At 51.5% G+C, this 60,948-nt stretch overlaps 1 protein-coding gene, 1 long non-coding RNA gene and 1 pseudogene across 2 annotated transcripts; 2 read left to right on the top strand and 1 right to left on the bottom strand.

Annotated features, from left to right (window-relative positions):
* The first annotated feature begins 465 nt into the window (after nucleotides 1–465).
* Nucleotides 466–2,363, top strand: LOC127348263 (strigolactone esterase D14-like; annotated as a pseudogene).
* Nucleotides 2,364–3,779: 1,416 nt separating this feature from the next.
* Nucleotides 3,780–4,428, bottom strand: LOC127349334 (uncharacterized). Its single transcript, XR_007880203.2, has 3 exons — nucleotides 4,357–4,428; nucleotides 4,143–4,250; nucleotides 3,780–4,051 (listed from the first exon to the last, which is right to left on the bottom strand). It is a non-coding gene; the product is annotated as an uncharacterized lncRNA (long non-coding RNA).
* Nucleotides 4,429–18,244: 13,816 nt separating this feature from the next.
* On the top strand, nucleotides 18,245–19,279 carry LOC127349335 (uncharacterized). The gene is made up of 2 exons (XM_051375068.1): nucleotides 18,245–18,463; nucleotides 18,538–19,279. The coding sequence occupies exons 1-2, from the start codon at nucleotides 18,257–18,259 to the stop codon at nucleotides 19,189–19,191; spliced, it is 861 nt and encodes a 286-aa protein (XP_051231028.1). The 5' UTR covers nucleotides 18,245–18,256; the 3' UTR covers nucleotides 19,192–19,279.
* The last annotated feature ends 41,669 nt before the right edge of the window (nucleotides 19,280–60,948 follow it).

Below are 60,948 nucleotides of genomic sequence, written 5' to 3'. Positions count from 1 at the left end.
ATTTTAGTATGACGTGAAACCTCCGTGTGATGATAGTAGACCACCTACGCACCACCTATCACATGATATGTGCACGCGTTAGCTTTTTTGGAAACCATGTGGCTTCCGGTGGTGTCCCGCCGAATCCGCTGGAAACTGACCGGATTTGAACTAGGGCTCAACTATTCGTCGCTCCAGAAATTCCGGAAAAAATATTTTTAGTTCTACCACGCATCATTATATGTGCTAATTTTTGCCCGTTTAGTTTGTTCACGAATGGGTGCACCCGCACACCCGGTACGGCGATACCGCATGTCCTGGGGCCCTGTTTTGGCCAGATGGCAATTTGAAAGAAGTCAAAAAATCCCACGGAGCCGCGCGGCGTCATTTTATATGCCATAGTAACTGTTCTGTTTGTCAAAACTAGGATCTGGCAATTTTTTTATAAAAACTCTTCGCGAAAAGGGCTATCACGTCCGGAGTTCTATGGATTTCAGGGGAAATGAGTTGGGAAACAGGCTCGGAAAGGCATAGTTTGCCGAAACGAGGTCATATTTGGCACATGTGTGGGCCCTAGGATGGTAAGCAATACCCCATACGCGGATTTCTAATCCGACCCACGGACGACCATGTTTTTATTTTTGGCGTGTGTGAAAGCCATGAAATCTCGAACATTATAGCTCATTTCTAAGAAGATTTGTTTAGGTATTTGAAGTATTTCATTTTTGATATTTTTGTATGATAGATCTTGTTTTTCTGCAAAATTTGATATATTATACTTATTTTTCTCCATTAAAATGATTTAGTTATGCTTTTTTGAAGACTGCCGTGGAGAAATAGAAAAAAGCTCTGCCGACGGTATAACCGTCGGCACAGGTCTGTAGTGAAAAAAAAAGGAAAAAAATGTTGTACCGACGGCCAGGCTGGTCCTGTGCCGACGGCCAGAACTGTGCCGACGGTGACCGTCGGCACCTCCAGCCTGTACCGACGGCCAATTTAACGCCGACGGCCATCCTTGTCGCCGCGTTCCGGAGGCTCCTGTGCCGACGGCCCCGACATTTGGCCGTCGGCACATCGCTTGGCCGTCGGCGTACAACAATTCTCCCGTAGTGAGAGCTCTCCATTTTTTATTTGCATTGCAACATGCATCCTACAACTCGCATATATAACATTCTCATTCTCGAAAAGTGGCTGCAGTGGTATCCGCTGCTGCTGGAACCCATCCTAATTGTCGACCCACCCGACGCACAGGCTCAGCCCCAGCAGCTAGCGGCTTGAAGAAGATGGTAGGAGCGCCGCCACCTAGCGGTGAAGCTGTTGCAGATCCTGAATGTGCGGGTGGTGGGCAGCGGCGAGCGTGTGGTGGTGCTGTCGCACGGCTTGGGCACGGACCAGTCGGTGTGGAGCCGGGTGCTGCCGTACCTCACCCGCGACCACCGCGTGGTGCTCTACGACCTGGCCTGCGCCGGCAGCGTCAACCCGGACCACTTCGACTTCGGCCGCTACAACGGGCTGGACGCCTACGTGGACGACCTGCTCTCCATCCTGGACGCGCTCACCATCCCGCGATGCGCACTGGTGGGCCACTCCGTTTCCGCCATGATCGGCATCCTCGCCTCCATCCGCCGCCCCGAGCTCTTCGCCAAGCTCGTCCTCATCGGCTGCTCGCCCTGTTTCCAGAACGACGGCGACTACCACGGCGGGTTCGAGGCGGAGGAGGTCCAGGAGGTGTTCGACGCGATGTCGGCCAACTACATGGCGTGGGCAACGGGGTACGCGCCGCTGGCGGTGGGCGCGGATGTGCCGGAGGCGGTGCAGGAGTTCAGCCGCACGCTCTTCAACGTACGCCCCGACATCTCCCTGCACGTCTGCCGGAGCGTGTTCAAGACCGACCTCCGCGCGCGGCGTGCTCGGCATGGTGAAGGCGCCGTGCGTCGTCGTGCAGACGGCCCACGACATCTCCATCCCGGCCATCGTCGCTGCCTACCTCAAGGCCCACCTCGGCGGCCACACCACCGTCGAGCTCCTGCCCACCGAGGGGGACCTGCCTCACCTCAGCGCCCCCAGCCTCCTCGCCCCGGTGCTCCGCCGCGCGCTCGCTCGCCATTAATCCTAATGGTATAGTGCCCCGAGAGTTGGAGAACGTGCACGACCTAATTTATCTGTAATGGAAATCTGTTCTGCATAATGCATGTCGTCTCTGTAATGGAAATCTGTTCTCCACCGACGATGCATGGAGGGGATCCGGCAGTTGGCTGTCCACGTCATGCATACATTGATACTATCGTATCATCATGCACACATTGATACTATCGCTTAGATCAAGTTGACCTCGCTACTGTTTGATTAGTAAGATAATTTACCCTGCTCTAGCTGTTTTGTTATTTGGAATGCTTTAGCTTAGTTACTATTGCTAGATCAATCCCTTTAGAAAGAGGATTACTTGTAAAGCGCGACTAGACTTGAGCGGCATCCTACTTATACAGATACCGAATGTAATGCTTAGAACTTTAAGGTAATAAAACATTTATTATTAAAAATATAAATATAGACGCTGACCGGCGTCCACCAATCTTTGGGTGATGTGCTTGTGCTTGAGCTGGTTGTGGTTTCGGTTCCCTCCTTAACCCTTTTTCTTTCTCTGTTTGAGATTTAGAAATCTGTTTCGAGAAAAAAATTAAATGAGCTCTTTTTTATAACGGATGCTTAGCTCATCTTACCAGCAACGGATGTACTGGCCGGACAGGAGAGAGAGAGTGTGTGTGTGGGGGTCGGGCAGGTAGGTAGCGTGCATGGCCGGTGATCATGGAGATGCTTAGCTTTCAATATGGTAGATGCTCTCTTATACTAACTAACTATTAATTGATATATTAATGCCTAATCAAAGTCTTCTTTGCCTACAGCGTGCCACAATTAATAGAGCTAAGTCAAAACACAGCCTGAGCTGCATTACAATTTCAATAAAAAACCAGAGCGAAAACCATCCCGAATCGTTCAACTAAAAGGAGCAAAAGAACTTGGAATAAGGTTTTGCTGGCACCTTTGCTAAGTAGTGGTATATATCTTATTACTTGTACTCGTCCTTGCAATTTTCTTGTACAAAAAGTATGTTTTGTGAGCAAATGAAAACTTTACGATTAACCACTAGGAATATGGCGTCAAATAAGTATATGCACGTGTATTTGTTTTAGATCAACATGGATCACTTTGCAGCTCCATTTCATAGAAAAGAAGCCATACAGAGTTTTCCAGTTTGCTAAAAAAAGGAAAAAAAAACAATAGGGAAACATAAAACGAAATACATTGATCTGCATGTTTATCGCTGGGGAAACAGCTGCCATCCCAACTGTTCCCGAAATACCAGCAGCCCAAAAAGATAAACAATATCAAAGTTTTAGAATAAGGTGCCAGACACATGAAAACCAAGACATCCTCAGCTTCTGTTGGGTTCCTCCCTCACAGACGACTCCTGCACTAGTGGAAAACGGGGCAATAGGCCCGGTCCATTTGGGCCTTTAGACCCGGTTCCCGAACCGGGACCAACAAGGCGGGACTAAAGGGGGTACCCTTTAGTCCCGGTTCAAACATAAACCGGGCCTAAAGGCCTCGACACGTGGTGCGGCCAGGGAGCTCGCGGTGGAAGGGCTTTGGTCCCGGTTCGTGGTACGAACCGGGCCTATGTTTCTCTGCCGCGGCAGAGAATTGCTATTTCTCTGCCGCGGCACAGATTTCGGCTGTACCAGCGTTTCTCTGCCGCGGCAGAGAAACAGTCTGTTTCCCTTGCCGCGGCAGAGTTTCAGCAATGCATATATATATCATTCAAGAAACCACAAAAAATCGTCATGAATATATATAGACATCGTCAACAGTACACGACATAGTCAACACAGTACACGTAATGCATGCATATTTACAATACAACTTTTCCTGAACGAATATCGTCCGACGTCACGATCTTCCGATAGTGCTCTCCACCTGGGGTAAGGACCTCGGTAATAAAGAATCCCGCGATTTCCTCTTGAATTGCTTTTATTTGATCCGCTGTTATGAGAGTGTCCCGCAGGCGTGTCATCTATATTTAAAAAAGGAGATCAATATATGAATGGAACTCAATACAATAGATGGTACTAATTAAGATTAATTGTGAAAATTTGTTATCGTACACGAGTGTGGTGTATTTGGGCATCCCCACCCTTGGGACAGGACATGTCACGCATGAAGGTGCAGACGTAGTATCCACATAAGTTATTCCCTTTTTCCTGCCTCATACACTTTACGAAAAAATAGTTCGATCAAACTAATAATCAAGCATCGTATTGAAAGTAAATATCATATATAAAGTTTCACGGACATAGCTATATATATAGTACTACTTACAGGGTAATCTCTAAATGTAAGCTCCGGTTTCCATTCACCCGGAACAGTATTGATGAACCGTTTCCAAGCCCTGCCCGATAAAAAATAATGAGTAAATGAGTAATTGATTAGTTGATGATATCTTCGAATTAGAGCAGATGAAGATGCCAATACGAAATTGATTGAAACTACCTCTGGAGGATGGCAGCCATGTCCGCCCATTCCGCATATTCTTTACGTTTCGAGTCCATAACGTTTACGACTCCAAGGTGAAGATCAATGATTAGGAGAATAAAGTGGAAACTGCACAAGCATAGCTTAATGATTACGAGAATAAAGTGGAAGGTGCACAAGCATAATGTATGTTATATATAACACTCACTTAAAGTTGTAGGGAAAGAATATATCCTCTTTGTCTGATTGCTTCTCTAAAAACATTACGATGTTGTCCTCTGTGTCCTTGGGGTACCGTCGAACCGTAACTTCATGAACTGTGTTTGGGTCTATGAACCCCAGCGGTAGGAGCTTGCCTCTTTTGTATTCCAGCTTCTTCATTCTGCATAATTAAATGTATAGCGTACACAAAGAATATAATGAGGATAATTGTTAGTGCAAATGAATGAGCTACAAACTTAATTACACAAATAAATCACTTACAAACGTAGCAATCGATGACAGCTTTGTCGAGGGCGTCTTGATTGAATAATCGAAACAGTTCTTCTAACTCAAGGTTTATCTCGTCTTCCCCGGAAGTAATGCTCATCTCTAAGATACACCGTGATGTAGCTTTCACATCTTCGACAGGCTTTCGTGTACCAGTCATGCAACCTTCGCATCCGAGTCCCTAGGCGCGAGCTCGCCAGGTTTGACGAGATCAGATCCGTATCTATACTTGTTTACCATTTGAGCCGTTGGATAGTAATCTTCGTACTCAACTGATGCTCCCCGAGCTCTAGCCGCCCGTTCGATCATCGATGCCGTCTCTGGATCATGATATGGCTCCACGATGAAGTGGGGTGCGGCCTGAATGTCCCGCTGTCCAAGCTGGGCGACTTTTTGCTTCTTTCATCGCTCTAGAGGATCTGTCCAAGAGAGCGGTCATAATCAGCTCTCGGCTCAGGTCTCTTCATTCTCGTCTCGGCAAAGTGCTTCACTGTCTGCGGTGGAATAAACATCTTCTTCGGCGCAGTTGCAAGAAACGCCTTTTGCTCTTCAGTCTGCTCATGTGGCAACAACTCTGGAGTCTGTTCCCTCATTGGAGTTGATGATCTCTTCGAGCTGTAGGAGGTGCCGCGGACCGCTTCCTCTTTTGCTTAGGTGGAAGCGGCGGAGTCTCCTGACGAGGAGGAGGAGGCGGCGGAGTATTTTCACGCGGAGGAGACTGGTCATGGATAGGGGAATCATCATCGCGCAGAGGAGAATCATCACGCGGAGGAGACTGAGGTGGCGGAGGAGGCGGAGGTGGCCTCGCTTGTTGGCTTCTCACCTGGAAACACAATGTTCTCCTTCCGCCATTGCACGGTGGTTCTACGGGCTTCTCCCAGTTCTTTGATTTCCCCATCTTCACCTGCAGGGTGCTCAAGCAGCAACCCCTCATACTCTCTCAACACTTCATCCACCATCACAACAGCAAAGTCGTCTTGGACCGGACGGCAATGGTAAGACCTTGTAGGTAAGAGGATGCCGACCGCCGCCTTGAAGGATAGGTTGAAAACTTTAACATGCAGCTCACAAGGACGGCTCTCAGTGAGATCATCCACGGGGGGGTAGCGAGGAGGCTCGACCACCTGGTCATCAGCATCATCATTATCCACCTGCCGAGAGGAAGCCACGCTGCTTTTCCGGTGTGGTTGAGATTGCAGCGGGCGAGGGCATTGAGCAGTGCAGGATCTACAACCTGCCCCCGAGCCATCTGAGATGTAAGTACTTGGGTTACCATGGTTAATTGGGCTTGCATGGTGCTCATACCCTCCTCTAAGTTAGCCAGCGGTCTGTTTCCCTTGCCTTCCTCCTCTCATGGCTTTTATCGTGAAATCTCTTCCTTTCCGCAGAAAGCCATACTTCCACGGAACGGAGCCTGCTGTGCCTCGTGTTCGTCCGCCGTGTTCTTTGTTCCCAAGGGCGCGTGTCAGCTCATCGTTCTCTCTTTCGGGCTGGAACAACCCCGCCTCCACGTCCCTATGTGCCTTTTCCAGGGCATCAATGGGAACCTTCGATGAGCTTTCTTATAGATGCACTTCCCTGTTTCTGGATCCAACGTTCCCCCAATCCCGTAGAACCACTCCTTGCACCGTTCGATCCAACCGTGTGTCCCTAATCTGATCCCTTTATCGGTCGGTTCCGCCTCACTGCCTCCCACTTAGGACGGTTAGCCCCGTATCCACCTGGACCCAGAATTTGGTGATATAGCTTCAACGCAGCATTTGCCTTATTTATTTCCGACCTTCTCAAAAATTCTTCGACTCCGTGTCGTACTTCACGAATTCGTCCTGCTGACTTTTTACCTTCTCACTGTCCGAGTCTTCTTTAACTTGATAAGGCGGCGCAATCTTTTCTTGTGGCTCTTGAATAGTTCGGCCATCTTCTTCTTGCCAAACTCGCGGAGGGCCTGCTCCATCTTGGCCTTCTCAGCGTCACCCCCCTCTTCGGGTACTATGTTGAAATGTGCCATGAGCTTGTTCATAATGCTGTTTTTGGCTACATCATCGATATAAAGACCTTGAGCTTCTTCCTCTGCAGACAGCACTAGTCCCTTCGGCTTGTGCCATTCTCGAACGGTGATCGGGACGTGGTCCCTAACAAGCACTCCGCATTGAGCTATAAATGCCTTTGCACCTTTCTCTGGAGCAATCGGTTTACCATCATTCTCGATGTGGGTGATGTCGTGCCTAACACCGTCATCCAACTTTTTGGCCGGGCCTCGCTTCCTCGACTTTACAGAAGAAGTGCTCGATCCGGAGGGCTAAAAAGAAATAGTTCATAGTCAGTACAATTTCATTAGTTAATGCATCTAGTCGATCAACAGCGGCTTAATTAATTTATATACCTCGGTGATAACTACAGTTCGGGAGCCATTATGATGATCTTGTTCCTCACCGGCGCCACTAGGATCTTCTTCCTCAATATCCTCCGCTCCCTCACCGGAGGCATTCAAATAAGTTGCGGTGACATCGTCACCGCCATCATCTGGAATAACGTCGTCGTCGCGATCATCCAGAGTACCGTTTGCTATGAGTTCCTCCATGAAATTTTCTTGAATTTCATCTCTCTCCATGCTTTCTACAACGACCTGCAAGCTATACATAGGAACCATCATATGATCAAATTAAGGATAATGCAGAAAACTGAAAATGGAGTTACATATGTGTAGTTCTTAACTAAGGATCGATAATATAGTGCTGAAAGCAGATACTGCAGTTACATGCATACATAGATCGGGTTCATGTTTATTTAACCCTAATACATATCAATCACTACTACAACCACTCAACCGCGCAGACCGGGTCCTAGAGGGCGCCGACCGGGTCCTGAGCCGCGCTGGGTGTGCCCCCAAAGCCACGGAACAACAACGGGAGCATAGCTAACATGAGATCCCCGCATAACGCTCCATCCGGTCCTATACATGTTGTCTAACGCGTACATGTAACGGCGAACGTGCTGGTCCTCCGCTTCAATGCGCTGAGCTACCTCCTCCGGCGGGGCCGGCTCCCTCTGAAACGACCGTGGCCCATAAGACCTCCACCAAAGAATATCCGGGTCGACAACGGGACCCGGATTCCGCACCAAGGTCCGCGACCCGGAAGCTAAGACCTCCCAGTGCCACCCCGGCGGAGCCCAGTCCCGGACCTCCCCCATCTGCTCCATCTCCTCGGTGAGAGTCAGACCACGGCCCGCCGGCTGTCGCTGTCGCGGCATCGTAGCTACGGAAACAAATCATATATATATGTACCAACGTTAACATAAATTAAAAAATAAATTCACTACTTAGTCGGCGCCGGCACTACCGTTTGGGGGGCGCCGGCACTACATACTTTATTTTGGGCCGGGGGCGCGGTGGCACTACATACTCACTAACTAACACTAACACTAACTATATAACTAATTTTTCACTAACACTAACTCTAACACTAACTTTTTCACTAACACTAACACTAACTTTTTCACTAACACTAACACTAACAAACTAACTAATTTTCTAACACTATTAACACTAACACTAACAAACTAACACTAACACTAACACTAACAAACTAACTAATTTTCTATCTAACACTAACTAATTAATCTAACATATATAAAAACAAAAATCTAAAAATCTAACACTAATTAAACACTAAAAATCTAAAAATCTAACATATATAAAAACAAAAATCTAAAAATCTAACACTAAACAAAAATCTAATTAATCTAACACTAATTTTCTATCTAACACTAAACTAATTAATCTAACATATATAAAAACAAAATCTAAAAATCTAACACTAAACACTAAAAATCTAAAAATCTAACATATATAAAAACAAAAATCTAAAAATCTAACACTAAACAAAAATCTAATTAATCTAACACTAATTTTCTATCTAACACTAAACTAATTAATCTAACATATATAAAAACAAAAATCTAAAAATCTTAAAACTTAAAAAAAAATGGTGGCCGGCCGGCTCACCTTGGCGCCGCGGCGGAGAGGAGGCGCGCGGCGGGCGGCACGGCGGACGGCGGGCGGGCGCGCGGTCGGCGACGGCAGCGGCGGACAGCGGCGGGCGGACGGCGGCGAGCGGACAGCGCGCGGCGGGCGGACGGCGCGCGGACAAATGCCGCGGCGCGCGCGCGGGCGTGGCGGTGGGCGGCGGCGCGGTGTGCGGACGGCGGACGGCGACGGCGCGCCGGCACGGCGGCGGCAAGCGGCGGTGGCGGCGGCGCGGTGGGCGGCAGTGAAGCGGCGGCAGCCTGGCGGCGTCGTTTCCGTCGTCTCCGCGCGATTGATCTCCGCGCGGAGACGAAGTGTCGCTTTATACTTTCCCTTTGGACCCGGTGCGTTTTACAAACCGGGTCCAAAACACTGGACCCGGTTTGTAATACAAACCGGACTAAAGGCCATTTTTGCTGCGTTTTCGCTGCGCGCGCAAAAGGCCTTTAGTCCCGGTTTGTAATACAAACCGGTCCAAAGGCCAAATTTTTAAAAATTTCAATCCCGCCTTATTTCAAATGAAAAAAAGCCAGCGCACCGCCACCGCCGGCCACCACCGTCACCGCCGTGTAGTGGCCACTGCCGCCACTGTCGCCACCGCCTGCCCACCACCGCCACCGCCGTGTACTGGCCACCGTCGGCACCGCCGTGTACTGCCCACCACCGCCACCGCCTGGCCACCACCGTCACCGCCGTGTAGTGGCCACTGTCGCCACCGCCTGCCCACCACCGCCACCGCCGTGTACGGCCACCGTCGGCACCGCCGTGTACTGCCCACCACCGCCACCGCCACCGCCTGGCCACCACCGTCACCTCCATGTACGGGCCACCGCCGTGTACTGCCCACCACCGCCACCGCCACACGTGTCCCTTCCCCGTGCCACGTGTCGCCGCCGCTTCCACGTGCCTCGCCCCGCCGCCACCGCCGTGCGACGTGTAGATCCCGCTTCCACGTGCCACGCCCGCCGCTTCCCCGCGCCACTGTCGCCGCCGCTTCCACGTGCCACGCCCGCCGCTTCCCGCGCCACCGTCGCCGCCGCTTCCACGTGCCACGCCCGCCGCTTCCGCGCCACCTGTCGCCAAACTTGCCGCGTCGCCGTGCTATAAAGCGCCGCGTGCGCGCTGAACCACACGTCGCCGTCGCCTCCGTTCATTCGTCGCCGGGATGCCGCCGCGCCGTCGCGTTCGTCCGGTTTCCGTGGCGTCCGAGCGCGGCCGAACGGTAGGTTCTACGCCGAGATGCGTGCCGGTGGCTTCCGGCTCACCCTCGGCACGTACAACACCCCGGAGCTGGCGGCGCGCGCTTACGACGCGCCGACAACGACCCTCGGTGGGACGACATTTGGACCGAGACAACCTCCGACGACGAGTAGATCGACTAGACTAGGTGTTTATCTATTTTATTGTATTTTCAATAAAGTCGTTGTGGCGTACGCTGATGATGAGAAAAGTTTCCGCCAGATTACATGTGGAATTAAAGTACAGAACTCAACTGAAAATTAATTAAGATACATGGCCAGATAGTACTCGTGCCTAGCCCTATAGTACTCGTGCCTAGCTCAACTGAAAATTAATTAAGATACATGGCCAGATTCGATCGTTCGAGTCATTCAGTCATACTCGTGCCTAGCCCTATAGTACTCGCCACTGTAGTCGTCGTAGTCGCCGTCATCATCGTCGCTGGCATCGGGGTCACGGTAGTCAAACCTCGGCGGGAGAGCACGCGTGGGCTGGGACTGAGGGTAGCGCAGGCGGGGGCCACGGTGGGCCATGACGCCCGGAGAGTTCGGTCGCGCCACCACAGCCGACGGCCGGCCTCGTTGAAGTTCGAAGGAGGCGGGCCGCCCTCCTCGTGCACAGCGAGCGCCCTCTCACGCCGATTGATGAAGAAGCTCTCCCAAGTCGGGCTGTAGTCGGGATGCCATCGGGGATTCCTCCGCTGCTCTGGCGTGAGCTCGAAGTAGTAGTGGTTCGTGATGGCCATCTCGCGCGCCACACCTAGAGGGACAGGAGGGACCGGTACCCTCCGACGCTCAGCAACCAGCCGGTAGGGACGCGGTAGCCCGGCGGGCAGGGGTAGTTCGACGCGCAAGCGCCTCCGCCTCCCGGAGGGTTAGAGATACGATGGAAGCCATGTGACCTGGTGATGAGGTTTGCAGATATGAGTCTAGATGTGATATGTAAATGGAGGCCAAGCCAACATATATATAGTGAAAAAATGGCGGGAGGACGGAGGCGGGAAGCAAGGAAAGCGCGGGAAGAAAAATAGGCGGGAACGCAGTGGCGCCAAAAAAGGTCGGTGGGATAAGGACGTGGGGGTAACCTTTAGTCCCGGCTGGTGGGTACAACCGGGACTAAAGATCCTTTTTTGTGTCATCTAACAAAACTGTCGGTGGGATAAGGACGTGTGGGTAACCTTTAGTCCCGGCTGGTGGGTACAACCGGGACTAAAGATGTCGGCAGGATAAGAACGCATGGGTGGACGCACTGCTCGATGAGATAAAGCATGTAGCGCACGACGCCCTGTCGAAGGAACAAGACAAAGTAGAAGAGGTGCCGTGCCTATAAAAGGAGCATCGATACGCCTTGCCAAGCCCCGAACGACTACATCTCATCTAACGGTGTTGGGGAAAGGGTTGGGAAATCTCCCGTGGCGCATCTCCACTTTTAATATCTTACATACAGTTACATGATTACACAAAAATAAATGGGAAATTGATTGCCATGTTGACATACTCATTTGTGCCATGAACATTCTTCAATTAACTTGATGATGGAGCATCTTCATCATTTAATTAATCTTCTTCGGCCGTAACCATGGAGCATCTTCATCATTTAACTTGATGCTTGGATCAATGTTCACTCAGAAGCGTGGAATTTCATCACACTGATTATAATCTTCTGACATGTCTGTCTTGTCCGCCACTCCCACGATGTTTCTTTTTCCGTAAAGAACTATGTGGCGCTTTGGCTCATCGTTTGATGTATTTGTTTCCTTATGTTTCCTTTTTCTTGGTTTGGTAGACATATCCTTCACATAGAAAACCTGGGCCACATCCTTGGCTAGGACGAATGGTTCGTCTCTATACCCAAGATTGTTGAGATCCACTGTTGTCATTCCATACAACTTGTCTACCTGAACCCCGCCTCCTGTTTTGTTGACCCATTTGCACCTAAACAAAGGGACCTTAAAAGAAGGTCCATACTCAAGTTCCCATATATCCTCTATGTAACCATAATATGTGTCATTTGGGCCTTCATTCATTATTGCATCAAAGCGGACACCACTGTTTTGGTTGGTGCTCTTTTTATCTTGGGCGATCGTGTAAAATGTATTCCCATTTATCTCGTACCCTTGGAAAGTCACTACAGTCGAAGATGGTGTCTGGGCCAGCAAGTACAACTGATCTTCAATATGTTCGTTATTCAGGAGATGTTTTTGCAACCAACCGCCGAAAGTCGACATGTGTTCACGTCTAATCCAATCGTTCGACTGCCCCGGGTTCTGGGAGCGTAGAAAGTTCTTGTGGTCACCGATATACGGAGCCACCAATGTGGAACTTTGTAGGACTGTGTAGTGTGCTTGAGTCAAAGAAATCCCGTCCCTACATATCATTGATTTCCTTCCTAGCGTGCCTTTTCCACTTAGTCTCCCTTCATGCCGCGATTCAGGAACACCAATCGGCTTAAGGTCAGGAATAAAGTCAACACAGAATTCAATGACCTCCTCTGTTCCATAGCCCTTGGAGATGCTTCCTTCGGCCTAGCACGGTTATGAACATATTTCTTCAAGACTCCCATGAACCTCTCGAAGGGGAACATATTGTGTAGAAACACAGGACCGAGAATGGAAATCTCATCGACCAGGTGAACGAGGAGATGTGTCATAATATTGAAGAAGGATGGTGGGAACACCAGCTCAAAACTAACGAGACATTGGACCACATCATTTTGCAACCTCGGTAGAATTTCTGGATTTATTACCTTCTGAGAAATTGCATTGAAGAATGCACATAGCTTCACAATGGGCAGTCGAACAATTTCCTGTAGAAGCACCCTCAATGCAATCGGAAGCAAATGTGTCATTATCACGTGACAGTCATGAGACTTCAAGTTCTGGAATGTTTTCTTCTCCATATTTATTATTCCCTTTATATTGGAGGAGAAGCCAGACGGGACCTTGATACTGCTAAGACATTCAAAAAATATTTCCTTCTCTGCTTTTGTAAGAGCGTAGCTGGATAAATGACGTCCTTTAACTCTCTCATGCAGCTTTTTGGGGTCTTTCCAACGTTGCCGGTCCTCCCGTGCTTCCGGTGTATCTTTTGTCTTCCCGTACACACCCGTAAAGCCTAGCAGGTTCACGCAAAGATTCTTCGTCACGTGCATCACATCGATTGAAGAGCGGACCTCTAAGACTTCCCAATAGGGTAGATCCCAAAATATAGATTTCTTCTTCCACATGGGCGCGTGTCCGGCATCGTCATTCGGAATGCACCGTCCGCCAGACCCTTTCCAAATATTACATCTAGATCCTTGACCATACCAAATATATCAACACCATCACGATGGGGAGGCTTCCTCCGGTGATCAGCCTCACCGTTGTAATGCTTGCCTTTCTTTCTTACGGGATGGGTAAGCCTAAGAAATCGACGATGCCCTGTACACGACCTTCTCGACCTTTTTCCAAATAATCACCTTCGAGCTCATGTAAACAGTGTGTGCATGCATTGTATCCCTTGTTTGACTGTCCTGAAATGTTACCAAGAGCAGGCCAGTCATTGATGGTTACGAAAAGCATCGCTCTTAGGTCAAATTCCTCCCTGCTTGTGCTCGTCCCACACACGTACACCTGCTAGGGACCACACTGTAGAAGTTCTTCGACTAATGGCTTCAGGTACACATCAATGTCGTTCCCGGGTTGCTTCGGGCCTTGTATGAGCACTCGGCATCATAATGAACTTCCGCTTCATGCACAACCAAGGAGGAAGGTTATATATACAAAGAGTCACAAAGCCAGGTGCTATGGCTGCAGCTCTGCTCTCCAAAAGGATTCATGCCATCTCGTACCGAGACCAAACCGTAAGTTCCTTGCATCCCGTGCAAAGTTTGGGAACTCTCTATCGATTTTTCTCCATTGGGAGCCATCAGCAGTGGTGCCTCAACATCACGTCTTTCTTACGGTCTTCTTTGTGCCATCGCAACAACCTAGCATGCTCTTTATTTCTGAACAAGCGTTTCAGCCGTGGTATTATAGGAGCATACCACATAACCTTGGCAGAACCCTCTTCCCGGGGCGCTCGCCCTCAACATCACCAGGGTCATCTCGTCGATCTTATACCGCAATGCAAGTGCACACCGGACATGCATCCAAATTCTCGTACTCATCGCGGTAGAGGATGCGGTCATTAATGCATGCATGTATCTTTTGCACATCTAATCCTAGAGGGCGGACAATCTTCTTCGCTTCGTACGTCTTGGCGGGCAATTCGTTACCCCTTGGAAGCTTCCTCTTAATTATTGTCGCAACTTTCCAAATCCTGAGTCGGTGACACCGTTCTACGCCTTCCATTGCAACAATTCCAAGTGTGCTTCCTAGCTTTTATGGCCATCTTCGCAAGTTGGGTATAACAATTTGTTGTGATCTTCTATCATCTTGTCGAAGGCCAACCTTTCCTTTTCAGTTTCACATTCTCTCCTTGCATCAGCAATGGCCCGGCCAAGATCATCATCAAGGCTCATCTGGTGCCTCTTGATCTTCTACTTCATTGTCTTCATTGCCTTCTGCAAGATCATCGTATTCGGGAAATTGGGATAACCGTCATCATCCTCTTCCTCTTCGTCATTGTCTTCCATCATAACCCCTATTTCTCCGTGCTTGGTCCAACAATAGTAACGGGCATGAAACCGGATCGCAGAAGGTGGCTGTGAATGAGACTCGAGCGAGCGTAATTTACGGTATTCTTGCAGTCCACACATGGACAATACATGAAGCCACCATGTTTGTTTGCCTCCGCCACGGCCATAAAATTATCCAGGCCCGCAGTTGAACTTCGTCAAACCGTCGGTCAATGTACATCCATTGCCGATTCATCCGCATGATATAATTAAGCTGATCAAAACCATTACAGAACATCACGATGTATATATACACATGCATTTTATCAATTGCAGATGGAAAGGATAAAGTTGTTAACCTCGATGAAGAAGAAAAAAGCAAGTTAAGTGTGGCTTGATTTGTGTAAACTCAAGTGGCAAATCCTCTTAAGCATTTCATCAAACACCTCTTGTGCATGTGAAGAAGAGAGGAGAGCAATACACCCTCTTGTGAAGGTAGTGAAAAAATGGCTAAGTGTGGCTCACACTTGGGCAGGGGCAAGGTTATATAGCCAGAGGGGGGCCTTTGGACCCGGTTTTTATGACAAACAGGGACTAAAGGCTTCCCAGGCTGACACGGCCTGGCGCGCCTCGTGGTGGACCTTTGGTCCCGGTTTGTCATACAAACCGGGTCCAAAGGCCGCTACAGGACAGGCAACAGCGGGTGGGGTCGTCCTGGGCAGAAACGAACCGGGTCCAATGGGGGCATTGGACCCGGTTTGGTTCAGCAGTGGGTCATTTGCTTGGGTCCAAAGGCCTCTTCTCCACTAGTGCTGGGAAACGATCTTTTTTTTTTCCTTTTGCGCCTTCTAAATCACATCAGCACATGAATGTTATGAGAATCGCCGGGATTGTCCAGGAGATACGCCAGGGTCACCCTTCCTTCACTGGTCGAGTTCCCGGAGGAGATCCAGTCGAAGGATGGGCATTTCACCCCACAGGGAGGGAGAGAGGAGCTTTCATACTGGCTAGCAGCGGGTCCATCAATTGAACTTTTTTTTCATTTTCTAGCTCCTTGAAAGGTTTCTTCCAATCCCGAAGGAGGAAGTAAACCAGACACGAACCTTTTTCAAATTAATTGAATTAAGCTTGTTAAACACAAGATTATTTTATTCAACCACAAGCCCCAGAGAATAGCATAAGATACTACATTAAAATGCATGAATTTCTTGTTACAAAACCACTTAGAAACAATGGATTCAAAATTAGCAACATGCATGCCAAAAACCTCTTCTATCAGATTCCAAAGAGTTCTAGATACAATACACTCAAACATGAGATGTTGTACAGTCTTAAATTCAGTGCACATCTCACATTTCATAGGTTTTGGAATGCCTCTAGCTCTAAGATTATCTCTAGTCATAATCTTGTTCCGGGAGAATAGCTAGAGGGAAACATGAACCCTAGGTGACATTTTAAGCTTCCAAATAGCAGGCAAGTATAAAGGGGTAATCCCTCTAAAAATTGATGATAGCATACAAAGAGCTGGAAGAATAAACCCTAGAAAAAATGTATTGCCAAATTAATTTATCCTCTTCATTGGAGAAGGAAATGGATCTAGCAACTTCCAAAACTTCTTGCCACTGAATCATCATATCTTCAGTGAAAGTTCTAAAATTTTCTCTAATCTCATGACAGAAAGCTCAAAAATTGTTTTATTTTCTTGGTTAGATAAAAAATATAAATCCCAAAATTGGGTAGCTAGACGAGAAATCCCAAACCAGATGTCCTCCCAAAATTTTATGGATTTTCCATTACCTACATGCCATTTATAACCAAATTTAACTGCCTTTAAAGCCCACATCACCCCTTTCCAAAAACTGGAAGGTTGGAGAGATCATGGCAAGACAATATGTTTGGATTTTTTTTGTACTTAGCATCTAGGACTTTTTTTCCAGAGTGCTCCCGCACTCTGAATGTATCTCTTGACCCATGATCCAATAAGGCATATATTTAAATCTTGGAGATTACGGATTCCCAAACCCCCAAAATGTTTTTTCATGCAAATGGAAGGCAAATTAGCTAGGTGATTACCCTCTTCATCATTCCACATAAAATTGGCCATTTTTATTTTGTACTAGGGATTTTCAACAAACTATTTTTCGTAGAGCAATGGGGATTGATTCCCGTTTCAATTGCAAATGAAACCTGGAGGCATGGCATAGCATAGAACGGGTTTGGAGTTCGCGCAAAGATGATGATGCCAACTTACACTACAACTACATTTTTGTTCATAACAACAGAAGGAATATTTACATCACCCAAGGACGCATCAAACACAGGTGCACCGTTCAAACAGAGGGAATCAACAAATGAATATTTAAGCTAGAGCAGGAAGGCGGATGGTGCAGTGTGTTGGTAGACCAGTTGCCCTTTTTTCTTATTCGTCCATGCTCATACCGTCATACGTGTTCAGAGATCTCCACAACTCACAAAGCGTTTTATAATTCTTACTCATGGGAAGTTGATATATTGGTGTATTAAATAAATTAATTTATTTAGAATGCAAATCCTGCTTCAAATCTTGATATATGCTGTTTTTGGTTATGGTATCATACTCTTTGTCATGATCGGCAGTCAGGTAAGTTAGCTAGTTATAGGGCCCTGCATGTGCGCTAGTGGATGGGATCAATGCGTTGGTGGGCTTGTAAGAGTAGCTCTAGTTATTGTGGCTCAAAGACACGGGATCCTTTATCGAAAAAAGACACGGGATGCCGGCCGCGGGGCACAGATAAACAGATCCTAAGGATGATTTCCGTCCGAGTCCGACTCTTTTTAGGTGTCACTTTAATTGCCCCTCGATCGATATGGTCACGGACTCGATCTGCTATTTTATAGCAAGCCAACACGCCAACCCATATAGTAGGAGATCAAAGAGAAGGCATCGGTAGATCGGTCGATTTTTCCCTTTCAAGGACGACGATCAGCACGACAGCACGGCGGAAAACGAAGGTGAAGGCCGAGGCGAGTATGGCGCAGGAAGTACCGCCGGCAGAGACCATGCTCGGGGCTGCGCCGGCGCCAGCGCCAGCGCAGGCGGAGAGGTGCGGCGAGGAGGCGCTGGCGGCGTTCCGGGCTCGCCGGAAAAAAGAGAGGGAGACGGAGCCCGAGGAGTCCCGCACTGACGTGAACGCCTATGAGGCTCATCTCTACCGCGTCTTCTGGAACAACATGTTCGCCGGCGAGTGTGGCTCCTACGAGGACACAAGTAAACCCTTCGATCGTTTCACGCCTCCTTATTGCCTCCTCAATCCTCATAATTAAGTACTAGTAATTCTCTCCAGAAATTTTAATTCCTTCATATCACTAACTAAGTTGCGCGAAATGTGATCGTCTGCAGCGTCTATCCCTCCCATGTGTTTCACCGGCGGTAGCCGCAGTGACTTCGTCCACGAGCGGGACACTATGCAGATCTTTTCAATCAAAGTCGAGGCGATAAGAGGGGGCTTGCAGTGGCCACTGAACGTGTACGGCATGGTCGCCGCCCGTGACGTGGTGGATCACAATCGTAATATCATCTTCCATCGCGAAAGAGACAACTGCCAAAGAATCACCGAGGAGGTTTGTATAGACACTAATTTCTAGTCTCTCGACATGCTCTTCAGCTAAGCTTATTATGTATTGTGTGTATGCAGGATCCTTACCTTGCACTAACAGGCCCCACTCGCGCTATCTTGTTGTCCGTCGACCCTACATACGTCGAGGTTGATCTGAAGGTGAAAGGTGCACTCAAATTAGAGGATAAACATTTAAGCTCTCTCGCACTCGCGTACAGAAACGATGGCCCATCGAGATCCTACATGATGCATCGTAATAATACCACCAGCAAGCTTAGCAAGCTAGAGTTGGCTGTGGCACACATCATGGACTCCGTGGAGGCCACGATCAGAGTGGAAGTCATCAATGGCGATTGGCCACGTGGTTTTCGAGGTATCTTCACTGCCAACACCGCAAGTATGGATGACATGAAAGCCACCTTGCTCGCTTTTGGAGATGGTAGATTACCAATGGACGGTCGTAGCAAGGTCGTCAAGCTTTCACGTCGTGTTGTCTCCGTCGAACTTCGTCGGCCAGAAATGGAAAAGGGTAAGAAGCCAAAGCTCAAGATTTCAGCGCAAGCACTGCGTATCAACAAGGAAAATGATATGTGGAGACATGGCCTGGTTTTTACACCCGAGCAAGCCGGCAAAAGTCGGGGGACGCTCAAGGTTGGCTCCTGCGAGATGGAGGTGACCGTAGCATGGTCCCTTCTCTCGACCTTCAAGTGTAGCTATGATAGACGAGGATGAGCATGTCTCAAGTCATTTGAAACAACAATTGCGGACACGATCTCGCAACAAGTTACAATTATTCTTATTCAACTATAGTTGTTTTCCATGTAGTATGAGCTTTTTCTTATAATGGGAACTTTGGACATATTGATTAACTTGTTGATGTATATAAGGAATCTATATATGCTTCGATTCACTAAGTTAGATGAGGTTTTGTTTGCAGATCTAACACTTGGACCTGAGATTTTATTTAGTTGTATAGGACAATGATGCCACTCAAAGCATTAAAATTATAAACATGTGTCTAGCTTTAAGTCACTACGGCACAACAGTGCTTTGCCGTGCAGCCGAAACGCACGGCAAAGGCCAAAATCTGCTCGGCAACGCCTTTGCCGTGCGGGCTTGCACGGCAAAGACTGCACGGCAACGAGCCGCCCGGCAAAGAGGACTTTGCCGTGCGCCGCGGGCAAGTGGCACGGCAAAGGCCTTTGCCGTGCAACCATGCTTTGCCGTGCGCTATCCCTACTTTGCCGTGCAGATTTCTTTGCCGTGCGTCTGAAATGGTTGCCGTGCGGCGTTCTTTGCCGTGCGCTCCGCCTCCAACCCGCACGGCACAGGGTCGGCTTTGCCGTGTGCTTCGCCAACACCCCGCACGGCAAAGAAACAGACCAGCACACAGGGCGCAGCGCAGTGCACAGCTTGTATTACTTGTTGGGGGGAGGGGTCGATGAAGATGTAGATTACTTGTTTTATCGGTATACAGATTGTATTAAGTAACACTAACAAACAGTCTACAAAAAGTAAAAACTAATTTTACTACAAATATAAGTACTAATATAAATATGAATACTACAAAAGAAGGAAAATAAATGAAACTGCCCTCTGTGCCGTGCAAAAACGCACGGCAAAGGGTTGCCACGCACGGCAAAGGCATCGTTGCCGTGCCCGCGGCTTTGCCGTGCGCCTTCGTGGCCTCTTTGCCGTGGGGGGTTACTTTGCCGTGCGCCGTCTGGCTGCTTTACCGTGCGGGTATGCTTTGCCGAGTGCCGAGCTGTATCTTTGCCGTGCGCCTTTTGTTTGCCGTGCGTCGTTCCCCTGCTGCACGGCAAAGCTGTCATTGCCGTGCGCGCGGCGCACGGCAAAGAGCTGCCACACGGCAAAGGGTCGAAGAGGCACACGGCAAAGAGGCGCGCACGGCAGTGAGACTTTTTCCTGTAGTGAGTTAAATAAATAAAATTAGTAAAGTTTGTATATTTAGGTAAAAATCATTAACTCATGCGCCTAAATATTGCACAAGTCTATGTAAATAAATTAATAAAAATTCAATCAGAGTTTAGTTTACCAAATTGTTGTGTATATATGAAGTTAGGTAAATAAAATTAGTATGTATAGCAACGATTGTTAACATAAAAATAGTCAAGGGGAGTAAAATCATGGCTTATATATTTTAAAATATTTTTGTACAAGGTTCATACCTCGCACCACATATAATATTTTCTTCATATCAGGATCAACGGCTAGATTTTGATATGGAGACAACAAATATTTTCCTAAAAAATTACAATAATATAATATATTTTGGTCTTGAGTTATTTAACGCATGCAAAAATCCTTATTATTTCTAAATAATAAGAGAAATATGTTACATCAATGATGTGTTGATTGAAAAGCATAAATTGGTGGTCAAAAAATTGATCCTTTTTTACTTCAGTTGTATCTAAATATTACGAAAAGGCAAGCATAGTTGTAAAAAAATTATCAAGAAAATCAGTGACATGCACAAGCTAAACAGAATGCTAATTTTGTGCTAACTAAGTACTTGTCGTTCTGAGTTTTTGACTTCCAAAATAGCTTTAGACAATCTTGAGTCCTCCAAGTCACACTCTAGGAGTTCTAGAAAAGGAACGAGTCCTGTCTGATTTCTATTCTGGCCTTATGGGGAGACGGGTTGACACTGCCTTTGACTTCAACATCGAAGACCTGTACTCGCCCTTGCCTTCGCTGCTGGACCTGGACCGCCCCTTCAGCGTCGACGAAGCTAGCTAGGTCAGCGCTGCTGAAAATGCGCTCGGATGCCTCGCCCGGCCCTGACGGCTTCAGCCCTGGTTTCTTCAAGCACTTCTGGCCGGTGGTTCGAGATGATCTAATGAGCCTTTTTGAAGCCTTCCAATCTGGTGATGTACAGCTACATCCCCTGAACCAAGCTCACATGGTGTTGCTGCCAAAACGAGACGATGTGATCACAGCTGATGGGTTTAGGCCAATCTCGTTGCAAGCCACAGTCCTCAAAATCCTGTATAAAATGCTCACCAACAGAATCCAGTCAATCATCCCCACCCTGGTGACCCTCGATGAGTCTGGCTTCATCCGCGGTCGCGAGATCACAGCCAACTTCGCCTATGCAGCTGAACTGGTGCAGTGCTGCCACAAGCGGCGCGTTCCAAAATGGAATATTGCATGTAGACCTAAAGATCAAGGGGGTTTAGGTATTGAGGTTCTCGAAATCAAAAATAGATGTTTATTGAGTAAATGGCTCTTTAAACTTCTAAATGAAGACGGGGTGTGGTAGGAATTGCTACATAACAAATATCTAAGACAAAAGACGTTGTCAGAGGCTCAAGCTAGGCCTACTGATTCCCCTTTCTGGAAAGGTTTAATGGAGGTCAAACATGAGTTTTTTCTAGGGATTTTTTCAAAGTGGGTAATGGTTGTAGTATCCGCTTCTGGGAAGATACCTGGTTAGGCAATACTCTTTTGGCTCAACAATATCCGTCCTTGTATAATATTGTACACCATAAGAATGTCACAGTTGCACAGGTGTTAGCCCAATCACCGCTGAATATTACTTTTCGTAGAATTTTGAATGATAATAAATGGACGGCATGGTTACAATTATGTTGGAAACTCATGATGGTTCATTTGAATGGAGAGGATGATTGTTTTATTTGAAATTTGACTCCTAATGGTTTGTTTACGGTTAAATCTACGTATGAAGATCTTATGTGTGACCATACCCCCTTTCTGAGAAAGTATCTATGGAAAGTTAAAATTCCGCTAAAGATTAAGATCTTTATGTGGTTCTTAAGTAATAAGGTACTGTTAACTAAAGATAATCTAGCTAAACGTCATTGGAATGGGTGTACAAAATGTGTTTTCTGCGGGGAACATGAGACCATTCAACACCTCTTTATTGAATGCCCTCTAGCTAAGCTTTTATGGCGTACCGTTAATTTCACCTATGATCTTCCAACTCCGACCAATATTACTAATATGTTTGGTAATTGGTTAAATGGAATAGATAGACAATCTAAGGATTTTATCCGGATTGGGGTTTCTGCTTTATGTTGGTCTATTTGGAGGGTCAGGAATGATATAATCTTTAATAAAAAACATCTTTTCATTTCTTGCAGGTTATACATATGGTCTCTCATTGGGTCCAGCTATGGGCCCTACTCTCGCTGGAGGGGCAGCGGGATGCTATGGCTACTGGATGCGCACGGCTCCTGATGGTCGCTCAGGATATCTTGTGCCAGGCTGGTTGGCGACATACTAGAATATTATGTTGATGGTTTCTGATAGTATGTGTCCTTTTCGATGGTTGATTTTTGTATCAATCCTCGGTGGTGTGTGAGTTGTAAACATTAACATTTTGAAACTTTTTTTATAATAAATGTCCGTGTGTATCGTCATGATGCAGAAGCCGGGGTATACCCCCATTTCGAAAAAAAGGGGCGCGTTCCAACGATCGTGCTTAAGTTGGATTTTAGGAGGGCGTTTGACTCTGTGGATTAGGGTGCCCATGATCGCATCCTTCACGCTCGCGGCTTTAGTGACAATTGGTGTGCATGGATTAGGGCGATCTTGGAGTCTGGGCGCACGTCGGTCCTCCTCAACGGCGTGCCGGGACGCTGTTTTGACTGCAAACAAGGCCAACGACAGCATCGTCGTGGAATTCCTCCAGCAACTTGTCCTACTCCCGACCATCTGGTACACCCTCTGGTAGACGATCTTGCGTGCCCCGTGATCCAATACGCAGACGACACGCTGCTCCTCCTTCGCGCTGACCCCAAGCAGCTCATCCATGCCACGGAGCTCCTGGGCTCTTTCTCTCGAGCTACTGGCTTACATATCTACTTTCAGAAGTTCTCGTTCATGCCAATCCACGTCCCAGCCACCAAAGTAGATGGACTAGCTGCTCTGTTTGGCTATTCCGTGTTGGAGTTTCCTCAGACTTATCTCAGCCTACCACTGACTGCAGCCAAACTCCGTGTCCAAGACCTACAACACCTCGTTGTCAAGATCCAAAAGCGAGCACCAGGATGGAAAAGTGCTCTCTGAACCAAGGCTGACGCCTGATACTGATAGACGTCGTCCTCTCAGCCCTCCCGTCATTTTCCATGAGTGTCATTCCGCTGCCCAGCATTACCGTCATGCGCATGGACATGCCGCGTTGTGGCATGGTCTGGAAAGGGAAATCCTCATGCACCAGTGGTCGCCTGGACGGACGTTTGTCAATCGCGTACCCAGGGGGGGGGGGGGGGGGCTCGGCGTCCGTGACCTGCTGTGCCAGAACGTCGCCCCTACCCCTCAAGTTTGTGCACATACTCCTGCGCGGTGACGACACTCCATGGGCGCGATGGGTTTGGCGCTGGTACGGTGACCGTGGGATCGCAGACCCACCCTCACCTTCCGACACCCCGACCTAGCGCTCCTTCAAGCGTATCTTCGCTACCTACCGTGGGCTCACATGTCAAGGTCGGCAATGGCGCCTCTACCTCCTTCTAGTATGAAAATTGGCATGCATAGGGGCCTCTATCCGCGCGCGCTCCTGCTCTTCTTACACACTGCATCGACCCGTCCCTAACCGTCGCCGATTCCTTGTGTGAGTCGCGGCTTTTACTCCCGCTCCGGCCTTGCCTCACGGAGATCGCGTGCGCCGAGTTCGCCACCCTCGCGTTCTCTCTTCTCCACGCCTCACTCACCCCCGAATGCGATGCCCAGGTCCTCCCTAGTGGTGAGGCTTTCTCGACCGCCATTTTGTACCGTGTCCCTCCCGCTTTATTTTTTTGAGGAATTACAGCAGGAGAGCCTCCTACGGCTTTTTAATACGGAGTATTAAATAAAAAGGATATTTACAGCATTTTTACAAGTGTCATGTTTGGGCCATGAATACCCTTGAGGAAAATCGGACTCTCAAAACTTCAATGAAATGATCAACTACTACTACGTTCTCAGGCTTTACTCTAACCCTCAAAATGTCGAGATCAGCAGCAAATTTCCACTTCCATATGTGGACCTCGGGAGTGATATCATCAAAGTGTTTTATGTTACGTTGTTTCCAAATATTCCAGGCCGCCAAAATTGCTATCTCCATAAACAAGGGGCGGTTCCAGGAATTAGTAGCAGATCCTATTCTCAAACTGAGGTCAAGGCTAATATCCCACTGATTACCGAGCACATCCCAACATCTCTGACTCAGCTGACAAGTAAAGAACAAATGGTCCCTAGTCTCTCTCACTCCACGGCAAACCACACATGTATTATCAGGTATGGGACAATTCCTACGCTCAAGCATATCTCTCGTATTTAGCTTATCCATGAACATTAACCAAGCAAAGACCGTGTGTTTCATCGTGCATTTTGTCTTCCAAATCAAAGGCAAACATAGCAAAGGGTGACATCACGGAAGAAAAACTTATAGAATTTCTGAACTTTATAATCATCACTACCCCAGGTGTCCCTCCCGCTTGCATCCCACAACTGGCAGAACTTTGCTCCGGTGAAGGTGCGCGTGTTTTTTTAGATCGCAAGACACGGGAACACTCGGGCACGAGCAATGCTCCACCATCATATGGGCACCTCCCCTCCCCACGCTGCCCTTTCTGCATTGAGGATGAAGACTTCCTGCACCCTTCTTCAGATGTCCTCGGCTCGCACCCATGTTCGTGGCCTTGGGTGTGTCGGCGTCCACCTCGGTTTGCAACCTACAGGATGTGTTTCGCCACTACTTTCGTGGTCCAAGCGCCCCTCGTTAGACACACGCTAGTGATGCTGCTGCTATGGATCACCTGGAAGAGCAGGAACACGATGGTGTTCGACGCGATCAGGTTATCTCCCCGCCAGACCATCTCGCTCGTCCTCAGCCACGGAGAGCTCTGGCTGCATCGCCTTCCACGACGCTCATCGTGTCTCCCCTGGAAACGTGGCTCGTTGTTCTACGTGCGTTGTTGAAAAGGCTATGTTGTTGTTATTTTTGATCCTCACGCTTGTATAACCTTGATCCCTCCCCCCCCGACCAACATGTACTTCTCCTCGTGCTGCCAATTTTAATAGAAAATACTTCAGGTGGGTTGGCCCCACTGTTGGATCATCAAAAATAGGAATCAGTGTCCTGCATTTATGTTACATTCTTGGACTTGACTACGCGGCGGCGCCGCACATCTCCCCTGCCCGTGCGACGGATTCCGGGGCCACTCACGTTAGGCTGTTTTCGTTCGGCTGTTTTCATACAAGGATTGCTCGGCCCACCCACGTGACGGATTCCCCTGCCCCGTGCGATGGATTGCTGGGCCCACCCACGTGACGGATCGAGCGCACGCGCGTAGCGCAGGAAAATGCTTCTCCCTCCCGACAGCTCTCCTACCAGCCCCACCCATTAATTACTAAAAAAATAAGCCAGGTGGTCCCTACCGCGCCGATCTTCTTCTTCCTCAAGACAAACCTGCCTGTCGTAAAAACCAGAAATCTAGATCCTAGAGGAGAGAAGGACGAACAGGGATCTGAAGAAGGGGGAAGCCATGGCAGACAAACTGAAGACCTCCTACGTCTACAAGTACTAAAATTCGAAGATCCCAATACAGGTATGAGCACCTTTCACAGGGAAAAGTAGTCATGTTTCACCTCCCTTGTCTCACACCTCAAAAATCGGCTAGAAAAACTCATCTTGTAGAGAAGAACACAGTAGGTTGATCCATAAAATAAACTTGTTACTGAAAAAATATCATCAACTTCATAGATACTTCTGGGATTCTGTTATCACCAGAATTTGACTGAGTCAGAGGTGGGCCGCGATCAGGATGGATTTGAAGATTATATACAGAAGAAATATGTGAATCGGCCTTTATATGCAAGGTTTGGGCTAGTTGGCCCGTGTATCTGTAATATATTAGTTTACGTATTGGTTAGTTAGAGTTTTACCCGTGCACGATTAGGTGCACGCCTGAATTAGAAAGTCCCTTGGACTATAAATATGTATCTAGGGTTTATGGAATAAACAACAACACACGTTCAACCAAACAAACCAATCTCGGCGCATCGCCAACTCCTTCGTCTCGAGGGTTTCTATCCGGTAAGCGACATGCTGCCTAGATCGCATCTTGCGATCTAGGCAGCACAAGCTCCACGTTGTTCATGCGTTGCTCGTACTGAAGCCTTGTTGATGGCGAGCAACGTAGTTATCATAGATGTGTTAGGGTTAGCATTGTTCTTCGTATCATATGCTATCGTAGTGCAACCCTTGCATATCTAGCCGCCCTCACACCTATCTCAGGTGTGGGGGCGGCACCCCGCTTGATCTTAATTTAGTAGATCCGATCCGTTACGATTGCTCCTTGTTCTACAAGGATTAGTTTAATATCTGCAATAGTTAGGCCTTACAAAGGGTTGGAGGATCCGGCGGCACGTAGGGTGTCGTTCGCTAGTCCTAGACAGGATGTTCCGGGGATCAACCTCGTGTTGGTTTTTAGGCCCTATCTAGGATCGGCTTACGATCACCGTGCGTGGCCGCGAGGCCCAATCGTGAGTAGGATGATCCGATTATGCGGTGAAAACCCCAGATCGTCGTAGATCGTTTTAGCTTTATCTTGATCAAGCAGGACCACCATATATTCGTTCACCCCGAACGAATCATGGGTGGATCGGCTCCTTGAGCCGATTCACAGGATGACCTGAGAGCCGATCGAGGCTCTTATTTAATGTTTACGTGTATGCCATGCAGGAAACTAAGCGAGGCATCTCCATCACCTTCCTGACCAGGTATAGGTCAGGTGGCACGCCCTTGCACTCAGCATCGGACGTGTGACCAGAAGTGCTTTGCGGGCCGTCGCTCGGAGGGAACTCAGCCAGCCGCAGCTCTAGGTTGTTCCCGGCTCTACAGTGTTGACCGTCGCTGCCCGCCGGTGGGTTTTGGCAGTCAACACATTCTGGCACGCCCGGTGGGACAAGCTTCTACATCAACCACATCGCCATCTACATCTGAGATGGCGGACGGCACGCCAGTCACCTACGAGGAGCTGCCCGACGAGCTCAAGAAGAGGTATGACGAGATCAAAGTCACCCTCGAAGCCGACCTCATCGGCTCTTTTCAGAGAACCCGTTCCCATGGCATCAGATGGAAGGGGTTCTCACCGCAAGGTGCACTCGATGGGATAGACCTCTCTGCCCCGTCGGAGGAACGCACCAGGTCCCTGCGGCAGGAGATCAACTACTTGGTGGCTCACTCGCTACACCGTCACTCTGAGAACCTGGTCAACACGTTGGAGCGTGTCGCTCTTCGCGTGATCCAGGAGATCATGAGGCACCGCATACTCGCCGTCAGACCAGCCCTCGGGACGCATCAAGGGGAGTTGCCACTCCAGTCCCGTCCACCGCTGCCATATGCGTTGGCAGCACCAGAAGTGCCGGCTACACCGGCATTCGTCGTCTACAAGATTGGTGGTGACCCTAGTGACTACCAGTTCTTGCCCGAGGCGCCCAAGGAGATCCCTCAAGGGTACGCGTGCACGTATGTGCCAGATTGTGGCAACTGGGCACTCACAAACCAGGCCACAACATCAGGGACTTCTGGGAGAACAGGAGGAACGTCAGCGACAGAGCTTGAGAAGCAGCCGTGGCTAACTAAGTACGCCACCCCGACGAACCTCCAGAGCTCAGCTCCTGCAGTTGGCTCAGAGCTGGAAAAGCAAGCATGGCTGGCTAAGTACGCCACCCCGGCGAATCTTCAGAATTCAACTCCTGCAGCCAAAGACAGGATCAGATCAGTACCATATCGAGAGACCAGTTCGGCATGGTGCCGAAAAGGAGGGCAATCGGCTATTCCAAGCCGTACCCGACGACTACGAGATGATCCCGCTGCCACCTAAATATCGGCTCCCTGATTTCTCCAAATTCAGTGGATCAGATGGCTCCAGCTCCATCGAGCACGTCGGCCGATATTTGGCGCAACTAGGACCGGCTTCAGTGTCGGATCAGCTACGCGTGAGGCTCTTCTCACAGTCCCTCACGGGATCGGTTTTCGGATGGTATACCTCTTTGCCACCAGACTCCATACGGACTTGGAAGCAGTTGGAAGAGCAGTTCCACATGCAGTACCATTCAGAGGCTTCCGAGTCTGGCATTGCCGATCTAGCACAACTACGTCAGAAGCGTGGAGAAACTGTGACAGAGTACATCCAGCGTTTCAGGAATCTTAGGAACCGATGTTATTCGGTTCGTATAACTGAAAAAGAAGCAGTCGAGTTGGCAGTAGCAGGCCTTGCAACACAGCTCAAGGACATGGCCTCCCAAGCAGATTATCCCTCATTGGCGCACATGGTTCAGAAGCTGTCAGCATATGAACAGCGCCACCCGGACCTGTACCAAGATAAGTTCAAGCGTGCAGTAGTCCTGGTCGATGCAGAGGAAGACGAAGTTCCTGCGGGAGACCAAGAGGTAGCAGTGGCTGAATGGACTCGGGGAGGAACCCCCGTGCCCTGCAAATGGGTAAAGCCACCAGGCCCACCCAGGGGATTTGATTTTGACGTGACCAAGACTGAGCAAATCTTCGACCTCCTGCTCAAGGAGAAACAGTTGACGATTCCTGAAGGTCTCAAATTCCCCACGGTGCAAGAGCTGAACGGAAAGCCATACTGTAAATGGCACAACTCGCTCTCCCATGCCACCAACGACTGCAGGGTATGGCGTCAGCACATCCAAGCGGCGATAGAAAAAGGGCGTCTAATTTTCAACCAGTACGCCATGAAGGTCGACACCCAGCCCTTTCCCGCCGTTAATATGGTGGAGTGCACTTACCCTGAAGGTTGCCAGCCAGGATCCTCGTTCAGCATCAACATGGTAGGACCTGGGAACCACTCTGGCAAAGACGGAGACGAGGGCAGCTGCTCTCGTAGCAAGGACACAGAGGAGGCCGCTCCACGCGATCGGCCCCGTCATGATGGCAAGCGCTACGTCACAGAGGGAGAAGTGAAAAACATAAGATATCAGCGACCCCTCTCTGATCACCTCCTCAACAAGTATGTGAGTCAGTACGACCGACGCCAACGATCCAGCGATGATGATGAAAGAGATCGTCTGGCTAGAGAAGCCAGAAGACAACGTCGGCACGATCACGATGAGGAGGAGCATGAGCGCCGTGCCACGAAACAATCAAGGGAGCAAGATGACAACGCCAGGCACTGGGACTGCCCCTTCTTCAGACACTGCTGGGATTCAGGAATGAGCCGATTGCCCACAATCGGCAATTGCCCAGAATGCAACCCGAAGAAGAAGGAGGCAGCCAACGTGTCTGTGTTCAAGCGCTTAGGGCCTCTCCCGCCACAAAGCAAACGTGCTGAGTCCCCTCGGTGGGCAGATCTCGAGGATTCCGAAGACGAGGGACAAGAAGAGGAAGAAGACAGGTACCACCGTCCGAGGTGGTGCCCTGACGGACTCAGCCGTTCACAAAAGCGCAGGGTTCAGCGATTGCGCGGCCTGGAGGAAGCTGAAAGGTTATACCTGCATACGCTAAGGAAGGCACAGCCTGATCTGGCTGCGAAAGTTCAGCGAACCCTGGATGAAGAGGGTCGTCCACGGAAAATGGAGTGGCGTCCCAGGCAAAAGAAATCCGATGATGAAACATCGGCTGGCACGAACATGGTGCTCGTCCTTCCGACAGAGCTTAGTGCTCCACGATTCTACGATGCACTCAAGGTGGACGACAGCAGGCGTATCAAGTCAGAGGTTGGGCTGGTTTTATCCACCAGCCTGACCGAATAGCAAGATTAAATCAATGAGCAAATGGGGCGAGGCTGATCCTTGTGATCGGCCCCAAAAATTTATGAAGGAACATTACGTAACCTTCATCAATGGATATGGAGGCCGATTCCGGCAATCGGCCAAAATTATCTTCACTACGTGTTACGCTGTGTTCAGCGTCGATCCACCGGCAGCGGCCACGTCGGCAGATGAAAGTTAGCACGAATCCTCGCGGAACCGACGTGCAAGTGCAGTACTGGCTAACCATAAAAGCTGATATCTGCGGTCATCCGCGCATTCGGCTCGAGGGCATACGATCGAGATAAAGAACATGTGCGGATAAACATGTGTAAACATGCGTGCAGTGAAACATTGGGGGGGCCGATTAAGGAAAATCGGCCAAATAAAAAAAAAAAATTTAAGCACAGCCGATGCAGCAGACATCGACTTAAGGGTAGAAAGCTGATGCATGACCTTCGACTCCAGAGGTACAACTGTTACAAGCAGAGGGTCAATGGAGCAGGAAATGAGCCACGAAGAGAGATCCTAATGGAAGAGCTCCTCAATGGAGTGGTGTGATGACTCAGATCTTCTCTTCAAGAACCTCTGGATTCTTTTTGCAAGTATTCAAGTTCGCAGTATCAGCTGGGGCAGGTTTGAGGGATCATGACCCTGACCAATACCAAGAGCAGCATGGATGTGCAGATCAGATTAAGGGTGGGTTGCATCAGATCCACCAAAGGAAAGGAGCCGATCTAACCTGCAAGGCGCGAGAAGTGGACTGAAGAAGCTCGGGGGGCAGCTCGCCCTGAAGGTTCTCTGCTTTGGGAAGCCGATTTTGTTGAAATCGGCTGACCCTGCATAGGCGGCACATTTGGCTGATCCATTACCGTTCTCGCCTCGACTGAGACTCGGGGGGCAGCTGGCCTGGTGGATGCTCTGTTTTTGAAAGTCGATTGGTGGCCATCGGCTAGTCCTGCGCCGCGATTTTCGTCAAGGGTGGTGATCCGGCGGAACTCAAATTCATTGTTCGGAAGAACGAAGGATAGTTTGTGAAGGCTTGATGCGCTGACATTGCCTTTTTGAGTTTTGACCAAGATTGCAGTCACCCCGTTGTCAAAGAAAGGAAGGGCGGATTATGAGAGACCGATGCGTTGCCATCAGCTCATTAAGAATCAGTTAAAAGAGATCGGCAAAGTCGAATTGGGGAAACTTCCTCATTCATAAACAGGATTTCTTACAAAGAAAGAGCCGATTGCTCAAAGAAGGAAGAACAAAAGAAGGGTCTATTGACCAATCTACTACTGCTAGGCCTACACTAGTAGATCCTAATCTACGGGCCATCACTTCCCTCGTCGTCATCCTCGGAACTCCCATCGGCACTGCTGCCGATGGGTTCCTCGTCGCTACTTCCATAGCCCTCTACGGGAGCTTCATTCCCGTCTTCATCGTCGCTGCTGTCGTCGTCCCATCACATGCGGAGGCGTTTCGCCGGCGGGTAGCCCTCGAGGGAGTCGTCGTCGTCGTCGTCTTCCTCTTCCTCTTCTTCAGGGGTGGGGCAGCCGTCCCAGGGGAACCGGTCGTCCTCGCTTTCCGACTCCAGTTCCCCGACGGCAAGGAACTGAAGATCTTCATCCCCGCTGGTCAGGGACTGGTCGTCTTCGGACCAGATGGAGGAGGCGTGGTCTTCCAGGTCCCATTCTTCTGGGGCGTGGATGTTCGGCGGCGTCTCGCGGGAGGAGGAGGACCCGTAGGAAAGCTCGGAGGAGGAGTCATGGAAGACCGACGAGGAAGAGGAGGAAGAGGAAGACATGGCTATGGGAGGTTGGGGGTTTTTCGGTGCCGATGGCCGGAACAGAGCAGGATGATGAAGTGGCAAACTGCTCGGAGCGGTTAAATAAAGGGGCTATGGTGAAAAAATTCAATACCACAGCAGTTTTCGAGGAGGCAGTGCCCAAAGACAACGGTCAAATCACGCGGAACAGTTGAGAAGACAGGGCATCGTGATGAAGAATGCTGCAACGGTTCTGCTCTGCCACGACATGACCCGACGAAAGAAAGCGTAATGATTTTGGAAATGTTATTTCCAAAACCAGGGGGGCATGTGTTATCACCAGAATTTGACTGAGTCAGAGGTGGGCCGCGATCAGGATGGATTTGAAGATTATATACAGAAGAAATATGTGAATCGGCCTTTATATGCAAGGTTTGGGCTAGTTGGCCCGTGTATCTGTAATATATTAGTTTACGTATTGGTTAGTTAGAGTTTTACCCGTGCACGATTAGGTGCACGCCTGAATTAGAAAGTCCCTTGGACTATAAATATGTATCTAGGGTTTATGGAATAAACAACAACACACGTTCAACCAAACAAACCAATCTCGGCGCATCGCCAACTCCTTCGTCTCGAGGATTTCTATCCGGTAAGCGACATGCTGCCTAGATCGCATCTTGCGATCTAGGCAGCACAAGCTCCACGTTGTTCATGCGTTGCTCGTACTGAAGCCTTGTTGATGGTGAGCAACGTAGTTATCATAGATGTGTTAGGGTTAGCATTGTTCTTCGTATCATATGCTATCGTAGTGCAACCCTTGCATATCTAGCCGCCCTCACACCTATCTCAGGTGTGGGGGCGGCACCCCGCTTGATCTTAATTTAGTAGATCCGATCCGTTACGATTGCTCCTTGTTCTACAAGGATTAGTTTAATATCTGCAATAGTTAGGCCTTACAAAGGGTTGGAGGATCCGGCGGCACGTAGGGTGTCGTTCGCTAGTCCTAGACAGGATGTTCCGGGGATCAACCTCGTGTTGGTTTTTAGGCCCTATCTAGGATCGGCTTACGATCACCGTGCGTGGCCGCGAGGCCCAATCGTGAGTAGGATGATCCGATTATGCGGTGAAAACCCCAGATCGTCGTAGATCGTTTTAGCTTTATCTTGATCAAGCAGGACCACCATATATTCGTTCACCCCGAACGAATCATGGGTGGATCGGCTCCTTGAGCCGATTCACAGGATGACCTGAGAGCCGATCGAGGCTCTTATTTAATGTTTACGTGTATGCCATGCAGGAAACTAAGCGAGGCATCTCCATCACCTTCCTGACTAGGTATAGGTCAGGTGGCACGCCCTTGCACTCAGCATCGGACGTGTGACCAGAAGTGCTTTGCGGGCCGTCGCTCGGAGGGACCTCAGCCAGCCGCAGCTCTAGGTTGTTCCCGGCTCTACAGTGTTGACCGTCGCTGCCCGCCGGTGGGTTTTGGCAGTCAACAGATTCTGTATCTATGAACAAGCAAACACACATGGGAAAACATAGCAAATCCCAACAAAAAAGAAATCTGGTAGAACCAACATAAGGGCTCATCACATAAAAATCTAAAATGAAACTTGACAAGCCAAGATATTGGTTCTCCACATTCATCTTGCATGCTTTTCTGCACCTTACTTTTGATCAACTTTGAAAAAGGGATCAGATCTTCTTTCTGCACCTTACTTTGATCAACATTGGAAAAAGGATCAGATCTTCTTCCTGCATTACCATGACAAGGTAACCATGGAAGAATTAGAAAACTGACTACTTTGAACAGATTTTGATGCAGGTTGCAGAAAGGATATGAACATGAATATACAAATGGAAGTGCCAGCAGCTACTTTATCAGATCATGCAGGATCTAGTAAGACAGGTCAGTATGAACAGAGCAAAACCACACATATACATTGCTCTACATTGAAAAACATTGCATAAAAGAAATATAAATTGGCAAGCAACTACCAAAAATTACTTACGAAACAGGTTAGTTGCCAAATAAACTACCAGATTAGTTGCCAGATAAACTACCAAACAGTATCCATGTTAGTTATGAGCAAATACCAGATTTCTTGATTCCACCATAATTTGGTAGACAAAAAAGGAAAAAATACCATATAGATTTCCACAGAAACAACTTCCACCTATAGTTGCAAAAAAAGATAAGAACTACCACATTATTTCCCCTGGCCTAATCACTTGTTTTATCTACATCCACATACTGGCAGTAACTCATTACTAAAAAATGCATTTGTTTTCTGCAGGAACACACAATGAAGGGGCCAGCTCCATAGCTCTGTCATCTGAGGCAGCATACACTGAGATTACACTTCCGGAATCCAGTGGTCAGCACACTCCTCCACTTGGACAGAACATTGGCAATGAAGGGAATCCAGAAGTAGTGTCGACCCCGCATGCACCAACTGCAAGCATGAGATTCGATACACTTGTACTTGGCATTTGCACGCAGGAGGGGTTTTGGAATAAGGTACAATTACAGAAAAAAAATCTGAGGTTACTGGTGAGCTAATAAGAGCAGCTATGGTTTGTCACAAATCCGATCACCAAGCAAAAACAAAAGAAGATACCCAAAAACCTAAACCAGTTGTACCAGAAAGAATGAAGAACAACAACGTTAGGACTGACTGTCCAGCTAGAATGGCTTTAAAGGTCAGGAATGAAAGCTGGTTAGTGACAGAATTCTGTGATGAACACAATCACCCCATTGTGTTGAAGTGGTCCTTGACTGCTTTCTTACGCGCACACAAGGATATACCACAAGAAGACCAAGACTTCATTAGAATCCTACACTCGGTTAACATGGAAACAAGCAGAATGATGCAAGTGATGGCTACGTTGTACGAGTCAGTTGAAGGTGTGCCATATACCCCGAAAGAATTGGCAAATTTCAGATCAACACTACGAGCAAAAAACAAGTACACTGATATGCAGGATTGTTATCACCAGAATTTGACCGAGTCAGAGGTGGGCCACGATCAAGATGGATTTAAAGGATATACATGGAAGAATTACGTGAATCGGCCTGTTATGCAAAATTTGGGCTAGTTTGCCCTTGTATCTGTAACATAGTAGATTACGTGTCGGTTAGTTAGAGTTTGCCTCGTGCACGGTTGGGATTATTCCCACGTTAGAAAGTCCCCTGGACTATAAATATGTATCTAGGGTTTATGAAATAAACAACAACCAACGTTCAACCACAAATCAATCTCGGCGCATCGCCAACTCCTTCGTCTCGAGGGTTTCTACCGGTAAGTATCATGCTGCCTAGATCGCATCTTGCGATCTAGGCAGCATAAGCTTATTACGTTGTTCATGCGTTGCTCGTACTGAAGCCTTTTTGATGGCGAGCAACGTAGTTATCTTAGATATGTTAGGGTTAGCATTGTTCTTCGTATCATATGCTATCGTAGTGCAACCCTTGCATATCTAGCCGCCCTTACACCTATCTTAGGTGTAGGGGCGGCACCCCGCTTGATCATTATTTAGTAGATCCGATCCGTTACGGTTGCTCCTTGTTCTTCAAGGATTAGTTTAATATCTGCAATAGTTAGGCCTTACAAAGGGTTGGAGGATCCAGCGGCACGTAGGGTGTCGTTTGCTAGTCCTAGACAGGATGTTCCGGGGATCAACCTCGTGTTGGTTTTTAGGCCTTGTCTAGGATCGGCTTACGATCACCGTGCGTGGCCGCGAGGCCCAATCGTGAGTAGGATGATCCGATTATGCGGTGAAAACCCTAAATCGTCGTAGATCGCTTTAGCTTTATCTTGATCAAGCAGGACCACCATATATTCGTGCACCTCGTACGAATCATGGGTGGATCGGCTCCTTGAGCCGATTCACAGGATAACCTGAGAGCCGATCGAGGCTCGTATTTAATGTTTACGTGTATGCCATGCAGGAAACTAAGCGAGGCATCTCCATCACCTTCCTGACCAGGTATAGGCCAGGTGGCACGCCCTTGCATCAGCATCGGACGTGTGTACCAGAGGCTTTGCGGGCCGTCGCTCGGAGGGACTAGGGCCAGCCGCAGCCCTAAGTTGTTCCCGGCTCTACTGTGTTGCCCGTCGCTGCCCGCCGGTGGGTTTTGACCGCAACACATTCTGGCACGCCCGGTGGGACAAGCTTCGACATCAACCACCTCGCCATCTACATCTGAGATGGCGGACGGCACTCCAGTCACGTACGAGGATCTGACCGACGAGCTCAAGAAGAAGTATGATGAGGTCAAAGCCATCCTCGAAGCCGACCTCATCGGCTCTTTCCACAGAACCCGTTCACATGGCATCAGGTGGAAGGGGTTCTCGCCTAATGGTGCACTCGATGGGATAGACCTCTCTGCCCCGTCGGATGAACGCACCAGGTCCCTGCGGCTGGAGATCAACTACTTGGTGGCTCACTCGCTACACCGCCACTCTGAGAACCTGGTAAACACGTTGGAGCGTGTCGCTCTTCGCGTGATCCAGGAGATCATGAGGCACCAGTACTCGCCGTCAGGACCAGCTCTCGGGACGCATCAAGGAGAGTTGCCACTCCGGCCCGTCCACCGCTGCCATTTGCGTTGGCAGCACCGAAGTGCCGACTTCACCGGCATTCGTCGTCTACAAGATCGGTGGTGACCCTAGTGACTGCCGCTCTTGCATGAGGCGCCTAAGGAGATCCCTCACGGGTACACGTGCACGTATGTGCCAGATTGCGGTAATCGGGCGCTCACAAACCAGGCCACAACATCGGGGACTTACGGGAAAACAGAGGGACGTCGCCGACGTATCTTGAGAAGCAGACGTGGCTAACTAAGTACGCCACCCCGACGAACCTCCAGAGCTCAGCTCCTGCAGTTGGCTCAGAGCTGGAAAAGCAAACATGGCTGGCTAAGTACGCCACCCCGGCGAATCTTCAGAGTTCAACTCCTGCAGCCAGCACAGTGGATCAGATCAGCACCATACTGAGAGACCAGTTCGGCATGGTGCCGAAAAGGAGGGCAATCGGCTATTCCAAGCCGTACCCTGATGACTACGAATTGATCCCGCTACCACCTAAATATCGGCTCCCTGATTTCTCCAAATTCAGTGGATCAGATGGTTCCAGCTCCATCGAGCATGTGGGCCGATATTTGGCACAGCTAGGAACGGCCTCAATGTCGGATTCACTACGCGTGAGGTTCTTCTCACAGTCCCTCACGGGATCGGCTTTCGGGTGGTACACCTCGTTGCCACCAGACTCGATCCGGACTTGGAAGCAGTTGGAAGAACAGTTCCATATGCAGTACCACTCAGAGGCTTCCGAGTCCGGCCTTGCCGATCTAGCACAAATACGTCGAAGCGTGGAGAAACCGTGGACGGAATACATCCAGCGCTTCAGGAATCTTAGGAACCGATGTTATTCGGTTCGTGTGACCGAAAAGGAAGCGATCGAGTTGGCAGTAGCGGGCCTTGCAACACCGCTCAAGGACATGGCCTCCCAAGCAGACTACCCCTCACTGGCGCACATGGTTCAGAAACTGTCGGCATATGAACAGCGCCACCCGGACCTGTACCAGGACAAATTCAAGCGTGCAGTAGTCCTGGTCGAGACAGAGGAAGACGAAGTTTCTGCGGGAGATCAAGAGGTAGCGGTGGCTGAATGGACTCGGGGGGCAAACCCCGTGTCCTGCAAATGGGTAAAGCCACCAGGCCCGCCCAGGGGGTTTGATTTTGACGTGACCAAAACTGAGCAAATCTTCGACCTCCTGCTCAAGGAGAAGCAGTTGACGATTCCCGAAGGTCTCAAATTCCCCACGGTACAAGAGCTGAACAGAAAGCCATACTGCAAATGGCATAACTCGCTCTCCCATGCCACCAACGACTGCAGGGTGTGGCGTCAGCAGATCCAAATGGCGATAGAAAAAGGACGTCTGATTTTCAACCAGTACGCCATGAAGGTCGACACCCAACCCTTCCCCACCGTTAACATGGTGGGATGCACTTACCCTGAAGGTTGCCAGCCAGGATCCTCGTTCAGCATCAACATGGTAGGACCTGGGCACCACTCTGGCAAAGATGGAGACGAGGGCAGCTGCTCTCGTAGCAAGGACACAGAGGAGGCCGCTCCACGCGATCGGCTCCGTCATGATGGCAAGCGCTACGTCACAGAGGGAGAAGTGAAGAACGTAAGATATCAGCGACCCCTCTCTGATCACCTCCTCAACAAGTATGTGAGTCAGTATGACCAACGCCGACGATCCAGCGATGATGATGAAAGAGATCGTCTGGCTAGAGAAGCCAGAAGACATCGTCGGCACAATCACGATGAGGAGGAGCACGAGCGCCGTGCCAAAGGAGAATCAAGGGAGCAAGACGACAACGGTAGGCACTGGGACTGCCCCTTCTTCAGACACTGCTGGGATTCAGGAATGAGCCGATTGCCCACAATCGGCAATTGCCCAGAATGCAACCAGAAGAAGAAGGAGGCAGCCAACGTGTCCGTGTTCAAGCGCTTAGGGCCTCTCCCGCCACAAAGCAAACGCGCTGAGTCCCCTCGATGGGAAGATCTCGAGGATTCAGAAGACGAGGGACAAGAAGAAGAAGAAGACAGGTACCACCGGCCAAGGTGGTGCCCTGATGGACTCAGCCGTTCACAAAAGCGCAGGGTTCAGCGATTGCGCGGCCTGGAGGAAGCCGAAAGGTTATACTTGCATACGTTAAGGAAGGCACGACCTGATCTGGCTGCGAAAGTTCAGCGAACCCTGGACGAAGAGGGCCGTCCACGGAAAATGGAGTGGCGCCCCAAGCAAAGGAAAGCCGATGATGAAACATCGGCTGGCACAAACATGGTGCTCATCCTTCCGACGGAGCTTAGTGCTCCACGATTACACGATGCACTCGAGGTGGACGACAGCAAGCGCATCAACATGATAAAGTCAGAGGTTGGGCTGGTTTTATCCACTGGCCTGACCATGTAGAAGGAGCAAAACAATGAGCAAACGTGGCGAGGCCGATCCCTGGGGATCGGCCCCCCAATGATCTATGAAGGAACGTTACGAAGCCTTCATTGAGCGCTTCAGTCAATATGGAGACCGATTCCAGCAATCGGCCAAAATTATCTTCACCACATGTTCTGTTTGTGTTCAACATCGATCTACTGGGCAGCGGCCACGTCGGCGGATGAAAGTCAACACGAATCCTCGCGGAGCCGACGTGCAAGTACAGTGCCTTGGCTAACCACAAAGCCGATATCTGCAGTCACCTGGCAGATTCGGCTTGGGGGGCATATAGTCAGATGAACATGTGCAGATAAACATGTGTAAACATGTGTGCAGTGAAACATTGGGAGCCGATTAGGAAAAATCGGCCAGTAAAAAAAAAAAATTCATAACATACAGCCGATGGGCAGCCATCGACTCTAGTACAGTTACACAAGACCAAGACCTACTGGCTATGTGCTCAAGGTTCACATTTTCGCCAAGATGGTTTTGGTGCTCAAGCTTACTGCCCCTTGGTTTTGGTGTTTCATTTACAACATCGGCGTTCAGTGGAAGAAAGCTGATCAATGACCTGTGCATCCTCGCCGGTATTCTCGCCTTGATTAAGGCTCGGGGGGCAGCTAACTTGGTAGATGTTCTGTTTTGGGAGCCGATTGGAGTCGCATCAATCGACCCTGCATCGTGATCTTCTCTGAAGGCAGTTCAGGTGTTGCAAAAGAAAACTGCTAAAGCTACGGAGAGGAGCCGGAAAAGGAGGCCGTCGGTTTTACAGGTTTTGGACCGTCCTGTTGCTGCAGGAAAAGGAAAGGGATTGGATTCTCAAAATAGCCGATGAGTAGTCATCGGCTAAGGGATTGCGAAAAATTATGGTCAGATATCAAAATCGCAGTCTGAATTTGAGAAGTGCTTGACTGACGGTCTAATCGACATTTGAGTCCGGCTTCACGGGCTTCCAAAGGAAAAGGAATCCGATACGTTGCTATCGGTCTTGGTATGACAAGCGGAAGGAGTGAAATTGGATTAATTGAAAGATGAATTGAAAGAACAATTTTCATTAATTCAAAGGAGCGGCTTTACAAGAAAGAGCCGATGGCTCTCAAAAGAGGGATCTGGTGCCTAGTGCACTGCTACTACTAGTCCTACTCTACTAGTCGTCGCTGTCCTCATCGTCGCCGTCGTCGATGTCGTCGGCGCTGCTCCCGGGAAGCTCCTCGTCGCTGCTACCCCAGCCCTTGGCTGGAGCTTCGTCTTCCTCGTCATCATCATCATCCTCGCTGTCCGCCCAGGAGCGGAAGCGCTTGGTCGGCGGATACCCGATGGAGGAGGGCATCCTCCTCCTCTTCCTCCTCGTCATCATCATCGTCTTCGCTGTCCGCCCAAGCGTGGAGTCGCTTGGCCGGCAGAAGCTTAGCGGGGGAAGAGGGGCCGCCCTCCTCTTTTTCTTCCTCTTCCTCTACTTCTTCCCCCTTCCCGTCGGGGGAAGTGGGTTTCGCCCAGGGATGGAGGTCGTCTTCACTTTCGCTTATCAGCTCCCCATCGATGAGGAACTTGAGGTCCTCTTCCCCATCAGTCAGAGGCAGGTCGCCCTCTGGCGCGTGATTGGAGTTCCACTCCGGCTCGCTTGAGGAAGAGGATTGGAGAGAAACGGAAGAGGAGGAAGAAGACGACATGGCTGTGGAAGAAGAGGGTTTTTTGGGTGCCGATAGCTAGAACAGAGGAAGGGGATGAAGAGGGTTAATCAATCGGCACGGTTAAATAATAAGGAGCCTAGTGGAAATTTATTGCTCAAGCAGTTTCCGAGGGGATGGAGCCAAAACTGTCAAATCGTGCAGAGAAGTTGAGAAGGCAGGTCATCATGATGAAGAATACTGCGACAGGTCTGCTCTGCCACGACATGACCCTCTGAAGGAAAAACAGAGTGGTTTTGAAATTATCATTGCCAAAACCAGGGGGGCATGTGTTATCACCAGATTTTGGCCAAATCAGGAGGTGGGCCGTAAGGGAGATGGGCTTGGAAGAATACACGTGGAAGATCTCTGAAGCGGCCTTGCACGAAGAATTTGGGCTAGATTGCCCGTGTATCTTTAATTATAGCAGATCGCATCTTAGATTAGAAGTTAGAGTTCGTCTCGTGCACGGTGGGGATTATTCCCACGTTAGAAAGTCCCCTGGACTATAAATATGTATCTAGGGTTTATGGAATAAACAACCAACGTTCAACTAACAAATCAATCTCGGCGCATCGCCAACTCCTTCGTCTCGAGGGTTTCTACCGGTAAGCATCATGCTGCCTAGATCGCATCTTGCGATCTAGGCAGCATAAGCTTCATGTTGCTCATGCGTTGCTCGTACTGAAGCCTTTTTGATGGCGAGCAACGTAGTTATCATAGATGTGTTAGGGTTAGCATAGTTCTTCGTATAACATGCTATCGTAGTGCGACCCTTGCATGTCTAGCCACCCTTACACCTATCTTAGGTGTAGGGGCGGCACCCCGCTTGATCATTATTTAGTAGATCCGATCCGTTACGGTTGCTCCTTGTTCTTCAAGGATTAGTTTAATATCTGCAATAGTTAGGCCTTACAAAGGGTTGGAGGATCCAGCGGCACGTAGGGTGTCGTTTGCTAGTCCTAGACAGGATGTTCCGGGGATCAACCTCGCGTTGGTTTTTAGGCCCTATCTAGGATCGGCTTACGATCACCGTGCGTGGCCGCGAGGCCCAATCGTGAGTAGGATGATCCGATTATGTGGTGAAAACCCTAAATCGTCGTAGATCGCATTAGCTTTATCTTGATCAAGCAGGACCACCATATATTCGTGCACCTCGTACGAATCATGGGTGGATCGGCTCCTTGAGCCGATTCACAGGATAACCTGAGAGCCGATCGAGGCTCGTATTTAATGTTTACGTGTATGCCATGCAGGAAACTAAGCGAGGCATCTCCATCACCTTCCTGACCAGGTATAGGCCAGGTGGCACGCCCTTGCATCAGCATCGGACGTGTGTACCAGAGGCTTTGCGGGCCGTCGCTCGGAGGGACTAGGGCCAGCCGCAGCCCTAAGTTGTTCCCGGCTCTACTGTGTTGCCCGTCGCTGCCCGCCGGTGGGTTTTGACCGCAACAGATACCCGAAGGTCTCAAATTCCCCACGGTACAGGAGCTGAACGGAAAGCCATACTGCAAATGGCATAACTCGCTCTCCCATGCCACCAACGACTGCAGGGTGTGGCGTCAGCAGATCCAAATGGCGATAGAACAAGGACGTCTGATTTTCAACCAGTACGCCATGAAGGTCGACACCCACCCCTTCCCCGCCGTTAACATGGTGGAGTGCACTTACCCTGAAGGTTGCCAGCCAAGATCCTCGTTCAGTATCAACATGGTAGGACCTGGGCACCACTCTGGCAAGGATGGAGACGAGGGCAGCTGCTCTCGTAGCAAGGACACAGAGGAGGCCGCTCCACGCGATCGGCTCCGTCACGATGGCAAGCGCTACGTCACAGAGGGAGAAGTGAAGAACATAAGATATCAGCGACCCCTCTCTGGTCACCTCCTCAACAAGTATGTAAGTCAGTATAGCCAACGCCGGCGATCCAGCAACGATGACGATGAAAGAGATCGTCTAGACAGAGAAGCCAGAAGACATCGTCGGCATGAGCGCGATGAGGAGGAGTGCGAGCGCCGTGCCAAGGAAAAGCTAAGGGAGCGAGACGACAAGGATAGGCACTGGGACTGTCCCTTCTTCAGACACTGCTGGGATTCAGGAATGAGCCGATTGCCTACAATCGACAATTGCCCAGAATGCAACCAGAAGAAGAAGGAGGCAGCCAACGTGTCCGTGTTTAAACGTCTAGGGCCTCTCCCACCACAAAGCAAACGCGCTGAGTCCCCTCGGTTGGACGATCTCGAGGATTCAGAAGACGAGGGAGAAGACGAAGAAGACAGGTACCACCGGCCACGGTGGTGCCCTGATGGACTCAGCCATTCCCAAAAGCGTAGGGTTCAGCGATTGCGCGGCTTGGAAGAAGCCGAAAGGTTATACCTGCACACGCTAAGAAAAGCGCGGCCTGATTTGGCTGCGAAAGTTCAGCGAACCCTGGATAAAGAGGGTCGACCACGGAAAATGGAGTGGCACCCCAAGCAAAGGAAAGCCGATGATGAAACATCGGCTGGCACAAACATGGTGCTCATCCTTCCAATGGAGGTTAGCGCTCCAGGATTAAACGATGCACTCAAGGTGGACGACAGCGAGTGCATCGACATGACAAAGGATGAGGTTGGGCTGGTCTTATCCACCGGCCTGACCGAGTATCAAGAATAAACCGATGAGAAACGTGGCGAGGCCGATCCTTTGGATCGGCCCAAATTATCTACGAAGGAACGTTACGAAACCTTCATTGAGCGCTTCGATCAATATGGAGGCCGATTCCAGCAATCGGCCAAAATTATCTTCACCACATGTTCTGCTTACATGCAACGTCGATCTACTGGGCAGCGGTTGACGTCGGCTGATGAGTCAGGGAAAATCAACATTGGTCCTACCAAAGCCGACGTGCAAATACGGTGCCTTGGCTAGACTACAGAGCCGATATCTGCAGTTACCTGTCAGCTTCGGCTCGAGGGGCACCTAATCAGATGAACATGTGCAGATGAACATATATGCAGTGAAATATTGGGGGCCGATAGAAAAATCGGCCAGTAAAATTTTTTTAGAACTAAGGAACAAAGCCGATGCACAGTCATCGACTCAAGAGGTACAGCTGATATGAGCAGAAGCCCGATGGATCAGTTGTTGAGTTACAAGGAGAGGCTCTACTAGATGAATTCCTTCTCAAGACCTCCAACTCCTTCTGCAAGACTTCAAGTTCAGCAGTGCGAGTGTAAGCATGCAGATCAGGTTAAGGGTGAGTCCAACAAAGGGAGCATACCTATCCTAGAAGCATGAGCACAGCCGATAACAAATCAAGCGGCTACGACATTTTTTCCTGGCGTGGATTAAGGTGGCGGCTTGGTCGATGTCACTTTCAGAGGTTGTTGCGTCCAGAGTCTTGGAGGGTATCAGAAATTCAAAACATCCTCACCGGAAGATGCATCAGTCTACCAAAGATGAGGAGCCGAGCTGATCAGCGAGGCGCAAAGGATTGAACTAGGAGGAGTCGGAAAGCCATTACGTTAAGGCTTCTTAAGTTCAAGGTACGAACTGGCTGATCTCTCCGAACCCTTTCAGTGCGTCGTTTCTTTGGGCGTAAGCTTCCCTGCCACGTTTTGATGGGAGCTGAAGAGGCTCGGGGGGCAGCTCGCCCAGAAAAATCTTTGCTCTGGAGAGCCGATTTGGTTGGAATCGGCTGGTTCTGCATTATAACTTGGAGGCCGATGGTAACACATTTGGCTGATTCGTCGCTGTTCTCGCCTTGGATGAGGCTTGGGAGGCAACTCGCCCGAAAGGTTCTTGGCCCTGGAGAGCCAATTTGGTTGGAATCGGCTGGCTCTACGTCGCAATTGTCCTGAAGAGTGGTGCTTTTGTTACAAAATTATCAGTTTCAGCATCCAAGCTGATTCAGCGACAGTTCCAGGGTTCTCTTAAAGACGCCTTCTCAAAACCAAGTCGCAGGCCTGCTGCGATCGGCTGTGCCAAATGCTGTCGTCATCGGCCTGTCTCGCAGGTTATCGTGAGAGACCGATGTGTTGCCGTCAGTCATTGAGCATTGATTAGGCTAACGGTCGACAAAGTCAGATGAGGAAAAATCGGCTGAATCAGCATAGAGGACATCGGCAAAATCAAAGTTTTCATTAATAATAAGATTTCTTACAAAGAGAAGCCGATTGTTCAACAAAAGGGAACAGATTACTACTGCTAACCTTATGCTAGTAAATCCCTACTCTAAGGGCTGTTGCTGTCTTCGCCGTCGCTGGGGTAGCTGCCGTCATTGCTGCTGTTGACGAGTTCCTCGTTGCTGCTACTGTGACCTTCAGCAGAGGCTTCTTCCTCGTCATCATCATCGTCCTCGTCTGACCAAGCCCAGCCCCGGATGCGCTTTGGCGGTGGTTCGTCGGAGGAGGTGTCGTCCTCCTGTTCCTTCTTCAGGTCGGAGGAGATGTCTTCGTCTTCGTCATCCTCTTCTTCTTCTTTGGTGACGGAGGTGAATTTACCCCGGAAGGGAGGGTCGTCGTCGTCGCTCTCCGCTTCCAGTGCTCCGTCAACCAGGTACTGGAGGTCATCTTCCCCGTCGGTTAGGGGCATGGCCCCATCTGACCAGACGAGGTCCTCGCCCTCTGGCACGAAATCGAAGTCCCACTCCCGCTTGTCCCAATGCTTGGGAGCACGACGGTTGTACACCTCCATCTGGTCGTGCTCTGGAATCGACTCGCTTGAGGAAGAGGATTGGAGAGAAACGGAAGAGGAGGAAGAAGACGACATGGCTATGGAAGGAGGGGTTTTTTTGGCTGACGGCTAGTTTGGAGCAGAGGGATGAAGAGGTGAACTATTCGATGCTGTAAATAAAAGGGGATGGGATAGAAATTTATTGCTCGAGCAGTTTCCGAGGAGGTGGAGCCAAAGTTGTCAAATCGTGCAGAGAAGTTGAGAAGGCAGATCATCATGATGAAGAATACTGCGACGGTTCTGACCTGACACGACATGACCCTTCGAAGGAAAAGCAGAGTGGTTTTGAAATTATCATTACCAAAACCAGGGGGGCATGTGTTATCACCAAAATTTGACCGAGTCAGAGGTGGGCCGCGATCAAGATGGATTTAAAGGATATACATGGAAGAATTACGTGAATCGGCCTGTTATGCAAAGTTTGGGCTAGTTTGCCCTTGTATCTGTAACATAGTAGATTACGTGTCGGTTAGTTAGAGTTTGCCTCGTGCACGGTTGGGATTATTCCCACGTTAGAAAGTCCCCTGGACTATAAATATGTATCTAGGGTTTATGAAATAAACAACAACCAACGTTCAACCACAAATCAATCTCGGCGCATCGCCAACTCCTTCGTCTCGAGGGTTTCTACCGGTAAGTATCATGCTGCCTAGATCGCATCTTGCGATCTAGGCAGCATAAGCTTATTACGTTGTTCATGCGTTGCTCGTACTGAAGCCTTTTTGATGGCGAGCAACATAGTTATCTTAGATATGTTAGGGTTAGCATTGTTCTTCGTATCATATGCTATCGTAGTGCAACCCTTGCATATCTAGCCGCCCTTACACCTATCTTAGGTGTAGGGGCGGCACCCCGCTTGATCATTATTTAGTAGATCCGATCCGTTACGGTTGCTCCTTGTTCTTCAAGGATTAGTTTAATATCTGCAATAGTTAGGCCTTACAAAGGGTTGGAGGATCCAGCGGCACGTAGGGTGTCGTTTGCTAGTCCTAGACAGGATGTTCCGGGGATCAACCTCGTGTTGGTTTTTAGGCCTTGTCTAGGATCGGCTTACGATCACCGTGCGTGGCCGCGAGGCCCAATCGTGAGTAGGATGATCCGATTATGCGGTGAAAACCCTAAATCGTCGTAGATCGCTTTAGCTTTATCTTGATCAAGCAGGACCACCATATATTCGTGCACCTCGTACGAATCATGGGTGGATTGGCTCCTTGAGCCGATTCACAGGATAACCTGAGAGCCGATCGAGGCTCGTATTTAATGTTTACGTGTATGCCATGCAGGAAACTAAGCGAGGCATCTCCATCACCTTCCTGACCAGGTATAGGTCAGGTGGCACGCCCTTGCACCAGCATCGGACGTGTGTACCAGAGGCTTTGCGGGCCGTCGCTCGGAGGGACCAGGGCCAGCCGCAGCCCTAAGTTGTTCCCGGCTCTACTGTGTTGCCCGTCGCTGCTCGCCGGTGGGTTTTGACCGCAACAAGGATACCATGGCATACTTTGAGGCCTTGAAGTTGCGGGACAAGGATTTCTACTACCGATACAAACTAGATGACGATGACCGTGTCCGATACTTGTTTTGGGTAGATAGTGCTGCAAGAAAAGCATACAAGTCCTTCAATGACTGTATATCTTTCGACGCAACATACATGACAAACAAATACAAAATGCCTTTCGCACCATTCATTGGAATAAACAATCATGGCCAGTCAATACAACTAGGTTGCGGTTTCCTAAAGAATGATCTTAGCGAGAGCTACATATGGCTTTTCGAGTCGTTCCTGGTTGCAATGGATGGAGTTGCCCCAACAAACATGATAACAGACCAGGATGGTTCTATGCGTGCTGCAATGGAAAAGGTCTTCCCAAACACAACGCATCGAAACTGCAGATGGCATATTGTAGACAAAGCAACAGAAGAGGTTGGCCCGTTTGTTGCAAAGATACCAGGGCTCCGGGAAGAGATGAATGATTGCATCAACTGTAGTTTAACACCGGAAGAGTTTGAGACAAGATGGAACTTAATGATAAACAAATTTAATATCCAAGGGCATGAGAAAATTGCAGCTCTGTATAAAAAAAGAAGCAACTCGGTCCCTGCATACTTTATGCACAAGTTCTATCCTTTCCTACAGACAACTCAACGTAGTGAAGGCTTCAATGCAGTTCTGAAAAAGTACATAACTTCCGCAAACTCGGTGATTGAGTTTGTTCACCAGTATGAAGATATCCAAGCAAAAATGATGAAAGCAGAGAACAAGGAAGAATCAGATTTATCCCTCCTAACGGCTAAAAAGTGGTGTTGGCACCCAATAGAGCAGCATGTGGAAAAATTGTACACCAAAAACATATATCATAGATTTCAGTTTGAAATGCAGTCCAGCATGTCGTATAACATAAAACCGATAGGTGAAAACAGATATGAGGTTTACTGCATAACAAAGTTTGTTCCACACTACCACAACAGAGCCTATGAAGTCTATGATGGTCCTCCCAATGAGAATTACAGATGCACATGCTGCAAGTTTGAAAGGGATGGCATAGTCTGTTGTCACATTCTTGATAACGTTTAACATGATATACTTTGTGTTCAATTCAATGGTGAAAAAAAGATGAAAAATGTCTAATTTGACATAAAATTGCAGGCGATGGTGCAACTAGGAGTCTGTGAGTTCCCACTGAAATATGTACGTCCTCCGCAGATGGACATGGAGTGCAGAAGAAAATCTTGTTGAAGAGCTTCCTGGACAACCAGATGTTATGCCAGAAGAATCAAGGAAGAAAATGTGGCTTTCGGTAAATTGCAACGAGTTCAAAGGTCTTGCAATGTGTGGGAATGAAACAGAAGATGGCCGGAAGATAGTTCGCATGCACATGAAAGCTATCAAAAAGACTTGGCAGCACTAAAAAGAGAAAGAGAAAAGAGAGCTAAAAAAGTAGCTACATCAAGTGCTACAGATCCTGCAGAAAATCCTTCTACCCAAACAGCCCAGGCAAATTGTCCTACACAACAAGTCCCTCCAAGGTACCAAGCACTGGACCCCGAGCACGCAAGCCCCCATGCCAGAAAAGAAATTCAACAGGTTCCTCAACATCTGCGGCGATTAACACAACTGCCACAGCTCCCAATGGGGGATTCACAGATGCAGAACCTTCAGAAACATCACAAGAAAACAACATATGAGATCCTCGTGTGTCAAACACTAAGGGTAGGAAACGCAAGAAAGCTTTCCAAAAACCACTGGATATAGGGAGAAAAGAAATACGTGTTTGCAAACAGTGTGGTTCCACACAACATGATTTCAGGACATGTCCACAGAGAGGAGAGCTCGCAGATGAGAATTAAGAAGTACTGATGATTTGTTCTTGAATGTAAAATGATCTTCAATTATGGGACATATTCCAGTTACTGTAATGTTATATGACTCCATTCCTATCAAGTTGTTTTAGGCAAATTATGAGAACTAATATCTATTTATGTCTATTTATTACATAAGATATCTGCTGGTACCAAAATGGTAGTGTTAGGCAGTGCCGTGTTCATGGACTTTGAAAATTCCAGTTGCTTCAAACTGTGGTTATGCATCCTACTTTGGAAGTCATGAATGTCCAATTTAATTAGGCTTGGCTACCAGATTGTACCTAGCAGCGCCGCACCCCCCCCCCCGCGAGTTTGCATGCAGCAGTAGCTAACCCTGCAACCCGATATTTAAAAAGCTACATGCAAAGCAAGAGCATGCCGAAGGATGGTCAGCCAGCCGAATGCAAACAAAACTACTGTGCTAAAAAACTACTCGGTGACACCGCACAGATAGTCCTCATGTGTGTCTTTAATTAGGCCTAGTTACCAGGATAAAAAAGATCGGATATACCTACCAGATTAATTATGCCTAGTTACCATGATCAAATACATATTAATTGTGACTAGTTACCAGGATCAACACATATTGCTATCAGATTACTTCACAGACCATTTTTGATAGTAGCCACCACACTACTAGGAAAAGGCCCATTGCTGTCGGGGGGAAGACCCCGGGTAGGGCAATGGACGCGGAGCAGCCGGCTGGCCACTGGCCGGCTCGTGGCAAAGGCCGGCTGAGGTGCAGCCGGCTGGCGCCGTGGCCGGCTGGTCCGGAAGCCGGCTGGCTCTAGGTCCTAGTCGGCCTGGCTACGGCCACCAATGCTGTAGCTGGGCCGGCTTCTACAAGCCATATCCGACTGGGGGTTTGTACCTCAGACCGACTCGAGGCTGGCGAGTCTTGCACTGGAAGGAACCGGGTTGGTGATCCGGGTTCCCAAAGTCCACGCTGACTTCATCTTCCGTAAAGCGCGGGGCACTATGGAGCAATAGTGCCACGCGCCGGACAGGCCATCATGGCTTACGACGATCCGTACTGGCTACAGTGGCTGACGGCGACAGGGACACCTCCTCTCCATACCGCTGACCTTGGCAGCCGGATGGGAGAGGCCACGACGCCTCAACGGCTCCTGACGTCACCGCCTCGGGAAGGAGCGGAAGCCGGAGCCGGCCAAGCTGGCCAGTAAACTATAGGGTCTTATATGTAAAGTGCCGGTGCCTATATAAGCCGCACTACCCCCTCTCGTGCAGGGGATCGATCATTCTTACTTCATTCCACCCATAGAGCTGCCCTGTGAGAGAGACCATCGTCTCCCTTAGCCTCCCAGGAGCAGCCGGACACAGCTCTAGGAGCACCATTGTATCGTGTGACCATCATATACACTCATAGCAGGAGTAGAGGTTTTACCTCCTTCGGAGGGCCTCGAACCTGGGTACGTCGCCGTGTCGCTCGTGCCCATACCCGCATCCGGATACCGCCGTGAGATCCCTCAGGAACCACTTCGATTAGCCACCCTATGGCATATGCCGTGACGATACCACGACATTTGGCGCCCACCGTGGGGCCTTCAGCATCCTCGGCCGGTGTCTCCATCCGGACGGGCCTCACCATCACCACCAGCGAGCGAGTCGCTTCAGGCTTGATCTGGAGATTCGGCTCCCTCGACTGCGTCAGCGACAACGCTGGCTGCTTCGCCGACCGGCCCTTCCCAGCCGGCGGCAGCGTCATCTCCTTCGGCGGCCACGACGTCTACGTCGCCACCGTTGCACCGCCGCGCTACCCGCGGCAGGTGCTGCGCTGCGCAAGCCCTCCTCCGCGAGCCGGCAGCAGCGCTCACGCCAGCCCCGCCGTCGTGCAAGTCATGATGGCTGGCGACGAGCTCCCCACCAAGAACCCGCGCACCCGCGGCCCCAACCTGGAGCGCAACATCGACCCCAACGCCTCCGGCTCGGGCGCAAGGCCGCCACCGCCACCGTCCCGGCTGGACGAGGTCCGGGCAAAACTGAGCACCCCGCTCACGCCTGGCGGCGACCCCACCGCCATCGAGGCGGACTTGGAGGCACACCGCCAGCTCCTCCTCAAGCAAACAGAAGAACTGGCCGGTGCTAAGCGCCAGATGGAGATCACCCAGCGCGAGTACAACTGCGCCCACGGCCTCACTCCAGGCGGCGACGAGCCAAGCCGAGCCGGCCATATCCGCCGCAGGGGCCGCGACCTTGGCACTGAGATCGCCCGTGACGGCGCTCCTTCGCCGGCTCCGTCCGCGGAGCTCCCCGTCTACAACACCCCCGACAAGAACATGCGCGCGGCACAAGCCGCCGCAGAAGAGCTGAACCGCCTCGAAGGCGAAGAGTTACGCCGCCAGACCAAGCGGGTGACTGAGCTGCTCAACGCAGCCAACAGGCAGGCGGCCGACCCCAGGTATGTCAATGCCCCCAGAGCTTCTCACGCTCGTGGAGCTGCAGGCAACGACAGGGAAGGCGCCAGGGACACGGCCGAGTCCGCCTCCCCAGCACCAAGCCGGCACCGTGACTCCCGGGCCACACACGCAAGCTCGGGCCGGCCGAGCCACCAGCCGAGCGGCAGCAGCCGCAGCCGGCCTCCCCCAAGCCGGAACCAGGAGCAAGACTCCGAGCCCCGCCGTCAGCACAGGCCGGCTCCAGAAGCAAGCGGTGCACGCCAGCCGGCACACTCCCGGCTGGGCCCGCGCATCGAGCCCGCCGACGCCCGAGATCACCTCGACCGGCTGGTCGAATCCCGCATTGCGGAAGAAGAAGCTCCAGCCGGCCCAAAGTGCTTCGGGCCCCGCATCGCCAACGAGCCCACGCTCGAAGGCTTCACGCTCCCCCGCGACACCCCCAAGTACGATGGCACCGCCAAGCCGGAGGACTGGCTGCAGGACTACTCCACCGCAGTCGGCATCGCCAAAGGCAACAAGCGCTGGGCTGTGCGCTACTCCCCCCTCATGCTGGTCGGCTCCGCCCGCACATGGCTCAACAACCTGCCAGCCGGCAGCATAAACGGCTGGCTGGACTTCGAAGCGGCCTTCATCAGCAACTTCACCGGCTGCTACCGCCGGCCGGGTCGCCCTCAGCAACTTGAGATGTGCAAGCAGGGCCCGGACGAGACGGACCGCGCATACCTGACACGCTGGTGCGAGATGCGCAACTCCTGCGAAGGCGTGCACGAGATCCAAGCCATCGGCTTCTTCATGGAAGGCTGCCGGCCCAACACCATGCTGTGGCACAAGTTGCGCCGCAGTGACCCCAAGTCGATGGCCGCCCTGATGGCCATCGCGGACAAGTACGCGCTGGCTGAGGAAGCCGGCAAGGCGCCGGCTGATATTTCACCGGCCCCAGCAAGAAGGGATAACCACAAGTCGGCTGAGCACAAGCCGGCAGACGGCGCCTCTCATGGCAGCCGGCGGGACAACTACCGCGGCAAGCGTCACAGCGACCAGCCGGACCGCCGGTACGGCTCCGCCCACGTAGCCGCCGTGGCAGACAACGCGGCAGGCGGCAGCCGCCGTCAGAAGCAAGACCGGCAGTGGAAGCCGAAGTACACCTTCGAGCAGATGCTCGACTCGCCGTGCAAGTACCACAGCGGCAAGAACCCCTCCAACCACACCACCCGCGACTGCCACTTCATGAAGCGGCTGACAAGCGGTGAACCTCTCCCGCCTCCACCCCCGCCTCCACCAGCCGGCGGGCCGGGTGGCCAAGCCGGCGCAGAGAACGCCAACCTCGAGCACCACGAGGCTAACCAAGTGCACCATGGCGGCCGATATTTGGCCGAAGATGCTACCTACATCATCTTCACCTCCGAGCCCGAGGACAAGACGAGCCAGCAGAGCCGTTCCCTCGAGGTCAACGCGGTCATACCGCCGGTCCCCCAGTACCTAAACTGGTCAGAGCAGGCCATCACTTTTGATCGCCGCGACACACCGGCTGTCCTGCCGAAGCCGGGCAGCTACGCCATGGTCCTCGACCCCACCATCGGCACAACCCGGCGCAGCGTGCGTTTTTCGCGCGTCCTCATCGACGGCGGCAGCAGCATCAACATCCTCTACCGCGACACCGCCCGCAAGCTGGGCATCCAGGAGGCCGAGTTGCGCCCCACCCCCACCGTCTTCCATGGCATCGTGCCAGGCCACTGCTGCCAGCCGATCGGCCGGATCACGCTGGAGGTGATGTTCGGGAAGCCGGATCACTTCCGCACCGAGAGAATCGAGTTCGAGGTGGTGGACCTCGTGAGTCCCTACCACGCGCTCCTGGGCAGGCCGGCCCTGACCAAGTTCATGGCGGTGCCCCACTACGGGTACCTGAAGATGAAGCTGCCTGGCCCCAGGGGGGTCATCACCATAGCCGGCGACTATCGCCGCTCCATGGACTGCGCCACGCAGAGCTCCATGATGGCCCAGACGCTGGTCATCGCCACCGAGAAGCAGCTCATCCACGACGCCGTTGCCCTCGCCAAGGCCGCGCAGACAGACATGCCGGCTACAGGCAACCCGGCTGGGACGACTCACTTCCAGCCGGCCGACAACACCAAGAAGATCCTGCTGGACCCGGCGCAGCCGGACAAGTACGTCACCATCGGTGCCGGCTTGAGCAAGAAATAGGAAAGCGAGCTCACCAGCTTCCTCCGTGAGAATCGGGACATCTTCGCATGGACTCCAAGAGACATGCCGGGTGTGCCGAGGGAGTTGGCTGAGCACCACCTCCACGTCCGGCCTGAAGCCAAGCCGGTGAAGCAGCCTCTCAGGCGCTTCGCCGAAGAACAAAGGAAGGCCATCGGTGAAGAAATCGCCCGGCTCCTAGCTGCCGGCTTCATCATGGAAGTGCTGCACCCGGACTGGTTGGCGAACCCGGTCCTGGTTTTGAAGAAGAACGGCTCCTGGCGCATGTGTATCGACTACACCAGCCTGAACAAGGCGTGCCCGAAGGACCCCTTCCCCCTGCCGCGCATAGATCAAGTTATAGACTCGACTGCCGGCTGTGAACTGTTGTCTTTCCTAGATGCCTATTCAGGCTACCACCAGATTCCTTTGAATCCGGCTGATCAAATAAAGACTTCGTTCATTACCCCGTATGGGGCTTACTGCTACACGACTATGCCGTTCGGCTTGAAAAATGCAGGCGCCACCTACCAAAGGTGCATGCAAAAATGCTTGCAGGATCAAATCGGCAGAAACGTTCACGCATATGTGGATGATGTCGTTGTAAAGACCAAGGAGACGACTACCCTCCTTGATGACCTGAGAGAAACCTTCACCAATCTGAGAAGATTTCGGATGAAGCTCAACCCGGCCAAGTGCACATTCGGCGTGCCGTCTGGCCAGCTCCTTGGCTACCTCGTTTCTCAGCGAGGGATCGAAGCCAACCCGGACAAGATCAGTGCCCTAGAGAAGATGGAACTGCCGCAGTGCCTCAAGGACGTCTAGAAGTTCGCTGGCTGCCTGGCTTCCTTGAGCCGCTTCGTCAGCCGGCTGGGGGAGAAGGCACTGCCCCTGTATCAATTAATGAAGGAGGCGGACAAATTCGTCTGGTCACCGCAGGCGGATGAAGCTTTCCGTGACTTGAAGCGCGTGCTCTCAACCGCGCCAATCCTCGCAACGCCGGCTTCAATGGAGCCGATGTTGTTGTATATCGCAGCCACCAATCGAGTGGTTAGCGTTGTCCTGGTGGTGGAGCGCAAAGAAGCCGACAGAGAGCAGCTGGTTCAGCGCCCAGTCTATTACCTTAGCGAAGTGCTCTCCCAGTCGAAGCAAAACTACCCCCACTACCAGAAGGTCACCTACGGCATCTACATGGCGGCCAAGAAGCTGAAGCACTACTTCCAAGAGCACCCCATCAAGGTGGTTGCCACAGCGCCCTTGGCGGAAATCATCGGCAGCAAGGATGCCAACGGCCGGGTTGCCAAGTGGGCCCTGGAGCTAGCCGCCCACACCATCCTCTACGAGCCACGCACAGCCATCAAGTCGCAGATCCTCGCGGACTTCTTCGTCGACTGGGCTGAGATGCAATACCTGCCGCCTGTGCCAGATTCCACACACTGGAAGATGCACTTCGACGGCTCGAAGATGCGCAACGGCTTGGGAGCCGGCATCGTCATCACCTCTCCCAAGGGAGACCGGCTGGATTACGTCCTGCAGATCCACTTCGCCGCATCCAACAATGTGGCGGAGTATGAAGCGCTCATTCATTGGCTGAAGCTGGCCAAGGAGATTGGCGTGCGTCGCATACTCTGCTTCGGCGACTCCGACTTGGTCATACAGCAAGCATCTGGCGACTGGGACGCGAAGGACGCCAACATGGCCTCATACCGCTTCCATGTCCAGCAGCTATCCGGCTTCTTCGACGGCTGCGAATTCCACCATGTGCCACGAGCAAGCAACGAGGCGGCTGACGCCTTGTCCAAGATTGGCTCAACCCGGCAAGCCATTCCGCCGGGCATCGCCTTGGCGGTTCTCAGGAAGCCGTCCATCATACCGTCACCGGACTCGGATTCAATATTCGTGCCGGCTGACCCGGGGGCTGCTCAGCCGAACCCGGGGGCTTCATCGCCCAAGTCGGGGGCTAGCAAGCCAAACCCGCCGGCTACCATGCCGAACCCGGGGACTTCTCAGTCCAACCCGGGGGCTTCATCGCCAAACTCGGGGGCTAGCAAGCCGAACCCGCCGGCTAGCAAGCCGAACCCGGCGACCATGCAGTCGAATCCGGAAGCTCCCACGCAGGAGGCCCTGTTGGTCAGCGTATTCGAGATAAGATGCGTACCTTCATGGGCACAAGAATTCCTCTCCTACCTCACCGACGGTGTGCTGCCTGATGATAGAGTCCAGGCCAGGCAGATTGAGAGAAGGGCCAAGGCCTACACAATCATCAACCACCAGCTGTACAAACGCAGCGTAAGTGGGGTGTTCCAGCGGTGCGTCGAGCCGGCTGAAGGGATTGAACTCCTACGGGAAATTCACCAAGGAGAGTGCGGACATCACGCCTCATCCAGAGCCATAGTAGCCAAAGCCTTCCGGCACGGTTTTTACTGGCCGACTGCGCTCGGAGACGCAGAGGAGTTGGTGAAGAAGTGCAATGGCTGTCAGCGCTTCGCAAAAAAGAGACACCAGCCGGCTTCCGCCTTGAAAACCATCCCCATCACGTGGCCATTTGCCGTATGGGGCTTGGATATGGTAGGCCCATTCAGAACGGCGCGAGGCGGCATGACACACCTCTTGGTGATGATTGACAAATTCACCAAGTGGATCGAAGCCAAGCCAATCAAGAAGCTGGATGGCTCCACAGCCGTCACATTCCTCAAGGAAATCATTGTGAGATTCGGCTACCCCCACAGCATTATCACTGACAACGGCAGCAACTTCTCCCAAGGCATCTTCTCTCGCTATTGCGGGGAAATGGGGATCCGGATGGCCCTATCTTCTGTGGCGCACCCAGAGTCCAACGGACAAGTGGAAAAGGCTAACGGCTTAGTCCTAGCCGGCATCCGGCCCCGGCTGGTGGAGCCGCTCGAGCGAGCAGCCGGCTGCTGGATTGAAGAGCTGCCCAATGTGCTGTGGAGCCTACGTACAACGACAAACCGCTCAGTCGGCTTCACACCATTTTTTCTCGTATACGGGGCCGAAGCCGTCTTGCCGACTGATATCGAGCACGACGCGCCAAGGATCAAGCTCTACACAGAAGCCGAAGCCAAAGAAGCTCGCGAAGATGGAGTTGACCTGGTCGAAGAGGCCCGGCTGCTAGCTGCGTCTAGATCTACTATCTACCAGCAGAGCCTCTGACGCTATCACAGCCGGAAGGTCCAGCCCTTGGCATTCCGAGAAGGAGACCTAGTGCTCCGGCTGATCCAGCGGACAGCCGGACAGCATAAACTGTCATCCCCATGGGAGGGTCCCTTCATCGTGAGCAAGGCAGTAGGCAATGACTCCTACTATCTCATAGATGCCCAAGAGGCTAAGGAAAACAAGCCGGACAAGGCTGACGAGGAGACTAAACGTCCCTGGAATGTCAACTTACTCCGCCCATTTTACACATGAGAGCAGGAATGTATGTATCCCTTGTATCCCTTTTGTAAGCTATGAAAAAGCACGCGCCAAGAGCGCCGTTTCCGACAAGTTTTTCGCGCACTCTACCTTGTTTCGCCAATTGGCTTGAACCCTCTCACGCGGTTGGCTCAGTAACGTGATCCGGTTTCCGACAGCCGGCTTCCGATCCAGCTATAGACCGCAACCCGGCTGTCCGGCTGGCGGGAGTAAGGCCTAGGGAGCCGGCACGCGAAAAACGACTAAGGGAAAGAGTAAAAGCGAGTTGACTTGCAACTTTTCATATAAGTGCCGGATTGCCGAATTCAGCTCGTTCGACCGAAATACTATCAGCCTCACCCAGCGGCCCGCGCTTGATCCGGCGACGGATCGCAAGTCGGACGTACGACCGGCAAGAGCACAGCCAAAGAGTGGGGCAGATGGGAAAAAGCGAACGAGTCGAAAGAAAGCAACTCGGCACACAAACGATTAACAAACACATTAAAGTGTGACATAATTAAAGGGCGATAATATTCATACATGTGCACCCGGCATCCCGGGGATTTAATAAACTGTCTTGGCAAAAGAACAACTGAAAAGCAGGTAAACTAAGCCGGAGGGGCGTCAGCGGAGCCGGCTGCCGGGTCGTCCTCGGGCGCATCTTCCGCCTCCTCATCTTCCATGTAATCCTCATCGGATGGAGGAGGGTTCGGGTCCGCGACGAAGACGCCCTTGTCGACGAAGTCGGCGATGGCGCTGGCTCGAGCAAGGCGGGCGGCCTTGAGTTCGGCTGGGAGCTTGTCCTCCACGCCGGCTCGCCGGAACTCGAGCTGCCCCAGGTCCACCTCGTTGTACCAAGAGAGGACGAAGGACAGCGCCATGTCGGCACCAGCGCGCGTGGCCGACTCCTTCCAGTCGAGGAAGCGATCTGGCGCCCGCTCCATCAGGGAGGTGAGACTGGAGATATCTTGCGGCACCGCCTCCTCAGGCCACAGCATCGGCACCAGCTCTTCAACCGCCTTCCGGAGCTCCCAGCCAAGCTTGGTGATGGGCTCGACGCGGGCAGCCATGGACGCCATGTAGTCCTCCATGGAGAAGTACTCCGAGCTGCCCTCGCCGGTCTCCCGCCTCCTGGACTCGCGCGCAACGCCAACGGCTGCCAAAGCCGCGTCCTGCGTCTCCGGGAAGGCCGCTGCAAGAAGAAGCAAGTCAGAAATCAACGAAGCCGAAATAAGCTGAAAAATGCAAATTTTCGAAGTCCTAAGCCAAAAGGAAAAGCCTGGCGGCAGCCGACAAGAACCGACTGCCACCAGCCCGAAGATGGAGATAGCGAAGAAATCAGAAGTTTCTGCTGCCGGCTGCCAACGAAAGCCGGCAGCCGACAGCCGAAAGCCGGCAAAGGGAAACGAACATAGAGATGCACTCACCCGCCAAGCCGCGATCAAGCGCGCCAAACTCGTCCGTCCAGCGCTTGGCGGTAGCCGTCAGCTCCGTGGACTTGGCGGTGACCTCCTCCTGCAGCGCAAGCCGCTGCTTCTCCACCTCCGTCAGCCGCCGGCTCAGATCCTCCACCTTCTCCTTCTCCGCCGTCCTAAGGGAGTTGAGCTCAGTGAGGTGGTTCTGCTCCAGCAGGCGCAGCCGCGTCAGCTCCTGCTCAGCCAGCTTGAGCTTGGCGGTGGCACATCGGCCCGCCTCCTCGCTCTCGGTGCACTGGGCGCGAGCAGCCCGGAGATCCGACTCCAGCCGCGGGACCTTGGCGGCTTCAACTGCGAGGCGGCCGGAAAGAAACGTCAGCCAACCAAGACTAAAAAGAAAGAAGACATCGAGTCGACAGAAGCAAAATCTTACCCTTGACGGTTTCCAGCTCGCGGGCCAAGTCGGCCCGGTCCAGTTTGTCCTTGTGGTAATGGGTAACGGCGCGGTTATACAGAGTGGTGCGCCGATCCATCACAGCCTAAGGAAAAAAGAAAGTCAGTCAGATAGGCGAAACCCATGCCGGCTCCAAGCAGCCGGCCCGTGCCTCGGAGGGCTACCAGGATGATAACCAAATCAAAAACAGATGAAGCTTACCTTGCCGGCTTCCTCCACCTTGGCAACGTTGGCCGCGGCCTCGGCAGCCCTGGCCTTGAGGTTGGCCTGCAGGCTGGAGAAGAACATCTCCACCGATGCTTGGCCGGGATTCCCCTCCCGGCTGGTCACCTCGTAGGAGTCGGCGCGGAGCCACGCCTGCTCCATGGTGGCAGCCGAGCCAAGGCTGGAGTCGGAGGCGGACGGCACCTGAAGAAGAAGAGCGCCCTTGGCCACGTGCAGACCCTGCTGCGGCGCCGATGGGGCTTCCGTCCTCACCAGCGCGCGCGAGTCGGCGCCCTCCGTGCGCGCCGGCTCATCCCTTGCCGACTCCCGCCTGGCCGGCTCCTCTATCGCCGGCTCCGGCGGTGGCAACGCTCCGGGCGCAGCAGATGGCCCAGCCGGCGCAGCTGTCTCCGGCGCCTGAGGTGCCCCCTCCGGGCTCCCATCCAGCACCACCACGCCTGGCCTGGTGCCGGCTCCGGTCGCAGGCGGCGCAGCCCTGCCGGCTCCGGCTCCCGATCTCGGACGGTGCAGCTCTGCCGGCTCCGGCTCCGGCTGAAGGCGGCATGCCCCGCCCGGCCCCAGCGGCTGGGTCCAGAGACGTGTCCGGCGCGGGAACATATCGGCCAGCGTCGGGTCGGCCCGCGTGCCGCGATCAGGCGCTGAGGCCAGCGGCACGGCAAAGGAAGGCGCCCCTGCGGGAGGCGGAGTGCCCGCAGGCGGCGGCGGCGTAGGTGCGCGCGAGGAAGGCTGCGGCGTCGGCTCCCTCCTCTGGCGCAGAGGCGGCGACGCAACGCGCGGAGTCTGCCGAGAGCCGCCACCCTGGGCAAACTTGATAGGGGCCCTGGCCGGATAAACAAAGAGAAAATAAGCACAAAGAGTAAGGAAAGAAAAGGAATCAAACAAGAAAGAGAAAAGAGAACTCACCCGGCCTGCTCCGGAACCTTCTTCGGCTGCAGCCGGCGCTGCTTCTTCGCCTTCGCCTCCAAGGCAGCAGTAGAGCGGAGGTCGCCGGCTCGCTTCTGGCCCTTGGGCGCCGAAGTCACCGTGGTGCTTGGCGGCCTTGTGCACAGAGGCACGGCGGGGATTGGCCCCGTGGCGGACGTCGCCGGCTCCTCGTCCTCCTGCTGCTCCGGTGAAGGGGGCGGATTATGCTCCCCCTGGCCGCCTAGATCAGGCGCCTGCAGCAGGTCGTCGTCGCCGGCCTGGTCGCCGGCTTGGTCAGCCGGATCGACGTGATCCGGCGTCCACCTCCTCGTCGCCAGGTCGCCGTCCTCGGCGTTCTGGCGCTCAAAGAGCTAGAAGGATAGAGAACATGAGCAAACAACAAGCCGGAAGTCGGCAAAAGCAAAGGGAAGTCGGCCTCGCAGCCGCAAGCCGGAAGCCGGTGAAAACACAAAGCTTACCTTCTCGGGTAGGTGGTCCCTGTCATGGGGCGCCAGCCCGTAGCTCCAGTCGTCCGCCACGTTCGCCTTGGTGATGTTATTCACCCGGCTGGCCACCTGGGCCTTGGAGAGCAGCGCCTTGGACGTCCGGTTCGGGTCGAACCGGCCGGACATATGCCCGATTTTGTGGGTGCGCATCTGGAGCGGCAGCACCCGGCGCTCGGCGATGGTGCAGAGGAGGTCCTCGGCGGTCAGCCCGTTGGAGACGGCCGCCCCCAGGAAGTCCCAGAGCTGATTCACCTCAGCGTCCGGGTCCGCCGTGCGGGCGTTGTAGCTCCAGTTGATCCGGCCGACTGGAGGAGCCGGATTGTACTCCGGCAGGTTGATCCGGTCGACGAGCTCCCCCTCGTTGCGCACATAGAAGAACGACATTTGCCAGTTCTTCACCGAGTCAACGGTGGGGATTTTGGGGAAAGGCGTACCGGGCCGAGTGTAGATCGAGGCGGCGCCGCAGGCCCGCAGGCGGCCCTCGGTGGTTTGCGCCTTCAAGTAGAACAGCCGGCTCCGTGTCGATGTCTGGCCACAAGCCGGCGTAGGCCTCCATGAACGCCACGAAGCAGCTGAGGAGGACGCACGCGTTGGCCGGCAGGTGGTGCGGCTGCAGGCCGAAGTTGTCGAGGAACTGCCGGAAGAATGTGGAAGCCGGCAGGCCTAGCCCACGATCGAGGTGCGCGCCGAAGACGACGCGCTCACC

This window comes from Lolium perenne, chromosome 4 (genome assembly GCF_019359855.2).
Source record: "Lolium perenne isolate Kyuss_39 chromosome 4, Kyuss_2.0, whole genome shotgun sequence".
Lineage (NCBI taxonomy): Eukaryota > Viridiplantae > Streptophyta > Magnoliopsida > Poales > Poaceae > Lolium > Lolium perenne.
This window is presented reverse-complemented; position numbering and strand designations above follow the sequence as displayed.

Coding starts and splice junctions, on each gene's coding strand:
- LOC127349335 (XM_051375068.1), top strand. CDS start 18,257: ATGTGTTTCACCGGCGGTAGCCGCAGTGACTTCGTCCACGAGCGGGAC. Junction 18,464..18,537: donor GCCAAAGAATCACCGAGGAG/GTTTGTATAGAC, acceptor GTGTGTATGCAG/GATCCTTACCTTGCACTAAC.